General features: G+C 48.3%; 2 protein-coding genes across 10 annotated transcripts; both read right to left on the bottom strand.

Annotated features, from left to right (window-relative positions):
- Positions 1-15,007: 15,007 nt before the first annotated feature.
- Positions 15,008-38,736, bottom strand: LOC117581189 (dopamine D2-like receptor). Of its 9 annotated transcripts, none has more exons than XM_034268146.1 (11): positions 38,729-38,736; positions 26,908-27,195; positions 26,643-26,833; positions 19,665-19,774; positions 19,342-19,594; positions 18,893-19,191; positions 18,288-18,343; positions 18,213-18,236; positions 18,017-18,180; positions 17,720-17,854; positions 17,386-17,486 (listed from the first exon to the last, which is right to left on the bottom strand). In XM_034268146.1, the coding sequence occupies exons 2-10, from the start codon at positions 27,158-27,160 to the stop codon at positions 17,741-17,743; spliced, it is 1,464 nt and encodes a 487-aa protein (XP_034124037.1). In that variant the 5' UTR covers positions 27,161-27,195; positions 38,729-38,736; the 3' UTR covers positions 17,386-17,486; positions 17,720-17,740. The 9 variants fall into 9 exon arrangements, with proteins under 9 accessions (XP_034124031.1, XP_034124032.1, XP_034124039.1 ...); XM_034268147.1 differs by having other exon boundaries at positions 18,288-18,340; XM_034268140.1 differs by adding an exon at positions 15,008-17,278 and having other exon boundaries at positions 18,017-18,343.
- On the bottom strand, positions 27,166-38,509 carry LOC117580903 (dopamine D2-like receptor; the record flags this gene model as incomplete). Its single annotated transcript, XM_034267664.1, has 3 exons — positions 38,471-38,509; positions 27,202-28,105; positions 27,166-27,167 (listed from the first exon to the last, which is right to left on the bottom strand). Coding segments are annotated over exons 2-3 (777 nt in total), but the record flags the coding sequence as incomplete, so codon positions are not given.
- Positions 38,737-71,237: the final 32,501 nt, after the last annotated feature.

Raw genomic sequence — 71,237 nt, 5'->3', positions numbered from 1 at the left:
GAAAACGAAAAGAGAAAAGAAAATTATAAACATATAAAGCATAAATAAGTGTGTGTGTGTGTGTGTGTGTGTGTGTGTGTGTGCAAATATATTTTTGGCCTTGCTGCTGCCCGACCGCAAATTCCCATTTGGCGTTTGCTGTTTCGTTTCGTTTTGTTTTGTTCTGTTTGACAAGCGATTGATCACAAAATGAATGCCATAAATTTGGCAAACGAATCGAAACGAAATACCCAAGGGGAAAGCTTGCGAGGTGGCACAGGGCACGGGGCATGGGGCAGCGCTGGGAGTAACTTTTTGGCTTTTGATTCTGCTGTGCAAAATGCCGCTAAACTATGCAAATAGTTGGGCATTTCTCAAACTAGTGCTGGTTCGCAGCACGTATACGCCCCGTGTGTGTCTGGGGCGCTGAAATATTTAAAGCAATTCAATATGGAGATTACCACGCCCCCCTCTCTGCTCTCTCTCTCTGTGTGTGTGCACGCGATCAAATCGTATTTTGTTAACATTTCACAGTTATGCAGCCCGTGGGGCAGGGCCTCGGCAGAGTGCAGAGTGCTGGGTGCTGCTGCTCCTGGCCTCGTCGCTGATTTATGCCCTCTCATTAAGGTGTACAAGCCACGTTAATAAGCTTAGCCTTAGCCCTGCCATGTGGGGCACAGTGGTGCACAAATTGTAAGCAAATTTTACGAGCAAATAAGCTGCAATTTTTCGAATGGCTTAGCGGCAGAGTCCCACAGTGCAGAGTCCTTGAAGGGCTAAGGACTCAGGGCTGAGGGCAACTCCAATTTCAACCGCAACTTTAGCGCGTGTCGAGCGGCTGGGTCAAGGCTGCCAGTTGCTAGTTGGCCTTGCCTTGAATAAGGTTGCGGGCTGACTAATCAGTGGAGCTACTGCCCCACAGCCCCCGCTGCACAGCACCACAATATGCAAATAAACGTCTTGCATTTCGCTGTGGCCTTTTGGCAGCACCCAGACTCGAGTGCTGACCAAACGAACGGCAGCCCCTCGGAGTGCCTCGATGGCGACTTATTGCCAGCTTCAAGCCCCAGTCTCTCAAGCTGTGTCTCCGGCCCCAAAAGTTGCCGCAATTAAGCCACAAAAAGGAACGGGCGGGGTCGACCACATCAATAATTACTTGATTGTTCGCCTCTGACTCTGACTCTGACTGTGCCTACTGCTTGGCATGCTCTCAGCCTGCACATTTCCTTGGCCATCAAATATTGAATCTTCGAGTGCAGCAGGCAAATATTTGAAGTAAAAGGCAAGCGCCAGAAGACCAAATCGAGGAGCAAAGGCAGAGATGTACATACCGATGAATGTATTTATGTATGTAGAATTCATAAATATGTACGTACATAGTGTGTACATAAATGTATGTATGCCTATAATTGGGCGAGTATTTGGTGCGTGTTTACCTCCCTGCTCGCTGACAACAGCAGCCAATGATGAATGGCAAGGAGTACCCGAGCCTAGAACACCCTACTCCGGCCATTATACCACCCATGCCCTACCCTATGGCCACCCCCCGCCATACCCTTGCTGGCGCTTGGGAGCTGGCCTATTAGGGTGCCAGAAGTGGCGCGTTTCCAGCTGCCGCGTTCTACGACTGAGAGGCGTAAGTATTCCTTTAGCTTTCAACTTGAGTGCCCTTACACTGTCACACACACACACACACACACACACACACAGCCCATTTGACAGCACTCATAATCCAATACGAGTGCATATTAACTTTAATCAGTTGGCGCACGAGTAAGTCTAGGCCGGGCCAAGAGGGAAATGACTGAAGAGGGTCGTGTGGTGTCGAGGACTGTGACTGAGCGAGGGGTACAGGGTACTGGGTACAGGCTTGTGCCTGGTGTCATGGTGTCATGAAAAGCAGCTGGCGGTGGGTCAGGGGTGTAAACACCAACAGACGTTTCACTTAGACACATTTTTCAATGAGTCTGCCCTTGATGTTGGCACTCTGTGTGGCGTTGGCGTGGGTGGGCTGCTTGTTGTTGCCGCACTTAAGTCGCGTCAAGTCATGCAATGTCAATATGTGTACGTTCCTCTCACTCTCACTCCCGCTCTAACTCCATCTCCCGCTCTCACTCCCGCAGTCTTCCGCTTTTGCTATCGCTCGCTCTCTCCCATTCCTTCCATTCTAGCTGCCTACCTGCCAAGCTCCCGCTCTTTTTCCCACCACCAGTCTTCCGCTTTTGCTATCGCTATCGCTCGCGCTCTCCCGCTCTCACTGCCAGTCGCCCGCTCTCTCTCTCTCTCTCCATTCTACCTGCTGCCTGCAAAGCTCCCGCTCCCTCTCCCGCTCCCGCTCTCACTCTCACTGCCCGCGGTGGCTGCTCCGTTAGCTTTGTCTGCTACCTGCCATCCGCTGGGTTGTTTGGGCAAAGGCAAGCTCACGCTCAGACTACCGGCAGCTAGGAGACGAAACCATAATTAACAGCTAGCTTTTGTTCACGCTTGCTGGCTGGAGGGTAACTGTTGGTCGTTTCGTTGCCATTTCTTTTTCTCTGACTCTTTGGCTGTGTTGTTGCTTTGCTTGTTGTGGTGCTTGTAAAATTTCAATTTTGCTTTTGCCTACACGTGACAGCTGAGCGAGGCAGCGTTACACTATGCATCACTGTAACGGTGAGTGTGTCGCTTGCGCCTCTCCCTGCCTCTACCTGTGTGCGCCGCGCTCGTGTGTGTTTGCTGTGGCATTTGTATTTGTCACTGGGGCATTTAATTTCCTTTGACAGCTTTAATTTGGTTCGTTGTCAGGCATTAAATTGTGTTGCCTGCCACTTGCCACTGCAACCACGTGGCCAGCCAGGCAGGCAACCCAACAAGCCAGCCAGGAGCAGGAGCAGGGGCAGGGGCAGGAGCAGGGGCGTTTGTTGGGTTGCCTGGTGTTTGCGCTGAAAGTATTTTCAGTTTTCTATTTATGTTTACAGCTAGCACTGGGTATAAAAAGCGAATCCCTTCAAAGCTGCTGCTGAATGTTGCCAGACTTGACATTGAATAAACACTGAAAATGACAGTAAAAACAAGTAACAGAAAAACCAGCAGCAGCAGCAGCAGACAAATAAGCATCTGAAGCAGAAGCAGAAGCAAAAACAGACCAACAGGCAGCGGACCAACAAGCCGAAACTTAAGAAGTCTAAAATAATATTTAACTTTGCCCGGCATACATACATACGGGACACGAGCACCAAAAAATGTTCATTTTCATCGTGTCTACAATTTTTAATTAGTCGACTTGGCACTGGTCCCGGCACTGGTCCCGGCACTGGTCCCGTGCCGCTACGCCACTCAAACTTTTGTACATTGTATAAACAAGCAGAAGACAAACAGAGAGCGGGGGGCCGGGGGAAAGCATTCGAAAAATATGAAAAGGCATATGTAAATGTTACGCAGAAGCGGAAACGAGAGGGGAACGGGTACGGCAAAAGCACCTTTGATGTGGGAAACAGTTTCTAGCGAGGCAAAGGCTCGTGTGGCAGTGGATAAATAATATTTCATAGCAACTAATCAGGCTACAAGCAGCTCAGTGTTGCGTAGTTACAGCATTGAGCAGTGTGATCTAGCCTCTGGGCTGATCTCAATTGCAGCCAACACAAATTGAATCATGAAACCATGCCCCGCATCGTGTGTGGCATGCACACGTGCCCCGCCCCCCCACTGCTTGCTGCAGGCGTCAGCTTGCACGTGCCTGCATCGCCTTCTCCTTGCCATCAGCAAAAGTCAGCAAGCGAGAAAGCCATGCCACAGCCAGCCCCAAAATGTAATCAGCGGAGAGTTTTACCCTCCCCCCCCACGCGCTCCATGAAGCTCTAATTACACTTCGGGTCTGTGGTGTGGGGGGTGTGGGTGTTGAATTTGTTTTTGGCAAAAAGCATGCAAAGAAGATCTAAGCAATTACAGCCTCATATTTGCCTTTTTCTTTTTGCTAATTAACAAAGGATTTTCTGTTTGCTGTCGCCCTCGTCCTTCGCTTCGGTCTTTGTCTTTCGCTGCCTTCCAATTCGTTTTCTGTTTTCTGTTTTCTGCTTTCTGTTTCCTTTCTTCGCTTTCGATTTGCAACGCATTACAAAAATGTCAGCCTCCCCCCTCCCCGCCAGGCCGCGACTGAACAAAGTGAAATAAAAATCAGATAATGTAGATTTTCACAGCACAAAAAGAGGAGGCTGGATGTCAGATGTGAGCTGTGAGTTGGGTGTTGGGCTGCTGGGCTGCTGGGTGGCCGTTGGGGAATTCCCAACAAGTCACAGGGCCTACAATGGCAGTGAAAAATTGAGTTAGCGATAGCAGGGGCCAACAACGAGTGAAACACACACAGGAGCAAAGCTTTTAAGGCTGTTAAGTTAATGTCGCTTTACGATTTCAGCAGCAGCAGAAGCACTTCCACGAAGGGGGTAGTTCCACAACACAGGGTGCACGGTGTAGGGCGGAGAGCTCTACCCCTGTCCGCAGGCAAGCAACAGGCCGCAACACAGCAGCGCAAAACACTGAGCGAAAAAGGTACACAAATTGGACCTAAAATCGAAACTTCATCTCAAAATGGTGCACAAAATGCTGCACTTTTGCTGGCAGTGACTTCGCTGCTGACTGGAACACACGCAAATTGAAGTTTACCCCCGCAGTGGCAGGCACCATCCCCGAAGCATTGATTAAGCTGTCAGCAGCTTCCAGGCAAAGGTCAGCTCTTGGCCAGCATATTTCTCCTGCCTGCCTGCCTGCCTATCCGATACAGATTTACCTTTAAATGTCCCTCCACCCACATACTGGCGTGTCCTGGCCACGGGCCATTCAACAGGCTGTCTGCTGTCGGCTGTCGGCTGTCTGCTGTCTGCTGTCTCTGCTGAGAGTCAAAGTGTAGTGACATTTAACGGAAATGAAGAAAATTTTTCTCATTTCCTTTTGAGTGAGCCTGGGCCCGGCGCTGGGTCAGCAACAGGAGCAGTAGCTGTGGCAAGTGGCAAGTGGCAGCGGCACTTAAAGAGCGACTTGCTTCAAATTTGTTGCATTTGCAACTAGACTATTCGACTGCTGTGTGGGGGGGAGGGGAGGGACTGCTGCAAATGAATGCAAAATGATGTGCTGAATGCTGAAAAGTGTGTCATCATTTTTGGCACTTGCTAGCTGGCTGGCAGCAGGGCTTGGGGTCTATGCTGTGCGGTGCTGTCAACAGTGTCATTATTGTCATATTATTACCGCCTGCTGCTGCCGCCAGACATCTTTCCCGACTCGCGCAAAAGTTAAGCTTATATAGTGCAAAGTTTTCTAAGTACTTGGGACAACGGTGACACGGTGATGCCTGTCTCCGCAGCTGAACCCTCAACCCAAAGCAGTGCCAGTGCCTGGGACAGGTGTCTGTCTGTCTGTCTGTACGTCAGCTGCCGCTCAACTAAACCGCAACAGCTGCACAAACAAACAAACTGCCACACCATGGTCCTAGTCCTGGCCCTAGTCCTGGCCCTAGCCGCACGTACGTAATTGTTCGCCAAAAGTTTTGGCCCAAGAAAATGCCAGAAGAATGTTGCCTGAGAAAATTCATGGCTGGCCAAACTTTCCTTTTCTGTGCATGTAAACTGTAGATAATGGAAGAGCAGAGACACAAAACTATTGACTGGGAAAGTTGAGCAGAAAAAAACAAAGAAAAATCCGCAACTTGATTAAGTTTTTCTGCGACTAACTGTGGGTTAAAGTGGCGGCTAAATGGGTGCCACAGGCACAGCTACATAGATGTGCAGGTATATGGTATGATTGGCACAACAAGTGGCAGTGGAGTTGTGGCCGTGAGTGAAGTTGCTCTGACGTCAAGCGGTGGGTGGGGGAGGTGCTTAAGGGCACACGCACACCGCAACGAGTGAAAAATTGTTGAAAAAGTAGCAATTTCCTTGATTGACGCTCATCAGAGCTACCACCGCACAGAAATAAAAGTATAGAAGGGGCGAGGAAAGAGCGGGAGAGCGGGAGAGTGGGAGAGCCGAAGAGCGAGCGTGAAGAGGGTACCGCGTTGGGCTTCTGCTTCAACTTCAACTTGGGCAAACATTTCCGGCGCCATTTCGCCTCTTGGGCTACTTTGTTGCTATACATACACATGTATATATACACATGTATACATACATATGTATACATACATATGTATACTTGTAAGGAACAGTTCTGCTGCTTTCTTCGTTCGTTCGTTCGTTGTTCCTGCTTTTGAGTGACTTGGCTGCTTTTGTTTTACTTCTGCTACATTTTTGTCTTAAATGATTGCCATAAAAAATAAGTGCACATTATTGTTACAGCAACGAGAGCGTAAGAGAGCGGAGGAGAGTGCCTAAGAGAGAGAGAGAGAGAGCGAGCAACAGAGAGTGGCACTTTACAGTTATCCCATACGCGTAGTGTAACAAATGATTTTCACAGCATTTTTGCTTTATGAGCTTTTTAGAGCACGCACGGAACGGGAACAGCCAGCCAGCAAGAAGAAAACTCTCAAGTGATTTACATGGCTTACTTTGCGGAAATGCAATAAAAAGATAGCAGCAGCTACTCCCACTCACCCGACAGTCGGCACACACTCGTCCGGGTCCACATCAATCTGAGGAATTTGGCAAAGCAGAACATGAAAATAAGATTTCAATGGGGTGATCTACTCATAAAAAATAAACATATACTTGGGCCATTTGCGGCCAGCAACAGCGTCTGTAGAGCTAACAGAGCCTCAAAGCAAGCAAACAGAGTGCGCAGAGTTAACAGAGGCAATAGCAGCGCCAATAACAGTGGCAGAGAGTGAGCAACGATCGATGCTAACATTATGTGGGAAGCAAACAGAGTCTGTAGAGTTAACAGAGCCCATGGACAGCACCAATAACAGTGGCAGAGATTCAGTGAATTTGGGTCGAAATGAGGGTAGAAATAAAAATAGTTAAATGAAACTGCAGTTAGTTTTTGTGTGTTTAAATTTGGAATTAATTTCTAACTGCCTGTCAACTGCAGCGTATCCAAGATCTGAGTAAGCAGACAAGTTGCTCCTTCTGGCTATTTGTAAAAAGCTCCCCCAAAAACGGATGCCATTTACTCCGTACCGTACCCTTGCCATAGTACGTATATTTTTGGCAGCCACTGTGTCCGCTCTGCAGCCAGCTTCTCGCTCCTTGCCGTTCGCCTTCATTTATCGCAATTTAATATTCATCCATCCCTTCGTTTTTCTTAGCTATTTTTAAACGTGGCCCTTGTTACACTTGTTTATGGCTGAGCGAGGCAAAAGATGGCTCCATGGAGTACATGGAGGACAAGGACAAGGGGCGAAAAATGGCTTCAGATGGAGGGGAAAAGCTGGCTAAAAGCAGATGGCATTTGTCACTCAGTGACACGTGGCCAAGATTTCAGCTTTGGATTGGATTGAATTGGCGGAGGGAATGATTACAACAAAGCATAGAAAGCGCAAAGAGCGCAAATTGATTTGGTTTTGTGTGGAAAGTCTTTCTGAAGCGGTTACTGCTGCCCGAATGGATCACAGGAATGCAGGAGTCACAGTCCATACCAAAGGAAGCACCTGCAGTGATGGGCCATGGACCATCCCGCTGCTCCCGGTGCGAAATTCAGGCTTTGATTTGTCTTCTGACAGGTGACATAATACACGATTCACTTTCGAAAATAGTCATTTCTCATCCATAACTCAATTTTCTACACCACGCTGCGTATGCGTAATATGCGAGAGAGGGAGAGAGCGAGAGCGAGAGAGGGAGAGGGAGAGATGATAAATAAATGTACTCAAATAAATCAATGGCAGCAAAATAAATCGAATTAAAATCATAAATGAAAATCAAATTTTGCAATCATATTTTTATTTTTCTTCCTATTTCATTTCTCACGTAACGCACGTGTGACCATGTGGCATGTGGCATGTGGCATGTGGCATGTGTGTGTGTGTGTGTCTGTTTGCGTGTCGATGCCGTAAATTAATTAAAAACAATACAAGAAACAAGCTGCCAACATGCACACACACACAAATTTTGGGGGTTTTATTTCTTTGCTGTTTTTGAAGTAACTTCGTTTGCATAATGTTCCACCTCCACCTGTTCCTGCTCCTGCTCCTGCTCCTGCTCTGTGGACAAGTGCAATCGATAAATGCTAATAAAAGTGCCAGCCGCACACCCACACCTGCACACACTGTGTGTTGAGTGTTGCTGGGGCACTTGTTGGGGTTATATTATGATATTTTATAAATATAATATGAAATGAAAACAAGAACAAGAAATCGCCACGAAATAAAACCCTCTGTGTGTCTGTGTGTGGGTGTACCCATCGAAACGCACTTGAAAGCAGCTATAAAGACTCTCTCACACACACACACACACACACACACACACGCAGGCAGAGAGGCTGAGTGGTTGCCACACACTAATACAAACACAAAGCATAAAAATAATAATCATTTCTAGCACTGAAAACGTCAGCGACATGCTCGAAAAAACAAAACCAAAAATCGCACATGAAGTGGGTTTTCTGCTCTGCCATAAGTAGGTGGCAGGGGGAGGGGTCTGCAGGGGTTGGGGTTGCTGTACGTTCATGTACGTGAGGGGCTTGGGGTTTGGAAAAGTTCGTTAGGGTTTAGGTTGCTGCTGCTGCTGCTGGGTAGAAGATTTTGCTGCGACCGACAAGAGGAATCAAAAGAAGGCATTCACGCCCAAGTGCACAAGTCCCCTCCCTACCCACCGTCCCACGCCCTTTCGTTCACCCCTTCTGTGTACAGTGCGTTACGGTAATGTAAAACAGTAAAACATTAAGTGCAATTATTAACAATTAATCGATAAAAAAGTTCCTTTTTTCAACCACGGAAAAGCTGCGTGCCATGGCAGCAACAAAAACTACGCCCTAGGCTTTTGTAACGTACTGTACACCATGTGTGTGTGTGTGTGTGTGTGTGTGTGTGGGTGGCAGCACTCCATTCCCACCATGACATTACCCCTTCTCCCAGCATCTATTATGCCCCCCCCCCCTCCCGACAACTCCCTCCTGTAGCTAGCCCCTGAGCCGCGTGCGATCACGAAGCGCATAAATGGCATTTGACACGTGACAAAAATGTTGAATTTTAATATTTGTACCACTGTGCTGCGTGCTCCATGCTTGTGTCCCCTGTGTTTTCTCTGTCTGTGTGTGTGTCCATGTCCGTTCCTCTGTGGGTGTGGCCGTGGAGGTGGCTGTGGTGGGGGCTGCGTATTAGTGTTTCCATGTGCTCCTGCCGCTGTTCCTGCTGCTGTGTGCTTTGGTTAAACTGAATTTCATTTGGATTTTCCTACTCCCCCACTCACCATTGTTTCTTCGGCATCATTCCTCGATGCTTGTTCTATGACTCCACCATAACCGATCCCTGTCCCTGTCCCAGTGTTCCGTGCTTTTTGGTCTCTTAAAATTTGTTTGCTTTGCATGTGCGAACACTTTGTGCGAATGATGCGACATAATAACTGGCAGCCAACAAGTTTACAGAACCAGAACCAGATCCAGAACCACACAGAACCGCTGGCCCATCATCAGCAGTGCGGGCTGACTACCCTCCTCCTCCTCCCTGGATGCGCGCATCAACTTTTGACTGCCTATTAAATATTATGGCAATGCAAACGAATCAACAACACAGCAACACAAGCGAAAACACACACACACACCAATAGCATCAACAGCAGTCTAACTCACACCCCCACATCTCCCCCAACGACAACAATAATATGGAAGACCATATCGGGGGTCGACGCTTCAGCTACTCTTTGATTCAGTTCGAACTTGAATAATTAATTGTGAATCATTTCTTAGGAATTATTTGTTTAAACTTTTAAGTAAGCCAAAATGTTTTCTTTGTGTTTCGTATTTTGAATCACTTTTTCGGTCTCTCTAAAATAGATGCAACCCTCTTAAAGGGCATGCAAACAAAAATCATTGGCTGGACATTTTTGGCAATTTTTGGCAATTTTTGGCGACGTGACGGCAAATAAAAGTGAAATGAAAATGAAACTATGCAAATACTCGTACAAGCGATTTCTGTGAGAGTTTATGGAGTGGTGCAAGTGGTGGTTTCGGTGGTGCTGGTGTCAGTGGTGGTGTCGGTATTGATATCGGCGCTGCTGGTAATTCCGCTGTGGTATTGCGTTCAATTTGCTTTCTGTGGACAGCACTGATTTGGCTACTGAGCGAATACTAGATTTTACTTTGAGTCAATGTCTGCTGATCAGTAGATAATTCGACTCCAATTTATGGGACTTAGGTACTCTGAGTGCTTTTTTAATAGTGTTTTTGCATGCACAAACAACAACGAAGACACAAAGCCAGAAAACGTTTCTTGCTTAGCGTAACGGATCTTCACTATGCATTCAACTCTCAGAGAGCTGCGGAACAGAACGCAAGAGAGAGAAAGCTTTCTTTGGCAGCTTTGCTTTCTGGTTTTTTTGGTCCAGCTTTAAATGAGGTCCAGCCGTAAATCAGGGATCGTCAGGTAGACAATTACATGCAGGCTAACGGTGCTTTTGCATGCGCAGACAACAACGAAGACACAAAGTCAGAAAACGTTTCTTGCTTCTCTGCCGCTGCGGCAGTCGAGCAGAGGCGACCGCGAACGAAGTTGTTTCTCTGCCGCTGCGTCGGTTCACTGTGCATTGGCCGAAGCTGCATGAAATTTGTACGCTGTGCTTGCGCCGACTGCGCTGCCTGAGATCTCTTTCTATGCACAAAAAGAGAGAGCGTACAAAATGCTGCCCTGCCTCTTCTTTAGTGCAGCTGCAGTCGGAGTGCTAGCTGATTGATACATAAATCTTCCAGTCGAGGCATTGTATGACATTTCGATGCTGATTAAGTTCGAGTGTTAATTATCATGTAGTTCGTCAGTCAATTAGATATGGAAAATGGTGTCAAGGCATGGCATAAATGTCAAACACTTCAGACACTATTCCAAATTCGGTGCTCAGTCAACGGTTAAAGTCAGTGGGACTGTCTGTCGATAGTGAAAAACGCTGAAAAGTGGAGAACTTCAATCGAGCAGAAAAACAATGGCGACCGTTGGGTTAATTGAGAGAGACCCTTTTGGGGACGCTACTGGAATCGATCCTGGCAGCAGCCGACCAGCAAGATAATCGGATAGCAGTCAAATTATATTGAGTGTGGCCCCAACCCCCGCACATGTCAGTGGGTAAGAAAAGAGTCGACTAGTCAATGGTTTTGACCAACCCTCTCTCAAGGGGTCCCCCGAACTGTCTTCTGGCAGGCTGGAAAGTCGTTGAGCGTGAAGTTGAAACGACGCCGGGCCCCAGTAATCCACAGAGCAGGAAGGTATGCTTGATTGCACTAACCCCATCATAGCCAGAGGACTATTCATGCCCCCACCCACCAGCCACATGGCTTCATGCTACATATTAATATTTGGCCTTCCTTATATTTAAACTATTTCTGGTCGTGTGTGCATATTTTTCGATTTGGACTTTGCACCGTTGAGTTTCCGGTTGCCAGAATTCCATTCCGGGTCACAAGCTGAACCGTGCCGGAGTTCAGCCATGTGGCGGTGGGGCAGGGTAGTGGCATGGGCTACGGGGCACGGGATAGTTAGATGCTTGGCTGGCCAGGCTCCGAGCTGTCGTAGCAACAGTCAAGGCCAAAAGTATGTTAAATATTTTTCCAACAAAAATAAGGGCCAACTGGAATTCAGATTTAAATTTTAAGCAGATCAGCTACGTTTATTTTATTGTTTATTTAAGAAGACCTTTACTGTAACGAGGGTGTCTGCTGAATAGAGATTGTGGGGCTTTTTAAACCCGGTACTCGAAGAGTTTACGGCCTTGCTCATAAGATTACAAGATAAGAAATCAGAGCAGGCAGCCGCGCAGCAAAATATCTAAGCTGCTTGCACTTCCTTCTCTTTGCTGTTGTCCCTTGCTTTTCCTTTCGTCACACATAAGAAGAGCATTCGTCATTGCGCTGCTTCTTCTCCCCCCTCCCAACACAAGCCAACCAATGTGCACAGCACTTTCCCCTTCTCATCATTCACCGTTGCATTAACAAGTGGTCGCTCGTCAAACGTTCGCTCTCTTGAGCTAGAAGAGGAGAGCTAGAAAGAGCAAGGAAGTGCTTCTGAAAGAGAGCCGCCTACGCCTACTCAAATCTGTGTCGCTCTCACACTCTCACTCACATCAGCTTCGCGTTTCGGTAAGAGAATGAAAAATTCTTCCAGAAATGATTGCCGAGGAGTGGTGCAGTGTTGTGATAAAGTGAGTGAATAAGTCAACTAAATGTGTATTATTGCAAGAAAAAGTTCCCGATCACAAGGGCAAAACAAAGGCAGAGCTGCAAAGGCAAAATGAGGAAATAAGCGTAAGTGAAGTGTAGAAAGTGTAGAAATGCATAAACTTATTTTTTCGTTCCCTCTCCAATAAGCAAAGCGAAGAAGCAGAGCAGGAGAAATGCTAAAAGCAATGAGCGAGTGCAGCGTGCCGACGCTCTCTTTGCATGGTGGTTGAAGTCTTATGTAGTGATCTGACTCTCTCTCTCTCTCTCTCTCTTCTGTTATGCCTCACCAAGAATTAATTCCGTTGTTTGTGCCGTTGCAATTTCGCTTTTGCTCGAAAAGCGCCTGCCGTTTCTCTTCCGGCTAAGGTCAACGTCATGGCATAATATTATTGCCCAAAAGGTAGGACAAAGCAGAAACCTTTTTTGGGTTATTAATTTGAGGACACTTTTTCAGCCTAGTTATATTTCTTATGGTATTATTATGAGTAAGCTGTTGAATTCTCTGGCAAAACGTAAATCACAAAGTTTTCTGGTCACGCACATCGACATGGACACTGGCATATGCCTTTAATGAGAGACTGCCAACACCCTCGAATGAGTGTGTCTGGTCGAGTGTCTGTGTAGTTGTACTTTAGCTTTTGCAATCCAAACGTTAATGGTCTGTCAATTATCGCCACCCAGTGAGTGTAACGATGAGATATCGCCTTCAGGCACAAAACATTCCTTAGCCCCATTCCCCCCTTAGACACATTCTCTGCCAGCCTGGTATCTATTCCACATGCAGGTCCTTGTTTCTCAACACTTTAGTACATCATTTAGTACGAATTAGTTATGGACATGGAGCACACAAGTCTCACCCTCGACATGGCATTGGCTCTGGCTCTGGCTCTGGCTCTGGCACGCTACCCCCAAAAGCCCCCAAAGTAGGACGGACCACAGAAGGCCCATGCAAGGAAGGAATTCCAGAACGGAGTCGCGGGCCAGAGGTCGGCTCTGCTTGCCCTTTTTACATTTGTATTTATGGCCAGGGCCAAGACACAGCGCACAGCACACAGCGCACAGATCCAGAACGCACATAGAGATGATGACGCCCGGGTGGACGACGGTAATATACACAAAAACAGAAACTGCCATTCACCAGCGAGAACACAGAGAGAAATTTCAGATGCACAAACATCTGTAGAAAGGAGCAGCACAACGCGAGTGCTCTCGGGTGCTGCGTGGACTTTCTCGCAGTGCATGCGACCACTTCATATACAGCAGACAAGCACTGTCGGAGAGAGACACACACTTAAGTTCATACGTTCTCGTTCTCAGTCTTCTCAGTTTCTGTCTCCGAATCGGTTTCCCTCTCCGACTCTCTCTCTCTCTCTCTCTCTCTCTGACTGAGTGCCCATTAGACGTTGACGATGTACTGGGTGGGGGGGGCGGGGGCCAGTTGATGGCATCTTGTGCTACTACTCGCACTCCTAGGAGCCCTATCCCTACCCCTACCTATATATGGCCGTGCATTTATCTATTTAGACGCTTTTAGTTTCGGCTTGGGGTCCAGAATATCGAATTGATTTCCAGTCACTGGCGCAGACTACAAGGCACCCAGAGGCAGCCTCCAGCCTCCCAAGTCCATTGTTCGTTCTTGTTTGTCTTGTGTAAGTATTTTTATTTCTTTTCATGCTTATTGGAATTTTATTATCAGCTCATATAAATGCAATAAAATGTTGATATATGGATCCTTTGTACTTACCCGCACCCCGCACCCCGCACCACAATTGAAAACTCTTTTGCAACGTTTTTGCTTTGAAATATTTTCAGTTTTTATTTGTATTCTTCATTATTATTTCATGCAAACACTTTCCTGCCACTGCCACTGCAATCTGCAACTATTATCAATAATACATTTATTGTTGTTAAGTTTTGTGTGTGTTATTATTGCTATTATTATTTACTGGCTAATGGTAGTTACTCCCCCTTCTGCATTCCGCTTAGCCTACGTTCCATTCAATGCATAATCATCGTAATTGTTCTAGAAAAAAAATACAATCAAATTTGACCATTGCTTTCAAATAGTTTTGCTCAGTGATGCTTGCACTTGCCGTCTCTTAATTCTGTTGAGTTTTATACATGCAGGGGCCAGGGGGCAGGGGGGGGGGGGCCTTAGTTGTATTTTTACTATCCTTAAAGGGGTATCCTCCAAGTATCAATGCTCAAATTTCATTTAAACAAACAAATCCAACAGCTATTCGTAACAAGTTCATCGCCGCTGATAGCCTGAACTCAGGCCATACAAATTTCCATAAATCAACAATTTGTGTACGTGTAGGTGTTGCTCTGTGTCTGTCTGTGTGTGTGTTATTTTTTTTTTTTTTTTTTTTTTTTTTTTTTTTTTTTTTTTTTTTTTTTTTTTTTTTTTTTTTTTTTTTTTTTTTTTTTTTTTTTTTTTTTTTTTTTTTTTTTTTTTTTTTTTTTTTTTTTTTTTTTTTTTTTTTTTTTTTTTTTTGTATTCTGTGTTTCTGTCTGTGTGTGTGTGTGTTTTTTGCACATTTACCAATTAGCTATAATTAATAAGCGTTTTCTTTGGAAGAACCCAACTTAGGAGCATTGTTGCATTGCCTCTGAATGTTGAACAGTTTCCATCCATCGTATTATTATTATCCCTAGTCTATGCTTAAGTACACTAAGTCTTAGGTTTAGGGGAAAAAAAACACCACCATCACTCACACCAACACACACACTCGGGGTTAGCTACAATATTTTGTAAGTTTTTTGCTTGTTTGAAAAGTATAAAAAACCTTTGAGCTGAAATTTGTAGTTGTTTCTAGTTGGTAGTTTGGTGAGCTGTTTGGCAAACGCTTGGTGCCCAATGCCGAGCGAGGTACACATAATCCGAGCTTAGATGCTACACAAAATATTCATTCATATCATATATGGAATTTTGTATAAAGTATTTGCAGTTCGCCAAATATTATGCATGCATTCAACAATTATTTGTCACATGGAAACAGTTGAGAGGACGGCCATTGAAAACAGGGACCCAAATTCCCAAAAGTGTGCCTCGACACCGGCCAACGGACACTGACGTGGACGATGCCCATTCGAATGCGCCACACACTCACTGATCCTGACTCTGATTGAGAGCAAGGGGCATGGCTCCAAGCAGTTTGGAGCAGTCTCGAAACGAAGGCCAACCCGCTGTTCATTACTCGCTGGTCCATGGGGCACATTCGAGAGGGCATCGAGGGCTTTGGCTGGCTCGAGGCTTTCGGTCCGTGCTTCAAAACTCTACTTCTAGATTATTACACATATGTAGATATATTGTATGCTTAGCCACATGGTACTTCAGCTGCGTCGTCGTCTGCAGATTACTTCTAGTAATGTGCTCTACATACCCTGATTCTTCGCACTTCCTTCCACTTGCTATGCACTCTTCTTACATTCTACATTCTACATTCCACATACATACATGTATGTATGGTAGCTGTAGTAACATATACATATGTGTATGTTGTTGCTTTCCTCTTTTGTGGAGAATGGATCTGAGTATCTGTCGGGCTTTGGTATACGGGCGTACTAGGTACGCCGCTGCTTAACTTACTTAATGAATACTCTCTCTAGACTACACTTAATGTTTTAAATGCGCTTACATCTTTCACTATCGATAGTCCACCTAAGACGATTATTTCCTATGCAGCTGTTAGCAGGGATCGCGCATCGAGGATCAGCGTCTCCAGCGCTCTTCGTTTTGATTTGTGGGGCTCATTTGATGTGGTTTGTCTGCTCGTGTGTGTGTGTGTGGATGGGCAAGTCGGTGTTGGAAGTCAGTTCTCGATTGTTTACAATCAATTTGGAATACTATCGATGCATTTATCGATCAAGAGATCGATCAAACTTACCGATAGACTGGACAGAAAGTATATGTGATATATAGATATAATTTGAGTTACCGTCACCATGCTTGACCACCCAAAACCCAGTCGATGGCTTATCGATAACTTACGGCAGCTATCGGGCCTTGACCTGCTTCATTCGCGTGTGTGGGTTGTGTGTGTGTCTGTGCGTGGGGCCGCTGATCTCAAGGCCCTGCTTGCCACTTAAACCTAAACTGCCTTATACTGCTTGCCCTTATCCTAAATGTATCGATACCAAGTATCGATTAATCGAAACGCGCTTGCCTTTAACGATATGGAATTTCTTCTCTACATTTTCTTAACTACTCAACTTGGGCTGGTGGGTGGGGGGAGGGGGGGCCTGGAAGGGGTTTGGGGCGGCTAAACGAGCAGCTCGCGCTGCGGCTCGTGATATGTGATTAGGTATCGATAGGAATTGGCGTACAAAAAAGCACATAAAAGCGAATTTTCGGGTCCACTCTAAGCCGAACGTTTGTGCGTAACTTAGTGGGCTACTGTGTGAGAGGGGAAATCCTTTGGGTGTTTGCTAAACCTAATTGTTTTCTTACTTAAAATTGTACCTAGCCTACAGCTCGTAATGCTCTCAAACGACTCCAGTATTCGTGTGGCGCTTATGTGTGTCTGTACTTATGCCTAAGTTGCATACTTTTATGTACAGTTCCATGTACACGAGACTCGTGCATTGCCTAATTGAGTGGCGTGTATCGATCCATTGCTTACATTTGGCACTCCATTCCCCACAACAACTACTACTTACACCTGGCTACACCTTCGATTACAGTGCGGTTCTTGTTCAGTTCCGCTTCATTTTGTTTCCTGTTTCCGCTGTTCCGCTTAGTCCTGTTTCCGCTTTCTTTGTATTGCTAATTTTGTTGCTGTTGTGTTTGGCGCTGCTGCTCGTGTCCTGCTCGCCGTTTTCAATCATCCCATATGCATGATCTTCTTGAAGGCCTTGCGAAACTCTGGATTGAATATCGTATAGATCACCGGATTGACGAAGCTGTTGATGTAGCCCAGCCAGGTGGTCATCATGTAGGCTGTGAGGCCCGGTCGGCAGTCTTTATTGAATTTGGCGCACATGGCGTCCATGATGTTGCACGTGAAGAATGGCAGCCAGCAGAACAGGAACACACCTGAGATGGTCCCCAGGAGTAAGCGGAGAGCGGAGAGGGAAAAGCACACAAATATAGCAGTTGGCTGGCATTGTGGCCTTCCACTTGTTAGCCATTTTTGAACTTACCCAAAACGATGGCCAATGTTTTTGTGGCCTTGCGTTCCTTTTTGGCCGACGATTTCTCACGTTTCTTTTTCGAGGCCTTGTGCACCTTGTATATCGTGAATCTACACTCCATGGCACGCAAGTGGCACGGATAATGAGCGGCCTCATGGTAAGTTGCATTCGAGGAAGAGGTACAAAGAAGAACGTAGCAAATGTAGAAGGTGAAAGTGGTTAGGCCACTGAGTGGCGGGGGGTCTTGACCATTACCAACACTTAAAGCTGAACTAATAACAGTAATTAGGTACGAACGGACGGACGAACGGACGGACGGACGAACGGACGGGCCGTTACTCACCTTGACGCCTGCGAGTTTTTCTTATCCTTGCGCGAGGACGTTTTCGATGTGGTCGACAGCGTTGAGTCGTTGCGTGCCAAAGTCATGGCCTCCTGCACACCATAGCGGACAAAGGACAATGGCTTCATGGCGACGCTGCAAAACAACGGCAAACGTCAGGCAATGCTTGCAAAGTGTTGTAAAGTGGAGAAGAGAGTGTTGGAGAGTGTTGGGGAGAAAACAAAAAGGGCTACGGTCTACGGGCTGCGGTTCGGCTGGGCTCTTAAGTGAGGCGAAATTTGACGAGTATCAAAGTACCTGCTGTGATCGACTGCCACTGACCTGAGTGAGGGCTCGCCGCGCTTCGGTGAATCCTCGGCGGTGTTGCGCCTGCTGCTGACACTCGAGCGCTGCAGTGTCGCTCCGCTGGGCAGGGGGCTGTCTGGGGGCGTGGCGCTGCTTACCGCTGCGGTGACGCCGGCGATGCTGCCGGTGCCTGTGCCGGTGCCGGTGCCGGTGCCCGTGGCCACGCCCACGCCTGCAAGGACATCGTCAACGTTTGAGGCTGCATAACCAGAATCATGATTACCATTCGGATCGGCAACCACCAGCTGTGGCTGTGTGCTGATCTGAGCCACAACGCTGCTGCCACACAAACGCCAAAGCGGAGATTTCCATTCAAAAGTTTCCAACGAATGCAATCCGACCAGGACAATCAATCAATCGATGCCACAGAGAGGCAGGCAGGCAGCAGGCAGGCGATGATGTCGATGGGAGAACGAGAAGATGAAAATTGGGTGGCGCAACGTCAATTAAAGGCAAAGGCAAAGGCGGGGCAGGGCGGGGCAGGGCATAAATTGAGTTTTAATTAAGTGAAGCATTAATTGAATTATTCAGATTTATTTTTCACATCTCCTTTGGCCAGCGCCTTCGTGCTTGTTCGTTGTTTTTTTTTTGTAAGTGCAACCCCCGCGGGGTCATTAATGGTTTCATTTCATCTCCTTATTGGATTAAGGCAGGCCATCAGGATGCTAATTGACTGTGTTTAACGCTCAGGCACAGGCTGGAGATTGAAACGGAAGTGGCACATCGAAGTGGCACGAACTCTAACAGAGTTCCAGATGCATTTTTGGACTGGCATTGGCATTGGCATTGGCATTGCTTCTGCCTTTGGGGGCCTTTGGGGTTACTCACTTGCCCGTCTCCTCGACGACGGTGGCCAGCATAAACTCGGTGGACTTGTCGTTCACAATCACATGACAGTCATCGATGTCCGGCGAGATGGCGTTCTCGTCCTCCTCCTCATTGGAGCCACTGGCCGTGTTCGTGGCCGGCTCGTCCGGCATGATCCTGCTGGCATGGCGACTGCTGTCGAGTGCCGTCTCCGCCAGCCGCCGTGTCTGGGCAATGTTCTCGATGACGCTGCCGCCGGTTAGCTCCGACAGATGAGGCTTACGGGCCGCCCGCTGCTTTCTGGCACGACTACGAAGTGCCTACAAGAGGGAGAGTGGGTTAGTGGGTTCAACTAATCGGGACTGCAGGCTGCAGGCACTCATTCATGAGTATTCCGAGCCGCAAATCCTATTTTGATTGGCCAACAAATGAGGGGAATCAATGCTTTGTTTCTGCCCTCAATAGAATACCTTGAAAATGTTCCAGTAGAGGAACACCATAATGATGCAGGGTATGTAGAAGCTGCTCAGCGATGAGTAGAGTATGAAGTCAGCGTTGTAGAAGGCGCACACATCCGGCTCGCGGTTGGGCGTGTTGTTCAGGCCCAGAACTATCGGCGAGCCGATGGCAGCCGATATTGCCCAGACCAGCAGTATCGTAAGGCAAACGCGGCGACTGTTTTTGTGCTTGGCGTACTTTATTGGCTGCGTCACAGCGATGTATCTGCAACTCGGCAAAGGACACGGATTAGTTGGTCAAAAGGTGTGATGGCCCACGACTGGCCCCGTCTCACCTGTCTATGGAGATGGCAACTAAGTTGAATATCGATGAAGTAGAGCATATCACATCCATGGCTATATAGAAATCACAAACAACGTCAGGCAATGCCCAGGCACCATTTACCTGCAAGAAGGGCAAACGTTGAGTCCACAGGAACAGCAGGAACTTGGCCAGTGGACAGTGTTGCGGAGGAGCTCTGCTCCTCTTTTCTCATTTTGGGGCTGAAATTAGTTTTCGAGTCTATCGCTCCGTGGGCATCTACGGGCCAGGGCAGCAGCCATAAAAGCCTTAACAATAACTCGAAGAATTTCCCAGGCACACAACAAAAAGCAAACACAAAAGGATGGCTGGGGAGGCAAACAAAGTCAATCGCCAGCTGAAAAAACTCAAGCCACAACCTTTACCTTGCGCAGTGATACGCTTCTCGGTCGCCCTTCCCCTTCCCTTTCAAAATATTTGTAAAACTCATCGGAAAGTGAGAGTCAGGCGAAAGCAGCATAGAAATGTGCAGACAATGTGCAGAAATAGCACAAGGCTCGGTCCCATCCGCCATCGTAGCAAGTCGCCGAGTTGTTTGCCTGACAGGAGAACACACGCACACACGCACACACGCACACACATGTTGGTGTAGATACTGACACAGATACGCACACACACACGTCGGGCATTGTCAGGCACATTGCGTATACGCAGCGGCGCACAACGGCTAGAGCTTGCCTGCAGCTGAACTATAATTTATAATGGATTTTTGGGTATTCTCTCTCTGTCTGTGTGAATGTCTGTGTGTGTGTGTGCGCGTCTTTGCTGCTTTTCTTTACATTTTTCCCTGCTTTATTTTCTCCTTCATTTGCTGGCGCCAAAAGTTTTCCGCAAATCGATTAAGCGACAACTAAATGTGCTCCCAAAAATAAATATACCGGCTCCAGGCTCCAGTCCATAAATACATCCATGCCTTAGGTTTGTGGATCCAAAGAGAGAGAGAGAGAGAGAGTAGCATTTGTCGCCTTTATTTATGGCTTAATCATGGCAAGTTTTGCCTGCGAATTGCTTTGGATTCACTCTTTCTCCAGGCATCAGTGTGCCCTGCCCTGCTCCGAGCATTGTGTAAGCGTTTTCCAATTTCCAATTTGCTTTTTTCGTTTCTCAATGCTCAATTGATGTAGGAAAGGCATTTAAAGTCGGCAGCCAGACCCTTCGCTTTTTGTGGGTTACATAAATGTATCTGTTGGCCGCACAGAGAGCCTAAAGATACAACATTGATGGCCGCTGCTCAACACTGGTTGGCCGCTTGTAAGAGAATATTCGCAGCAGAGGCTAAGCTTTCTCGCTTCTAATTGGTTTTCGCAGCACTGAATTTAGTTTCTGTTTCTGTTTCTGTCTCCGTTTCAGTTTCAGTTTCCGCTTTGCTGCTGCACTGCGAACACTCAAATAATTGGTTCTTCTTCTGCAGGCTGTAATCCAACACTGTTTGCTTTCCTGCACAAATAAATCTAGCAATTTGCTCGCATTTTGCCCTGGGTTCTCTTTGGCAAGTAAGTGGAACTGCTTTTAATTAAATTCTTCCATCGAAGGCCGCTGGCAAATGGAGCGACAAAGCTGCGCGCTGCTTGCTTCGTGGCATGCAACTTCCCACGTGAAGCCCTTAAAGTTCTTCAATTGCTAAGCTTGAGCTGCAACTGGCTTTTGTTTAATTATACTTCCATTCAACAAGTTCCAAGTCGCAGGCTGCCCCACTGCTAGCCGTTAATTAGCCGTCATTGCGGATGGCTCCTCTCTCGCTCAGTGGCTGTTTATTTATTTAACCTCTCGCTCTATTTGCCTGCCTGTAGCTTGCAAATTGTATCTGTATCTGTAGCTGTTTCCCTTTACGCCTGTCAATTGCGCATTTTATTTCATTTTATTTCTTTGACTTTTATTTGGGCGGCTGGGCTGGGCGGGCTGCTCCGCCCCTGAGTGCTTTCCGAGTGCGAGACGGCGGATGTAATGAAGCGGAAGCGGAAACGAATTACTTTGCAGCCGTCGCCAGAGCCTTGACCCTGGCTCCTGCCCAGCACTTGCGTGTGTTTTCCATTTTATGCACTTCGCCGGCACAGGCACGTGTCCCAACCCAACCCAACCCAACCCCCCCAACGCACCTCCTCAATCACTGTAGCTTCAGCTCTCTAGCCGCTTCTCGGCTTCTTTCCGCTTTGGCCATTAAAACTTTGACAGCCTCGGGCGTGGTTTAGTTACTTGGCAAACGTTTTACATGTAGGTGTGGATCTCTCATCTTTTTGTTGATTTTTGTGGCATATTTTGGTCGTGTGTTGGGCTGTGCTCCCCACACATTGGCAAGTCAATTAGGAGCACTTGAGTTGTCCTCGCTGCCCTTCAGCCCTGAAGGGTTCTGGGACTGTGACTGTTTTTGGCTTGGCCTAGGCCAAAACGCGTGCCAGCCATTAAAAGCTTTTTCAAATTAATTATAAAACCAAAAGTAGAACCAGCGAGAGGGTAATTCTGCCCCAAAGCAACCCCTGGCCAAAAACCCTTTTCGGCTGTCCGTTCCCCGTTCCCCGCTCCTTCACGAACTTTTGCCGCACGCTGAACCTTTAACTTCAAACAGATTTTTGATACTTCAGTGGGCAACCGCAGGGGGGTAGCCAGTGGAGCATGCGTAACAAATTGTGCACATTATGCGGTGCAGAAAATAGTTATCAATGCCCCCCCACCTGATTTGGGTTGGACACTTCCTCCAGCCGCTGCCCATCTCTGGGACGTGCTGGCAGCATTCATTCTTTGTGCTGCGCTTTTGCTCCATTTTGCAGCCTAACTCCTAACTCCTCGCAGCAGCTTCTGGCAGCTCCTGGCGCTGCATCTACTGTCTGCCGTTTTCATGGCGAATTTTCATAATTTGGCGACTGCTTAGCATAAAAATGTCACAGCAGCTGCATAAATGTGGAGCCATCCCCAGCTGATTATACTCCCAGTCTGGGCCTTTATGATGCATGTGTCCACGTGTCCATGTGTCTTGCTTGCCTACTTTTATGGCTGTCGTAAAAAAGTTTACTCAGCAGGCAAATAATTTGTTTATGCTGCCAAATGCTGCACTCGGGCACTCCACTGCTCCAAGCGGATAAGGCCAGCACTTAATGGCTTAATGCTTCAATTTCAATTTGCAGTTACAGGACACTGCCCCACTGGAGCGTTGGGGATTGCTGCATCACTTGGTTGCAGCAAATTTCGCTCAGTGCAGTAATAAAGTTAACGTTACCTTGGCTGCTGCCATCGAGTCAAAGCCAACAACAGGCAGCGACCATTAAACGAGTTTCGCATACATTTTCTTAGCACAGACAAAGTTAATTGAACTGCCACACAGCCACACCAAGTGACTGCCACTTGATGCTGCTCCTGTTGCTGCTGCTCCCCTGATGCCTGCGCAGAGGCAAATTAATTGACTTATTTATTAAGTTTATTGTCTGCCCGGGCTCCTGCGCCTGTCGCCTGTCGCCTGTTTGTCGTAACAATTTTAGCGTTTTCCTGCGCCATTTTGAATGGCGCTCGGACGCTGCCTTATGTACAAATTTATGTATACATATCTTATATGTATGTACCCAAGGGCTGCTCTGATTTTGCTCGTTGCCTTCAGCAAATTAGTTGCCATTAGCGTCAAGGGAAATTTTATTTTCTAATACATTTACAGCCTCTGCCACTGCCTTTGTCTCTTTGTATGTGTGTACCGTGTGGGAGTGTTGGTAAACCCCGAAAAAAAAAAAAATACTGCGGAAGTGCGCGCTTGGAGCTCGCATGCGTGCCGGAGATGAGATTGAGATGGCAGCTGGCAGCTGGCCTGGACCAGGGGGGGGTGCAATATTTTTGATAGCAGCCATTTAGCCCTTAAACCCAAGTATGCCCCTTAACCCTCTGCAAGCCGCACCCTTAACCCTCTGGCAGCTGAAAACTTTTTGTTGGCCAATTTCATGCTGTTGGATTATTTATTTGAATTGATGTGCGGCCTGCGGTTCTCAGCCCTGACAGGGATTTATGCACAGCACACACACACAGAGAGAGAGAGAGAGAGCTGCGACTGTAGTACCAGAGTAACGGACCTCCAAGCACTCGGCCCAAGAGTTCGCTTGAACGAATTCTGCACGCAGGCTGCCACACCCCTTGCAAGCGTTTTGCTGAGTTGGCTCCCAGAAATGGCGATCAGCAGCAGCAGCATCGAGGACACAGTCCAGCCTTTGAAGCCACGCCCAAGCAGCACTTAAGCGGAGGCATTTGCCTGCGCAAACCTTTTAAATGGCCATTAAAATTAAAAAACTTTACGCCCCGCCACTCGGTTTGGGTTTTTGTAGCCCTGCGGGGCATTTAGCATCATCAGCAGCAGGTCCTTCCTCCATCCTCAGTGCTGAGTCCTGAGTCCTGAGCCCTCTTATGCCGTGCCTGCTGCTGGCAAAAACTCTTTTTATTGCCTGCCACATGGCAACAGTTTTTGTGTAGTTTGGCAGCCACCTAAGACCTGAAGGTGCAACTCTGCTCCTGCTCCTGCTCCTGCAGCTTGTGCCCCACTTGTTTTGCAGTTGTTTTGCAGCTGCAGAGTGATAAATGAAATGCTTTTGCCATTCAGTTTTCTGACACCTTCCAGCACACAGCACAGAGCACTCGAGCTGCTGCTCCTCCCCGATTATCGTAGCTCGTAGCTCGTACACCCAAGCGCCAATCATCAAAATCGTGCATGATAAAAGTGGTACAGTGGGGCCTCCTGAGCGGTGGCCTGTCACTGGCAGCCAACACGCAAAATATGATTATTTTCAGTTGGGCGTCGCTGGCTGTCCCTTGTCCCCTGTCCCCTGTCCCTTGGCCCATTTTCTATCGTTATTTTTGGTTCGTTTTTTGCTCTGCTTCAAATGCTGATTAAGTACCGTTATCGCTGGCTCATATCCTTTGCGTATTTCCAGCATAAAAAGGGGACTGCCAGTGGCAGTTGGGGCAGCTTTCCTCCCATTGACAGTTTCCCATTTTCAGCGCCAGCAAAATTCAAGTGCTTCATGCGGGTGTTTGTGAGTGTTTTTTTTTTCTTTCTTTCTTTTTTGTCCACAAACTGCGAGTGTGTGTGTGTGTGTGTGTGTGTGTGTGTGTGTGTATTAATCATATTATTTATATTTATTTTTTGGCATTGAATTGATGACAAGTTTTAATGGCAAAAGGGTGTGCCTGAGTGCCTCGCTTAACTCGCTCGAAGATCAAAAATAACTTTTCATATGCAACTGCCACAGTTGGAGCTTCTGTGTCTGCCACACTCCCGCGCCCGCTTCCCGCAGTCTTGATGAGATTAGAGCAATGAACACGAATGATGCTGAGCTACTTTGACTTGTCCCTCCGGGACTTTGTGTACCACACTGCGTATGAGTAGCATGTATGTCGCGTATGTGGCATGCCACGCCCATTGCGCGCCTGTGTCATAAGCAATCATTTTGCCATTGTTGGCCAGGGCTCGCTGCTGTGGCAGCTGGGAGGCTGTTCTGCGCACATTTTTATGCGTTAAGTGCTGGGGAGCGGAGAGTCCTGCCAATGCTCCTCACCTTTTGGTCTTAGCCCTGCCCCAGCCAGTCTGCCAGTCTGCCAGTGTGCCCCCCCCCCACTTGCTCGCATTGTTGTGCTGTTGTTGCCGCAAATCCTCTTAACTAAATCAATTTTCATTTGTGTCTATAGCTATGTCTGTGGCTGTACCTACAGCTGTTTCCGTGTGCGTTTCCTCTGCTGCCTTTGTGCCTGGCAAAATGCCAACAGACTTTCGGCCGCAAGCTAAGGAATCTTTTGGGGATTTTGCTCTGCTTTCGCTGCCTTTCTAGAGAGTTTCAGTTCAGTCCTCAAATGATTTCCACACAGCCAATGCTGCAGCTGACAAGCGTTGCCTGGCTCAAGAGTGTGCTGCATGTGTGTGTGTGTGTGCTGCATGTGTGTGTGTGTGCTGCATGTGTGTGTGTGTAATTAACACCTGACACTGGCACAGGCATGCAAGAGCGGGGTGGCCGTTGCCTGCACGTGGAGCAGCTCGCATTTGATGCTTTTAATGACAAGTTAATTTGCTCTCCCCCTCGCTTATCATACTCATGTGTGTGTGTGTGTGTGTGTGTGTGTGTGTGTGTCATTTGAATAGCTCTCCAGCCATGTGCTTGCCTGCCATTTAGAAGGTCAACAAGAGGCGCCGCAACAGGCAGTTGCTCAGCCGCAACCACAAACCGTTGAAAGGAGGCAAGCTGCAGCTCCAATTTCAGCTCAGAGTCCTGTCGCCTCCTCGCTCATATAAGTATATAAGAAACGAGTTGCTGCTGCTGCTTCCACTGACAAGTTGCCACATTTGTTATTGCCAAATTACACAGTGACAGGAGACACTGCGCAGTGCTGTCCTCATCGCAGCGCCTGTCTCTGGCAGTTTGTTAATTTCACTTGACTTTCGAGCGTTTTAATTGCGTCTGTCCGCTGCTGTCGCTTGCACTTGCAATTGCAAAATTGTTATAAATAAACACACACAATTAATTGTGGCAGCAGCAGCAACTTGCAACCAATTAAGGCGGCCATCAGGCAATGCTGCTGCAATGCTGGGATCATAGAGAATGACAGACATACAGTGGGTCCAGTGGCTGCTCAAGAATGCCATCCCCCCCCCCCCCACAGGACTTGGACTTTCCTTGCCCATACGATGCCCTCCCTTGGACTCTCACATTGATTTATATGCAGGCAGCGCCCAAAAATTGAATGTTATTGCTTGAATGGCCGCCAATTTAGTAAAAAGCCACGCCCCCGCACCCCCCTCCGCCCCCCGCCGCGGGCAGCGCCTAACAGGACTCATGTCCGGCCTCTCCTGACTCTGGCCTCCAGCTCCTGCTCGGTTATTTATGAGCCTGTTTATTTATTATACGAGCCAACACTCGATCAAATGAAGCGCAAATGGCTGGCAATTTTGCATTTTGATTTCGCTGGGGGGGGGGGGGGGAGACTGTTGACTTACCAGAAAGTAAACGGCAAATGGCATCACAACCACGGCGACCAGCAGATCGGCAATGGCCAGAGAAACTATAAAATAATTCGTGACTGTTTGCAGCGAGCGCTCGCGGCAGACGGACAGGATGACCAGGATGTTGCCGAAGAGGGTCAGGATGGGAAACAGTATCAAGATGAGCGCCCAATAGTTGTGGTCCACTGCAAAGAGGACAGCAAATGGGAATTAGTTGAGGGACTTTCCCCGCTGCTCTGAGCTGTGTGTTTCGACTCACCAATTCTCAGCTCGCCGCAGGACTCGCCAGAGGTGAGATTCAGCGTTGTCTCGTTGCTGCAGTTCAGCCGGTAGGTGTCCAGGAACAGCCCGGTGAGATTCTGTTCGAGCAGGATGCTGCCGGCACCGCTGCCGCTGCCGCTGCTGCTGGGTGTTGTTGTTGCTGCGGCAACTGCGGATGTTATTGTTGTGCCCGAAACCGTGCTGCCATTGTAGTTGGGGAAATAGTCGTTAAAGTTCTCCAGGAGCAGCATGAACGAGCTGCCACCACCACCACCTCCACCTCCACCTCCTGCTGTTGCCACTGCTCCTCCTCCACCGTTCGTGCGATTCCTCAGCGTCGCCTTGGCCAATGTGGCCGTTCGCTGCAGCAGCTCGACATCCCCGAAGCCGCCCAACAGACCATAATCCGTTTCGGCATCGGCCACATTGTCCAGGGCCGCCTCCTCCCCGCTGTCGATCAGTGCAATGTCCAGTGCTTCCTCCCCGGCCCCCGTGCCGGCCTCCCCGACGCCACCCAGCTGCTGTTCCACAAAGTTGCGCAGCGCATAGAGGCCGTCACCGGGCGCCTCCGCCTCCGTCTCCGCCTCCGCCGCGTCCACCAAGCTGGAGTTGGCCCGACCGGGCAGTGTGCCATTCAGCGTCTCGCCCAGATCGAGGCTCAGCCAACCCAGGGTATCGTTGGTGCTCGAGGTGGCTGTGTCCGTGCCCAAACCCAATTTCGCTGTCGTGGAAATGGACATGGACGTTGCGGTTGCAGTGGCATTCTCGGCACTGGCCGAGGAGCTCAGCAGCCAGTCGCTGATGTCGTCGATTAGGGCGTAGCCGGCATCTGCATCTGCCTCTGCCTCTGCCTCCGCTGCCGTTTGCGTCTCGTCCTCATACAGCGGCAGTTGGTAACCAGCCGTTGACGTCGGGATGGCTCCGTTCCCGACGGCACCCTCCCCCAGTCCTACATCGCTGCGGTTCCCATCCGCCGAACGGTTCAGCAGATGGTTCATCAACGCTCTCCCGGTGCCCGTTGTGGTTGTTGCTGTTGTTGCCGTTGCATTGACTCGGCTAGCGGCCATTTTTGTCACGTTTGCCTCTTTACGCCTCCGCCACTGACTGCCTGTCAGGGACCCGAGACCTTTAGTGGGGCGGAGGCGTGGCTAGAGCCACAAGCTGCAACTGCAACGCCAGCGGCATTTTCACTTTAACTGGAAAGAGCGAAAGAGAGAGAAAGAGAAAGAGCAAAAGATGAGAATTGTGTTGTATAGTCGAATTATTTAAATAACTAAATGCCTTGCTTTGGTTTTGGTCCAGCTTTTAATCAGGTCCAGCGCTAAATTTGGGATCAGCAGGTAGACACTTGCATCTAACGGTGCTTTTGCATGCGCAGACAACAACAAAGACACAAAGCCCGAAAACGTTTCTTGCTTCTCTGCCGCTGCGGCGGCTCTCTCTGCACAGACCGAAGTCAAACGAAGCTTTTGCGCTGTGCTTGCGCCGACTGCGCTGCTCGTGATCTTTTTCTATACACAGAGAGAGAGAGAGAAAGAGGAAGAAAGAGCGAGAGCATATGCTGGCATATGCTGCGGGTTCTTCGCTCTTGCTTGCTTGCTTTACTGCATATATTTGATGATCAGCCATTTATGGGAGAGCCTCTCCCCTCTGTTCACTCTCTGCACAGCAAATAATTCCCCACCGCACCCCGCACAACCGTGTAGTTTGTTGCTCCTAGTGCCAAATGCAATTACCCACCCCCAGTCCCGTGCCATTTGCCACGCCCTCCACTGTTCTACTGCCGCATGTTTAATTAACTCTTTAATCAATTTATTGCCAATTATTCGACAAAAAGGCGACTGGCGCGCAAATGGTGTAACTTAATTAAATTAGCAAAAGGTTTTTGTGTGTGTCTCTCGCCTTGCCGTTGCTGCTCCATCTCCCTGTTGCTTACTCTCTCCCTCTCTCCCCTGTGCTCTCTTCTTACCACTCTCTCTCTCTCACTCTCTGCTGTCTCTGATTTGCTGCTCTCTCTTTGCCTTTTTGCACGTTTTCAAATTTCCGCTTTTGTATTTGCCAATTGACGCTGATTAAAGCCGGCCCCATAATTAAAAGATGGCTCGTTGCTGCCTAATGAGACTAAAGTGCCGGCAAGGAGGGGAGGGGCATGGGCTCGAACAACCTGAGGTAAGCGAAGGCAGATGCTGCCCAGTGGCTTTTGTGAGCGGCACTCAACTTTCAATGGGTCAAAATTAAACCGAATCTACGTCTAACCACGCTCATTCCGTGAGCTGTTCCCAATCTGCATCCTAGGGATTCTCGCGCACTAATCAAATTGTTGGCACACAACCAAGACCAAGGCAAAGGAAGTGTCGCAATGCTGCAGAGTCCCCCACTCTCCTGGCGAAAGAGAGGAACTAACCGAACCTCCACCACTTGGCACTCAACTCCAAGTCGAGTAATTAATCTCACTTTCGCCTGAGCCCAACCAACACGCAATCCATAAAGCGGAATCAGAGTTGAGTTCCCTCTCCTTGGCGCTCCTCAGTTCTTCCTTGAGTTTACTTGTGCTGAGATGGAAGTTGCTTGGAGGGAAAGGACATTGATGAATGCATTTTCATGTCAATTTTTGGTGGCACGTGGGGTGGGGCACATTGCCTAATCACTTGACCCCACTCAACCTTGAAGCGTTTAATATATGATGTGGTCGCTGCTGCGGCTGCGGCTGCGGCTGTGGCTGCAATCCAATCCGAGAGCAATCCAAACCAATGTCGTGGCTCATTAACAACGTCCGGACAATGGGAAGGCATCTCCTCTACCCCCCAGCGCCCTTCCGCACTCCTGCAGAGCACCGCATGGCACTCAATAAATCAGCAAGTGTAATTATTTCCAACGCCATCGTCGAGTCGCTCGCGTGCGACAGTCGACAGTCGACAAGGGCGAGGGCGAGGGCGAGGGCGAGGTCCTGCGGTGTGCGGTAGCAAAGTGAAGCGAAAGTTTGTCAGCAACCATTTTTGCTGTCGTGCCCCAGCCGGGGTGGCAAGGTCAACGCACATGGGGCTGGGGTTGTGGCTGGGATTGAGATTCGAATTGGAGTGGCTGCAGGAGAAACTTTCCTTCCTTCCGGTTCGCTCATTTTATTCACAATTATTTTTGTAATTTTTGCTCTGTGAAAGTTTTTGCGCATTGGTTGGGGAGTCGACACGTAGGTCAGGTCAAGGGGCGCCGCTTCCGATGGGCACAATTGCAGTCCGGGACATCCGATCACGTGGCCAGCGCTCAGAACTGTGACCCCAGTGTGGAGTGCTGCCGAGAGATAAGCAAATTGGTTTCACATTCTGCAAGCGGAAGACAGGGGACACGGGAAGCATGTTGCCCCCGAGGGCGGAAGGAATCACGACACCAAAAACCTATCCATGTGTCCCATGTGTTCTGCCTGCCTGCGGCCTGGAACAGATGCTGCCGCCTGCCCAGGATAACAGCATTTCATGGCTAACCCCCCACTCGCTCTGCCCGCGGCAAGTGCTTGTTAACTAGCTATGCGGCGGCTACACTGTCCGAAACTTTAAACATTTGACACCACTCTCAACGAACACGCAGGAGACACAGTCCCAGTCACACTCGGAGGGGCAGAGGCAGCCACAGCCACCGCTTCATGGCAAGTTTTTGCGACAGTTGTGCGACATCAGCATGACATTTGATTAATTCCATTAGTGCCAGTCTCAGAGCCAGACTCAGAGGAATGGGCGAACGATTGGGGGGAGGTAGGACCAGAGCTAAGGCTGTGACAGCAGGGCGCATGAGTAATGTCACGTATACGCAGCGTTGACTGGCTGCCAAACTATATTCTGAAGCAACTACGAGCAGAGAAAACAGAGTGTAAGTTGTGCCCAACGAATGCCATTTATTTATGATCATTTATTGTGCACCTTGTGTGGAGCATGTGGAGGATCCTGCCACATGCTGGCCGCTTGCCGATCAATTTGTTTGGTATTCGGTTTCAGGATTCTGCTGACTGATTTCCTGTGGTTGCCAGCTTTAAGCGCTGGCTTTGGGGTTGGGCAGGTTGACAAAAGGGGAAGCGCGACTAGATATATTTTTGTATATGGGACAAGAACCGCTTATCGCTTCAAGTCTACTCAAGCGTCAACAGAGCGATTCATTCGAGAATTTCTTATGCTTCAATGAACCAGAAGTGTCGTCGTTGTCGTTGTCGTTGTCGTTGTCGTTGTCCACAGCTACAGGGAGAGCCAGAGCCACAGGGACTTCCACTTCCACTGTGCCATGTCGTTCGCATCGTTGCTATATTTATACCTACTCCTCGGATATATCTGGCATATCCAGTGGATATTTGCAGAGGTGTATGTGTGTGTGTGTGTGTGTGTGTGCAAGTCATCTGCAGCCCCTCCCTCCCATTCCTATTATCATCATTTACACAGCCTGGCCAATGGTTGCCCCTTTTTTAATATTTTCTCTTGTGTGTTTTTTTATGCCAACGCATTGGGTTTTGCCTGCTCCTACTCCTCCCCTGGCCGTTATTTCTTTTCTTTTATGCTCAGCTTTCTCTTTTTCTGCTTTTTTTTTGTGTGCCTGTCTAATGGAAAATTATTGAAAAGAAAAGCCAAATTGCACGCTCAATTTTCTGCGCTGTGTTGGGGGTTGGGTGGACTTTTTGTCATGTCCTGTTCTTTTCTTTGCTTTCCAATGAATTTCTTTTCTGCTGCAGAGAGAGTAAAGTGAGTCCAAATTGACGGAAAGGAGTGGTTCAGACTAAAAATAAGAACCCAACAGTTGATGGAAGTCACCGCCCAGACAGCCAGACTGTCGAAACACTCGACAGCCAAAAGGAAGAGATTACCAAGTCTTTATTGGATTATAATTCGTACGGGAAAAGGCCTCAAAGTGGCCAAGGGCCGTTGAGATGGATAAAGGGAGAGAGACAGAGAGAGGAAGAGGAGTGTCAGTTGGAAGATTGACAAATGTGATTCACTCAGCGCTGAAGCTGAAACATATTGTGCGGGGCAGCAGCTGTTAACAGCCCAGAACAGAATGCACTTCCGCTGCCGTTCCAGTTTGATGCTCTGTTAGCGCGCCCGTCTACAGCGCTGTTAGCGCGTCCGTCTACAGCGCTGTTAGCGCGCCCGTCTACAGCGCTGTTGGCGCTCTACGACAACGCACTGTTAGCTCGCTCTTACGATCCACACGATCCACTTACAGCCACAAGCAGCACCCGGCACGCAAACACAAATTAACGGCACTCATTTTTCCACTGCCATTCCGACTTAAAGTTTAATATTCAATTATTGAACATTTGCAGGTTGGACAACGGAGCAGCAAGAGCAGAAGGTCAACTTGACTGACTTTAAAGCTGCCTTCGGGCAGGTCGGCCAGCCGCTTTAAGCTCATGATTTATTCAAGCAAAACGTTTTTGCATCACAAAAGGGTGCAAAGCAGAACAGAGCTCCATGGGCCGCTGACCACGGACCGAAAAAGAGCAACAAAGTGCCGCACTGGGGCAGAAGGCTCCGACTTCCCCTCTGGCAGGCGGCTGGAACAGAATTATGCAGCAGCGCACAAAGAAAGTGGCAGAAACGAGCGACGCGAAAGAAAGAGAACATAAAATGAGCAGCGAACGGGGTAAAATTGCCAAACAAAGGCCCGCTCACAATTGACGCGGGCCGAGCAAAGGGGATAGGGGGCCCAGAGACTCCAGGCCGGACCGGGGCTGGGTCTACACTTTACATATATTACAGCAGCCCCAGCCACCGCCTACACACACAGCGAATGGCATTGGGACTTTCAGTACGCTCTCGGCTCGCTCTTATGTTCAGCATTTCGCTCAGTGTGGCCTGGCCATCCTGCAGGACGCTGCGGCACTCGAACAAAAGGCGGAATATCTTTCATTAACTAATTAGCTTACTTTTCCCATTTGGCAGCGGGACCGGGGTACCTGCGGGACCTGGAGACTCTCCGTCCAATCTGTGTTTGGTTTTGCTTTTGTCTAGTTGCTGCCACAGCTCCCACTCCCACACCCACTCCCACACCCACTCCCACACCCACACCCTGTGCTGGCAACGTTCAGGGCTTTGAAAGGATAACGTGTAAGACAGTGGATGCCATAAAATACAACTACTTTCGGCTCCAGCTGCTGCTCCTTTTGCAGCAGCACTGCTTTGCCATCTCTTCGGAGTGCTCTTCCTGCTCCTCCTTCGCCCTGCAGCAGTCCCTGTCCAAGGGGTACGCTCAAGAAGCGACACCTTTAAGGGCATATTCCAAGTGCATCCCAGTGCCAGTCATGGATATCTGTTAGATCTGCTAATTATAGCTGATAACCCTCTAACTTTTGGGGTATCCTTTGGTCGCAATTATAACTATTTATTATCCTTTGCTCGCTCACTCGCTTCTCCCTTTGTTATTTCACGCTTTTGAATTCTTTAGGGGCATGCTGAAGCTAAATTTGTTCAGCATCCTTCATCATCGTCCACAGTCCATCCGTCCGTCCGTCCGTCCGTCTGTCCGTCTGTCCTGCTGCGTGTCCGTCCAGCCAGTGGTGCCAGCATCTGGCATACACGCCGCATACACCGGGCCCCCGCCATCGTTGCTGCCTCGTTGCCATACACTTTGATTAAAGTGAGAATAAATGAGGGTCCTAGGCAACTGCTGTTCGGTGCTGCACACACCCCACAGCCCCACAGCCCCACAGCCCTTTCCCTCTTCCTTTTCTTGCTCTTTGTTTTGCTGCTGCTCCACCGCGGGGAAACTTCATTAGACCTAAAGCGCTGCCAGTGCCAGTTCCCGTGTATTGGCTACAATTAAATAGACCAATATGACGGCCAGCAGCAGCACGAGGAGGAGCAACACCAGCGCTGGGACGCATATTCATTTGAATACGGGCCACAATCGAGCGACTCCCTCCGTCAGGCACAAATTAGTCAAAGCAACTGCCGGCTGAACACTGAAATTGCCGATGGGACAGCCGAAAGCAGTTTCAGTACCAGTAGCAGAAGGCTGCCCACAGATAACTGGCAGAGGCCTGCCCGGCAGCAGCCGCAGGGCAATCGAAGCGGAACAAGATTGAGAACTGCGAAAAGGCTGCTCCGTTCTGTGCTGTTCTGTGGCCAACGTATTGCCTCGAGTACAGCGCATGGGCCAAAATACAATGGCCAATAAATTGGCGGGTCCGCCTTGCTCATCAAATGTATGGTAACACTCCACGTCGTCCCCCACATTTAATTCAATAATATGCAGCGGCAACTCGTTTGTCTTTTGATGTGTTCGCGTGTGTGTGGCACGTACTGGCAGACAGGAAACGTGCAACAGTCGGCAACAGGAGCCGCACGCACACGCACACCGACACGGAGAAGACAGAACGCCTGGCATCAGCTGCATTGGCAACAGCTTCCTGGGATTTTGTGGCATGCCCCCACCCATCCACACACACACTCTCCCTCTCTCTCTCTCTCTCTCTCTCTCTCTCTCTCGGTGTGTCTGCCTTTCATTTTCATGCTCCAGTTGACGGAGAAGGCTTTCAATTTCTTATTTCCTCGCCTGTTCTCATGTCTCTCAATGTCGCTCCAGCCTCTACCTCTCTCGCTCTCTCGCTCTGCTGGTTCCTGAATCAATAATTTCATTTCCTGCCTGTGACAGAAACGAGGCTGCAGGGTATGTGCTAGTCGGCTTGAACTCCGCCTAAATGCTGCTTTTCCCACAATAACTTCATTTTGGCGGCAACTTTTGAATCTGGCAATGTAAATATGTAAACTATCGCAGAGAGGAATGGGCAGAAACCGCAACTAAATTGAATGCAATTAATTAACGTTCTGGATCGAGTGTGCGCCAAAAAAAAAGGCGCCGCGCTGGCAGCAGCACTTAAATACATTCTATGTACACATTTACATACATAATTACATATTCTCCGTACATGGCCAGTGGGCAGCGTTGAACGTGCAAATGAGTTGCCAGTTCAATGAAGATACAACTAGAAGCAGACCGCAAAATACTTTTCGTCTGGTTATTATTAGGCTGGCTGGCAGTGGCAGAGCGAGGCACGAGACATGAGGGTAGGCTCTAGGGTGGACCCAAACTAGTTTTCGCAGCATACAATTCACTGGCGCTGGCCAAATTGAAAGGAAAAAGCCAACAAAAAGTTGAATCGTTAAAAAGAAACTTTTACAAAGGGCATTAAAAATTAAAAATTACAAAAAAAAAAACAAAAAAAAAAGCAAAAGCGGTGAAGCCCCTAAAGAGCGACGAAGAAGACGAAGAGGCAAGTGTGCCAACAGGCAGGCTGGTCAAAGCAACAACCAAAAAAGAATATAATATAATATATATTTGAGCCCACACCCCTCCCCCACACGAAGCTTAATAATTCTCTTCTTTTACCTTTGCGGTTCGGGTCCACTTTTATTTCATTTCATTTACATTTACATTTATTTATTTTTATATATTTATTCTTTTCGGCTTGTGGTTTCTTTTTGTTGTTGTTGTATTTTCAACAGCACAAAATGTTCATAATTGGCTTGGCCTGTGCAGGGGCGGAAGGACCTTGCCATAAATTGCTTGGCATATTATCGTTGCGGGAACATCTCTACCTCTGGCTCTGCTTCCACCTCTGTCGCTGCCAAAGTCGCTGCCTCTGCTCTCTGTCTTCCAGCGTCTCTCCCACTCTCTCTCTCTCTCTCTCTCGAACTCAGAATTGATTACAGTTCATTTCATTTTGGCTTTGTTTATTTCCCTCAGCTCTCTTTTCATTTGCCGGCCCTGCACACGGGCCAACCCGCACCCCGCACCCGCTCTCCCTTTCAGACTTCAGCCTTCAGCCCGCAGCAGCAGCAGCAGCATTGATATGGCCAGCGATTTTTCCATTTCAATATTTATTTGTGTGAGTTATTATTATTATTATTGCCGCGAAGCGAAGTCCTTCGTCCATCGTTCATGGTCCGAGCGTACTCAAAAATTAATTTCGCGCTTTTTTTTCCTCTGCCCTTCCTCTGCCCCTTCCCAGCTTTGTACGGAGCGTGGCGAGGGGCTGAGAATTTTGGATGCTGTTCAAGTACTCGTATTGCTGTGTTGCACAATTCCATTGAAATACAACAATTGTGTAGCAATTCTTAAGGATTTTTAGTACTACTTCGCGCTGGTAGCCACTGCAAGAAGCTTCCTAATAGAACAAATGTACGGGAGCTAGCAGCTCGAAGCCATCGTATTTATTATATGCGATGGTTCTACGGTGAATTTATAATGAATTTGCATACGCAAAGTGAAGCTGCAACGCCCACAGGCAGCACACAACTGGAAATCTCTACTCTTGCCACATTTCCGAGTGGCGGAATGTACATACATATGTTATAAGCCATTCTACGTTTTGTCTGCTCTGCTCTGTTCTGTTCTGTTCATTAGCATTATGAGGCATATCCATCCATCCGTGTTTATCTTCAATTATGTGCGTGCTACCCACTTGATCTGCTTGGCAAACGGACTGAATCGCATGGCCAAATGTCGGTGCATATTTTGGCCAAAAGTGTGCAAAACATTTCCCAGGCCGCAGCGGCACAGAAAGGAACAAAAATGCAATTAGAGATTTTTGTGCAAATTTCATTTCGTCGAGTGGGAAAAGTGTGCAAAGTGCGGAAAGTGCGGAAAGCTCTGCAAAATGAAAATGAACACCCCAGCTTCACAGCTCTGTGTGTACGAGAATTATTTGTATGAAAAACCACCTACCAAAACCGCTCCCAACCATATGGAGCCACCGAATTTAATTGAAGTTTGTTGCTGTCGGATTTGGTAATACTTTGTTGTTGTTGTGGTTTCGTTCTGGTATTGCTTTTGCGATTGTGCGCATTAAATAGAATAAGCAGCGGCGATAATTGCATAAGTTTGATTAGTTGCTCAAGCTGATTTAATAATGCAGAAGCCACCACAGCACAGATCCACAGCGAGCCAATTAACGCAGCCTAAATATTTGATATCGGATAACATGCTCGACTCACCCTCTCCCTCTCTCTGTCTCTTGTTTATTGAATCGAAAGTAAACGGAATTGAGCTGTGAATTAATAAGGCATCAGCTAATTGATATCTCTACTGGCGGCACAGAGGCAAGAAGTTCAAATGGGTGGAAAATAGACTGCATTAATCATGGGTATCATATATCATTGGTAAGTTGATTGCTGCGTGCTTACAACTATATTTAAATACATCGACAAATGCGTGATCGCACTGCCATCCCTAGCTTAGGTACGAGCAAACGTACAAGGTGGTGTGTGCGCTCAGTTTCGGCTCTTATGCACGCTCAAACGGCAAAGTCTGCAGCTATATTTGCAGAGAGCGCACGCAAAGAGAGCGCGTGGCTATAAAACACCACCTTGAAAAATGGGTACGTGCATGTTTGCTATCTCGCTTTTACGCACGCGAACGAGCAACTGACTTACGCTCTCAGCGTCGCCGGCTACCTGCTGACGCTAGAGACAAACGCACGCAAAGCTCACTGAGCGCGCGCCTGAGTTACGCTCTCAGCGTCGCCGCCTAACTGCACTTTGCTTCGCTGGCTGCCTGCGAGCAGCGCAAGTGCGTGCATGCATACACACATCTGCACATAAGTACATGTTTATGCATGCAATTCTGGACGATCAGCACAGTTAGCATTAACAGGCATCTGCTTGCATAATTGGCTTGTACTCTGTGTGTACTCCCCCTCACCATCACTGACACTTGAAATTCATACTCCCCCTCCCCCCACCAGTCCGTTTTTCAATTCACCCGAAAGTCCACCCCACCCTGCCGCTTTCAGCGCCACCTTTCAGCCTGATGCTACCTTTTTCTAACCAAAAAGTACAGTCAACATTTGGAAGTTTATGCGACTCAGCGGCTCATTTAACACCGAAGACGATTTAATCCCGACCTCTGCCACTGCCACTGCCGCTCGCTTCCTTCCTCCAGTGGCAACTGATTAGTAGTAGATTGTTGTTGTAATTAATAGCTGGGCTGGGCTGGGGGGGGCATTCCTTATCGTTCAACGCCCACCGCCCATCGCATTAGAGCTGGTTGCCTGGCAGCGGGGTTGCCGGAGAGCGTCGTAACAGAAATCTGTCATAAATGGCAGACCAGAACAGAACCGACCGGGGAAATGCAAATCACAATGAACCTTTTTTTCTTCTCCTCTTTTTTTTTTTGTTGGTCTTGCTTGTTCTTTTTCTTGTTCTTTTGATTTCCCTCCTCTCTTTCGGTTGTTATCCCCCCACCACTCACTTTCCTTTTTGGGATCTACTCTTTGTCGATGTCGTTTTTCTCGTTGTCGATGTCGGTGCTGGTGAGGCCACAAATATGCGCATAATTAATTTGCCGGCAGCTTTTTTTCTTGCTGTTTCTGTCTCTGTTTCTGCTTCTGCTTCGAGGCTTTGCTGAGTAGATTAAATGGCATTTTGTCAAAGTGTATTCCGTATTTTAATTAACCCCCCAAAAGGGAAGAGCCTCCGCGCTCCCACTTCCATCCAGCCATTAATTCGCTGCCCGCCCATCCATTCATTCGACAACCAACCCAGAAGGATGCTCAAGTCTCTTGAATACTTAAGTTGTTTTCTTACCGAATCCTATTGTCCGCGGTCGGCACTCAGTATCGATGCCTCCTCCTGTTGTCAATGCCAAAGTATTCAGTCTGCAAGGAGAGACAGAGCGATGCAGAGATGGAGAGATGGAGAGGGTGAGCAACAAGCAAGTGGAATTCTTCAGGCAGTCATCATACAAATTGCAAAAGACATCCGACAGGATGATGCTCCCACAGGATGTGCTCGAAGCTCAACTTGTTCTTAGATTTTATGGTCATGCGTTGCATGCAACACCACCACTTCTCCTCCTCTCTCCTTCTGGCTGGCTTCATTTTCTATGCCCCAGCATGTTGTACATGCATCCTGTACATCCTGCATGTGTCCTGCGTATTTATGCATGTCATATTCGCCGACTTTTTGTCGCTTTTTAAATATTTGATGCAGCAGCAGCCCCGGCCATAAATTAAGCGATCCAATGGCAGCATTTAAATTCCGTTGCCGTACTCTGCCCCGCCCAGGAGGCTGATCCGCGGCTAACAAGTCCGATCCCTCAGCTCTTTTTGTTTGGTTCTCGGCCATTGCCTAATCGAAACATAATCCCCATGGATCCTCCTCTTTGGCTGCACCTTTGAGTTGGTAAAACCAAAAATTCCCTTTACGGAGGAGAGAACTTCCCCTTCGCCGAGCCTCCTAAAAGGTTTCCAAGATAAAAGCCAGCCCACTCATGGAAACCTTTTGATTTATGCATTATTTTTCAGCATTGGATTATAATGCCAAATGAAATCAAATTAGGTTAACTTCATTCACAATTCGTTGGGGAGGGCAGCGTGGAGTGCAAGTGAAACTTTCGAGGAGGACACTCTCAAAACTCTCGGCTATTTGTGTAAGATGGATATTTATAGCGAACTCTCTTTCTCTCTCTCTCTCTCTGCTATTTCTGTGTGTGCCCCAAAAACTTGAGCCCTATATCATGTGGCTGTCATTGAGAGAGAGAGAGAGAGAGAGTAAGGGAGAGAGGGAAATTGGCAGGAAATAGAAGCCACTTCTCAGCTTGCTCTCTCGTGTGTTGCTTGGTCCTTGTGCCCGAAGTGCGAATTTCGCGTAAATAAATTTAATATCTGACGCAATCTGCCACGAAAAACAAAGCCCTGCACACATACACAACAAAAAATGGGCAAAAAACTCTCTGTCTGTGAGAGCGAACGAACGCCATAACTGGAGTCGCGGAACGTAAACGAATTTGTAACTCGATGATGTAGGCATCGCGTCTCACTTTGTGTGTCGTTTCCCAATTTCATTATGCAAAAATCCACGACCAACGACCAACCTTGCCAACAGAATGAAAATATGCGGGGCTGGCACACCGAATGGAACGGATAACAACTGGTGCATATTTATCACAGATTTTCCATTTCGCAAGTAAACGTTTCGTTTCGTTTCGTGTTGGATTTGATGATGAAAGTGTTGATGACGGGCCATCGAGGATTGTGTCAAAATTTTACGAGGCTGAGCGGAGCTTTTGGTTTGCTTCTCTTTTGCCACAATCCTTTGAGTGGCTCCTTGTGCGGATGGCAGATCCTCAGCTCATGTGGCTCTGCTTGGTTGCTTCGTTCTCTGTGATAAAAATAGGTAGAATTCCCCCACAGACCCAGCACACCGAATGCCATTCCTCTTGGCTGGTTTTCTATGCGCTTTATCGCTGAAACTTTACCAAGTTCCAGGCTGGTCAACTGTACACTCCCTGTCGTCTGTGCCTGTCCTCGTGCCAGTGGCTCTTGTAGAACATTTTTATTGCCTATATATTTATCTGTCCAGACTGTGCACCGCTACACCCAACGCTCGCTGTTGCTGCTGCTGTTTGACTTCATTTCTTTCGACTGTGGAGGTTTTTATGACACTTTTGCGTTGCGCTGCTTTGGCTGCAAATATGCAAATGTCGAGCCACCGACTACAGCTCCTCCTTTCAGCATGGCAAAAAACGAAACACGAACAGCCTCCCAAATAAATTTATATGAAAAATGGCCATGTTTCAGGTTTTCACGCGCCCAAAAGAGTAGGAAACGGAGGCGGACACGAACACCGACACGGACACGGACACCGACACGGACACGGACACGGACACGGAGGCAGCGAAAATATTTATGCAGCCGTGGCCGTGGGGCGTGTTTAAAAACTCAAACTGATGATGGGGTGGCGCTTCGAAACTTGAGCGTAGATAAAAGTCATAAAGTTTGTCTCCAGCTTCCGCGAGTAGCTGCTGCTGCCTGCTGACTTAAAGAGCTTCATGATTCGGCTGCCATGTTTGCATGTTTTTGGCTGAATTTGAATGGAGAAAGCAGAGAGCAGCGGTGTGTGAACTTTAATTAAATATCAATTTCCTTTGCAGCATCCGATCCGTGTCCATGTGTCCATGTGTGTGTGTGTTTGCTTGTGTATTAGTTGGGTCTTTGATCTGTCAAATGGCCAAGTCTAAGCACACAAAAACACACGCAGAGGAGTGGTAAAGCCACAGGAAAACTCATTTACTTGACCAGCCACGCAGTTTTTGCCAGAAGAGCGGAAGGAGTGGCAGAAGGGGCAGAGACAGAGACAGAGACAGAGACAGAGATAGCTATAATATATGCAGCACTCGCACATATCGGAGCACCCGGACAAGATATATGATGGCAAAAGTTTGTTCCCCCTGTTTGGGCTGTTGGCTGCCCTTTGTCGTTTGTCGTTTGCTGCCACTGCCACTGCCACTGCCACTGCCACTGCTGCTCGCAGGCAAATGGCAAAAGTTTGCTGCCCGATGAGATCTCTCTCCCTCTCTGTCATGTTTGGCATTTGAAATGCTAATGGCAGATGAGCTGGAGACAGAGCGGCAGAGATTCGAGGCTTTCAGGCCGGGCTTATAATTGAATGTTCGGAGAGTGCAGCAGCGGGAGCTGGCAGCTTGGGGGTTTGCCTTTTGTGTTGCCTACTTTTTGGGGCAGCAGCGGGTTAAGGCACCATAAGGGACCACCCAGAGGACCAAAACTGCTGGCTAACTAATTTAAATATCATGAATTTAACATATTTACATGCGAGAAAATAGAACCCAACCCCCCCCAGCAAGGGATATCTCTCATATTTCATACAAAACCCGATCTGCCGTAGGTCCCAAAATTTGACTTTCTGCTCTCATTGCTGTTTGCTCAACACCCCCAAATAAATGTGAACTGTTGGCCGAAATCTACATAGGCAAATAGTGCAAAACTTGCCCCCATTCCATCACATCCATGTGTGTGTACGTGCCTGTTGCGACGAAAAACAAAACTTTCAATGGACTGGACTGGCGCGTTAGGCCGGGGTTGGCAGTGACACAGTGCCCCAAGGATGTGCAGGGGGAGCGGGAGAACAGCTACACTGCGGCAACAACCGGGGAACAACACTTACAGCAATGCTGCCAGTTCAAACTTTCCCTTTTCCTTATTTTCTTTAAGCATTCGGACGCACTTTTGTAGCCATAATTAGCACATCTCAGAATTGAGTTTGGATTAGTTTTACCTTTGCTAAAAGTGTTTCGAAATGCTTCTCTTCAGCCTGCAGCTTCGCAATTATTTATTGAATTACATTTGAATACAGAAACTAATGCCAGGGCCAAACAAAAATGCTTTGCTTGATGCTGTGTCGACTTTTTGGACTCCGCCTTCAGCAGCTTCAGCAGCGTTAACGGCAAATGCGCAAATTCTGCGCTTTGGACTTGGCCTTTATCGGGTTTTGTAATAAATTTAAAGTTGTCTCTGCGGCTCCTTTTTTGTTAATTTTATTTTCGTGCAGCTGTACTTTTAGGCCCGGCTAAGCCGGAAAGGATCAAACGCTTTTTCTTCGAGCAAAACCCAACAGAAGGCCCAACAAAAAAAGCAGCAGCACAAAGGGAGAGAGAAATAACATTTCGATGGCCTAGGAGCGTGGCCGACTGCCTGCTTCGGTTCAACGAGCATCAGAGGTTGACTGCATAATTTATGAGCATAAATGGGCGTGACAAGGCAGCGTCCTGCTGCCTGAGAACTTGGGAGAGAACTGCAAAGTGCATGCAAATTGTTTGCCCTGGAACTGGAATTAATTGTGCCGTTTTCGACTTCTAATTAGCAGCAGCAACAGTGGCCAATAAACAGCACGGCGTGACCACAAAGGGTGGTCGAAACCAATGCGATTAATCGACCCAAGAGAAGGTGGAACCAAGCCAAATGGGGCAACTTTTGGGTGTAGAGAACTGAAGTTGTAGGCATTAATTATGGTCGCGAAACCACAATTGTGCGCGCTTCTTTGTGGCCCTCGATGGGCAGGACTGTTCAGGGACTGTTGCTGTCTTCCATCGATGCGCTGCCCGGAAAAGTGCTCTCAATTAGACGGCAATGATCGTTGCCGGGAACCAGCGACCAGCAAAAGGGAGTGCAAGGTGCTGGCGGCAAAATGTATTTATTCCAGGCAGATGGACTCAAAAACGGCTCTAAAGACCGTGCCCAGAGGACGGCCAGTCGTATGGATGGACTGCAGTAAAAACTTGCCATGAAAATTGACTTGGTTGGCATTCGCCTGGACGTGGGGCATTGAGGGCAAGCCGAGCGGAAGGAGCTGCCAGCGCCTGGCTGCGCGTCAATTGACAAATTGTCGGCACTGGGCCTGTGGCTGCTCCGCTGTACTGAGCCACCAAAGAGCTGCTCCACTCGGTTCGCTGCTCTCTTCTGTCTCCTCTGTGGTCTGCTCTCCTCTCTCGTTCCCGCGAAAAGTCAGAACTTTATTTCTTTTCCATTTTTTGTTGTTGTCTAATTTGATTTCGTTTCACTTGAGGAGCCAATTTCGCGTTTGTTTTTATTATTATTCATACAATTTGTGGGATCAGACCGGACCAAATAACATTACGTATACGCAGCGAATATTTCATTACGTATACGCGTCGTGGCCGCTAAGGTAAGCGAATTCTTTGCTTTGTTTTGAGCAAAAGAAAGCGCAGAAAATTATGAAATGTTGAACCACCTTTCAGAGAGTGTGTGTGCGTGTGTGTGTGTGCGTGTGTGTGTGTTGGTACATGCCCAAGCAAACAATGGACGAGGCAGAGCTTTTGTTTATTTTTTTCCTTTTGCTTTCTTTACAGATACACACAGCACACAGCACACACACACAGACACATTCGCCCACTCAGGCACATTGTGGTGCGTGGCGCTGTATTGTGTGTTGCCAGCCTCCCCCGTGCCACCCCCCAGCTTGAGGGCATGCCAAAACGTGCCTGTTGTTCGGCTTTCAAGAACATTGCCACAAAAAATGAATTTAAAGACAAAACCCAGCCAGCAGCTGCGAGACATAATTGGACAACTAATTCGATCAGTAGACAGGTGGGAAATGCACACTCAAAAGGAAAGAATCCTGTTTTGAGCTCTTCTCTTCTCGCGTTTCTGTGGCTTATGTGTAACTTCATTTGTGCCACAAGCTGTCCGCTGCCTCATCCCTTCCATGTTCTTCGTTTGCCATTTCTGTGTGTCCATCCATAAGGAACAAGAGCTGCCGGAGGACGAGCTTGGAGGCCGCGCACGGAGCACAATGACGAAGTGGAGGCTAATTAGCAGCGACAACATGGGGCCACCTTAAGGCCTCTCCGTGCCCCCTTTTGGGCCTGCGGCGGACCCTTTTTTGCAACCTGATGCACGTGTCTCACGCAGCCCATTCGCGCTCTCTCCCTCTGCAGGTCTCTCGCTCTCTTTAACGATAAAAATGTAATTTTTGCGTGCTGCAAAACGCCAGAAGGAAAAAATGGAGAAAGTGTTTTCCTCATAAATCACGGGCCACGCCTCCTCCATTCGCCTGCGCCTTGAGCTGGGGGTTGGGGGGGTCCAATTAATTAATTAGCAGCGTCTCATCGTCATCGTCGTGGGCTTGCATGAATAACTATGTCCAAAAGCGAATTGTCAGCACAAAACAAGGCGAACAATTAGCGAATGGAACTTGCATTTAGAGCAGCTATCAGCGGGCCACAATCGGTGGCACGCACCGCAGCTCTTTCACTTCAGATTTATGCGGACAGTGCACGCGGGTGACTTCTCTTTAGACACACTTCAGACAGGTAGCACTCTGAAGTAGACCAAGGACTAGGCCAAAACGCAGGGCCAGCGACTGGCAGACACTCCACAGATTTGCTCATCTGAGTCTTGGCTCCTGCTTCATTTCGCACTTCATATTTGACATTGAACAATTGAACTTCTCGTAGCCTCAATCTGGCAGGCAAAACTTGGATTGCATGGCAGTCTGGGTAGCAGGATTCTTTTTTAGCTCTCGCTCTTTTTGCTATGATTTGGTCTGTTTGGCCCAAAACTTGTTGGCAATTTTCAAGCATTTTCTGCCATTTTTCTGCTCTTGTGTTGTGCATTTTTGTGTTCTGCTTTATGTTTTATGTACATTCAATTTTTATGATTTTTCAACAAGTGTTTGTTTGTGTGCGTTGGGCGTGAAATGAGTGCAAAAGGGATGGGCAGAGGGGTCTGTGTCTTTATTGCCGCTGTTAATCTGCGAGCAATTTGTAACATTTTCCAATTACCAAATCGTCGAAGTATTTCCAGTCCAAACCACAACAATGAGTGCGTGTGTGTGTGGTGTAATAATTAGATGGAAGTAGAGCAAAACCCCGGCAGCAAATTGCACGAACACTGCCACATTCTGGCTCAATTCGTTGGCATTAAAAGTGCGAAAGCAACTTTGGCTCGGCCTTAAAGCTGGTTATCCAGCGCACTCCATGGCCAGGCATCAAGCAGGACACGGCACACGATGGACATTCATGGATGTAAGGAAAAGGGACAGCCAGCAGTGGAGTGCTGCTCGGACACAGGCACGGACAGGGATACGGACACGGACACGGACACGGACTGGTCTGTGGCGGAGTGCACTGAAGTGGATTGTAGCAGCGAGTGCGTCTGACTTTTATGCCTGTCGCTTGTCAACGCCCTTTTCACGGTGGATACCAGAAGAAGCCAGACCCAAGCCGAGTAACCGAGAATGCTGCCTGATTGCTGGTCCATTTCCATGCCCATTTCTTGACCCATGCCTGAACTTCAGGTGGGCGAGACGTTGACACACACAGAAATAGCCACAGGCAGAGAGGGAGCAAGAGTGGAGCACACATTTTTGGGCCGAGTTTTTGCTGCTGCCTTCATGCGAACGTCCACGTCCACGTCCCGTTGGCTGGGACGTTGTTCAATTTTCAAAAAAGCCAACCAGCCACGAACAGCTGCTACTTAATTGGAATTTTCTCGGCTTGCCCCCAACTATCGATGAAGAAAACAGCAAGAACAAAAAGTAGAAGGAAACAAAAACAGAAAAAGAAACAGAAACACAAACAGCAACAGAAAATATCTTGGTTTTGGCAGCTCTGCCTGGCAGGAGGCTGTTTTGGGATTTGATTATTTCTTTTTCGTGTTCTCTCATTCTCTCCCGGTCCATCTCTCTTTGTCTGTCCAACTAACTCTTTTCATTTATGAAAAATAGAAATACAATCTCTTGGCTTGCCATCAAAAGTCAGCTGCAGCTTCGTTGGCTTTGGCATTCCTCTTGCTGCCGTTCCAGGGGGCGATCTGCGGCCAACAGGTGTCGCGCCAGCGGGTGGGACATGGCAAATGCAACTCTGCTGCGAACAGTATTGGAAAGTTTTTCAATTTGAATTCAATTTGAAGTTGAGCAAAATACATGTGCTTGGCTCCACTGCCAAGGGAATGCGATGGGATGCGCCATGCTGTTTGCACAGTTCCACCTGCTCCCTGTGGCTCGCTCTCTCTTTGTCTCTCTCTCTCTTTCTCTCCCCCCCCTCTTTCGTTGTCTCTTTTCTTAAGGTTTTCCTAAACTTCCTGCCCTGCGCTGAGTGTTTTTTTCCGTATTTATTTGGCTCTGTTGAAGTGCAAATAAATGCAAACAAGGAAAGTGAATGTGCCTCTCTCTCTCTCTCTCTCTCTGGCACACACTTACACATGTATACAACACCCACACACACGTAACGATAATTATGCAAATGTAATGGCATAATGTTGCCATGATGCTCCTTTAGAAAGTTGCGTGTGTCGCCGCGCTGCGTTGATTTTATGTAAACAAAATGACGAACGCCTTGAGGTTTATGATACCTGCTGCTGCTGCTGCCGGGTGGAGCCGGGAATGAGCAGCGCAAATCTCTCGGCTGGCGGCCAAATGCGCATAACTCGTTTGAGGCGGAGGCCACATCCTTAGCCACAGGAACAGACAGACTTATTCCTATTCCCAGCCTGCGCTCGTTAGCAGCACCCAAACACAAAAATAAGAAAACGAGGAGCCAAAAAAAAGGTAAAGAGAAAGCGAAAGCGAAAGCGAAAAAAGCAGCACGAAGAAGCTGTTTACCATGTGCCGTATTTAAATACACTGCCAGAGGCGGGTACAGTGCACTCGAGCAGGCAGTTAGCTGCAGCAGGCAGAGCGGAGAGGAAAGCTTTGACAGCAGCGATCAGTCTTTGCATTCTTTTTGTTTGCTTTCTCTTCTGCTCTGGCACTACACAGAAACTGTCGCAACTTCAACGCCCAGTCAGCTGGGGAATGAGTTGTCCAACTGCTAGGGCATCCACGAGTTGGCATTCGTCTCCCATTTGGAGTCTGTTACAATTTTCGGTGTGTGGTTTTTTGTCTCGCTCTGCTGTATGCTGTAGGTTGTGCCGGGAAGCACTGGTTTGGGGTTTGGAACTCTGGAGTTTGATGTCTCACGAAAACTAACAAACTGCGAAATGCGGCAAATGAGCTTTGTGCCAGCCGAAAACAAAGAAAAAACCATGCCAGTGAGAGGGGGGAAGGGAAGTGGGGGGGAGAGAAACCTTTTAAGCAAAAGAAAACTGGGTTACCCACTAAAGTGCAGCCAGCTACGTCATGTGTGAAGAGGGAGAGAAGGATGGAGGGGGAGTGGAGTGTGTAGAGTGCAGAAAGCTGTTTGTGTTTCCCCCTCCGCTTCCCCTTCCCTTTCCGCAGCCTGTTTCTGTGCTGCTGCTGCTGCTGCTGCTGCTGCTGCTGCTCTTGGCGCATCCTTTTTAGATGTGTTTTAAAAGATTTAGCTGTGAATCCCCATGGGTGCCAAAATAGTGGACACAGCGCATCAGAGGGTGGAGGGGGGTAGGGGGGCTGGAGGATGGATGGACTGAGGCTGATGGCGCAACCGAGTGACAAACCAAAGGGGGGTTCGGGTTGGTGTTGGGGCGTTGCTGCGGTGATTCAACCACAGATAAACTGCAACCAAAAGCAGCTGGAGCGGGGGAGGAGCAAGAGCGAAAACAAGCGACAGTGGCAGAGGGAGAAGCAGCGACAGCGACAGCGGAGCAGAAACAAAAACAAAGGCAGAGTAACGGCAGGCGGGCGAGCCGCGGCAGAAGTGTGAAGCAAATGTGAAACAATTCCGCTAATTGCAAAAAATGCGATGCCAACGCGTGGACACACAGCGGGAGGGGGGGGAGAGAAAAAGGGAGAGAGAGCGGGAGAGCGCGCAGTGGGAGGGACTTCAAGTGGTTGCTGGCTGCTGGCAGCAGCGACAGTGTTGGTCATTAAAAAGCGTTGCACTGCACACACAACCACTCCCCCCCCCCTTGTCTATACCCACCCCTCCCCCGACTCAAGTCTAGTTCTCAACTTAACTTGATTTTACTCCCAAGACAGAGAGCAATGTCTCACGTGCCGCCTCAGCTCAGATTTCTCCTTGGACGTTGCACTTTAATTAATTTAATTTGGTTTTCCCCTACCCCCCGCGAGTGCAGCATACTTTTAATTAAATGCCCCGCGCATTTGGCAACACTTTGATTACTTCGGGTGCTGGCAGATCCATAGATTGTGGGGGTGGTTAGCTGCTTTGCTTATTGCTTTGCCACTGTCCAGCGTCTGGGCGTGGCAGCTAAACCACAAATAGAAGAGGAGAGCGAAAGCGAAAGAAAAAGAGAAAGAGAAATGTAAAGCCACCAGCCAAATTGTTGTCGACAGTTTGATTGAGTTTTGCGTTGTGTCAGCTCGATTTTTCGCAACGCGTTTTTCTCGCCTTGGAATTCTGCTGCTGCTGCATCAAATGAGGCAGTTGGCAGTTGGCAGTCGGGCAGCTCATAAACCGCAGGACATGTGTCCCACTGTGCACCTTTTGCAGCAGCAGCAGCAGCAGCAGCTGCAGCAGAGGAGAGGCCATGAAATAGAGAGGAGGAAAGGGCGAGGCCAAAATGAAGTTAGTGCCGAGAGGATGCCAGTGGACTGCTGTGACTGCGATTTTGACTAGAAATAGCAGCCACTGAGCCCCGGACTGGCAAGGATAATTGCAAAAGGAAGTAACAATAAACTCGATGATATCGATGCCACACACACACACACAAAGACAGAGACTGTGTAGGTAGAGAGAGAGAGAGAGAGAGAGCAAGTCCTGGCCCGTGTCCTGTGGAACGTTTGCGCCCAGCGAGCAATCAGCGTAAAGTGCGCGCCGCTTTGTAACTGAAACGATAACGGCAATACGGGAAGAGCAGAGCAACAACAGCAACAAAAGAGGGAAAACGAAATGGAGAACACAGGAGCTGCTGGGGAGGGCTGAGCTAGAGGAGGACCAGTAGCTGTGGGCGAGGCAGAAGCCGCTGGGGGAGATGCTGGAACGCCAAGACAGCAAACCAGATTCCAGGACACACAGAGAGAGAGAGAGAGAGAGCGAAAGGCACACCAAAAAACTCAGTTTTAATGCAAGAAAATGTTGCCTCAATGTTGCTCTTAATTGCCATTGCTCATACGCAGTCTGTGACAAATCAACAGGATGTTGGACCAGATCAGAGCCCCAATTGCCGTTTGTTGCCAGAAAAACATCAACCTCAGCATCCTTCGCTGCACATTTATCGTGATTAGCTATTAATTGATAATAATTAACTTAAGCACAAGCCGCAGATGAGCCACGCAGAGGAACAGCCACATTTCTCTCGCCTCATAATCTGTACATAAACGCGTACATATTTATGTACATATTTATGTACGGCAACATAATTAAGGCTCCTAAATACTGTTAAATATTTCTTAAATATTATTCAAAGTCATTTACTTACATTACTTCAATTCCGGTCTCTGATCTTTTCCCACCGATTTTTGTTTTCTTTTCTTAATATATTTTTTGTTGTTTTTTTTTTTGGTAGATATTTATTTATTTATTTTTTTTTTAACACAAAAACACGCAAAACACTGACTTATTTGTTGTCTACTTTGACAGAACGCAAAAAAAAGTGGCAAAAAAAAATCAAGGAAAATGTTTCATTTGTTTGTTGGCCGACGGATTTGCTTGTGATACAGAAAAAAAAACAAAAAACGAACTTGAACTTGGGTGATCTCTTTCCTAGTTGCTAATTACTTGCCAAATTTTTTGTTTTTTTTTTGTTTTTTTTGTTGTTTTTTGATGTTCTAATTGTTAACTTTATTTTTGCAGCTTGTTGATTGAGTTGGCTACCATTAATGAGCTGGAGATGGCACTAGCGACAGCGACAGACACGAGACGAGACTGGCGAGAGAGAGGGAGAGAGAGAGAGAGAGAGAGACCGAGTGTGCGAGCGAGAGGGGGCAGAGCGCGAACTGAGCAAAACACAAAGAATTTGTTCTGGCACGAAATGTTTGTCCAATCCTCTGATGTTGCTTATTTGTTTTTATTTTGTGACCTTTTTTTGTGGTGGATTTTTGACTTTGTTTGCGGTTTGTTTCCTTTTCTTTTTAACCAGAGTCTGTGATGATTCGATTTCGATTGAAGTTCGAGTGGAGTTGCATTGAGTGGAGCGGAGGAGTTGAGTTGAGTTGAACTGAGTGGATGGCTGTTGAAGCTGCTGCGAGATCCGTGCGGCACGTGCGAACACGTTCAGATTTCATAACCAACTGTCGAGCCACGGCAAAGCCATGGCAGCCACTGGCACGACAGCAGCCGACGAGGACGAGCAGCCGAGCAGCCGAGCAACCGAGCAGCGAGTCGGCAGCCGCACGAAGCTGCAGCGACGCTGACGCGGACGCCGAGTTCTTGGGCTTTCATTCGAAAGGCTTTCGAAATTTGCTCTTTGAGGCAGCAGCAGCCAAGTCCTGCCAGACATTCGGGCGCTGGGTGCTCCTCATGCTGATGCCGTCCACTGCCCCGAGACTCTCTCTTAAGCCAGCCTCAGCCTGCTGCTGCTGCTGCTGCTCTCTCTTAGCTCGAAAGAGAGGGGCAGAGAGAGAGAGAGAGAGAGAGAGTGGGGAACTGGGTGGCCCCAAGCGCCTCCCCGCGACTGATGCTGTTGCTCAAGTGTTGCACATTACGTTTACGAAGCTGAAGCCAGGCATAAAACTTTCACCATTAGCCGCGTTAATGTGACGCCCGCGCCAAATTCGTCAGCTGGCCATAGTGTGTGTGTGTGTGTGTGTGTGTGTGTTGCAAGGACATGGCCACAGAGAGAGAGAGAGCATCAGTGAGGGACAGCGGAACAGCGACCACAAGGACACCCAAAGTGGAGGCTTAGCGAAAGTTTTATCGACACTTTCGGCCACATCGCGATGTAAGTGGCGGTCCAAGGACAACCCAAAGAGACGGAGATGAAACGATAAGCAGGCACTTTGCCGATGATCTCGAGGATCTACAGACTCCCCTCCACTGATGGCAGCAACTTTGCATGGTTCAGGTGGTGGTGGCGGCTGGTTGGGGCATATTTATGCGACCCACTTGGGATCGTAAGTGCTGTCAACGATGCCGCCTTTGGGCATGTCCCTGTCCCTGTGCCTGTCCCTTGGAATGCCGCGACACATGCTCCCTGCCTGCCCTCCCATTGTGCTCCCCTCGTCAGTATGGCACTATGACATATTGTATCCACAAGCGTACGTGCCCTGGTTGCCAACACAAAAGAAAGTTTTCTTTCACTCTCAGCGTGCGTAAAACCTCAGTGGCAGTGGCAGTCCCACCCTTCACCTTCGTCAACTCCCAGCGAGCTGAATCTTGTTTTCGTGTCCCTCTTCAAGATCCAGACATACATTTAATGAGTGGCATTCTCTTATAAATGCAAACTGCCGCGAATCTGAGGCGGCAATTAGTGTGCACAAATCTGGCAAACGACTGGGAGGAGGGAGAGCAGCAGGAGTAGCCCCGAAGCAGGAGGGAGAACCGCATGGCAGAAGGGATAAAAGACTGCTAATAGATCTAAGAGGAGAAGGAGAAGCTCGGACACTCGCCCGAATCGATAAGTTAGGTCCAAAGCTGCGCTGGGAATGCAAAGTTTCCACGGCTCTAGCCCAACTCTAAGCGCGGGCCGACCTTGAGGCCCAGAGGGTTGAACAAAATATACACAAAATCGTGGTAAAAACTGCCAGTCAGTCAGAGAAGAAGTTTGGCACATTTGTCACATGGACACTCGGCAGATTCGCAGTTTCGAGTGCAATGAAATGTTGCACACAGAGACACACAGCCTGCCACACCCTCCTGTTGAGCCCCTCAACTGGTGGCAGTCAAAGTTAACAGGGGAACGGGCTGCAGCCCGGGTGGGGCATTAGTTCACCGCATTTTATGGCCCTGCAACCTGGCATACATATGTGTGTTATCTATGCCCCTGTGGGCATGTCAAAAGGTGCTCACATCTCCTTCCTGCCCGCCCCCGTCGCTGTGTGGGTGTGTTGGAGAATTTTTTGCGTGGGACACACTCTGCCTCTGCCTGGGGGAAACTTTTTCAGCAACTACAATAATTTAGTATAGTTCACAAAAAGTTCCACCTGTCCACATCCGCATTCCACAGCCACGCCACGCCACGCCCCGCCACGCCCCGCCACCCGTATCCGCATCTGTTTTAGGGGTCGCCCCCAAACCCAAACCCAAACCCAACCCCCGACCGACCGATCCATGTGTGCGTCTAAAGTTTATTGGTAAAATTTTATTGCAGATTTTTGTGCGCCAGCAAACCCTGCACCTACAGCTACAGCTACAGCTACCCTCCGCCGTGCACCCCTGGAGCCACCCCTGCACCTACGCAGAGCTACCCTTAGGCAGCCGCAGCACAGAACCCAACGCCTAGGGCTTGCCGTCGTCTTGTGAAAATATTTTGGGAAAACTTTTGCAATTTATCTGTTTCATAGCCAGCGACCAACACACACACACAAACACACGGACACGTACCGTGCATGAAGCCAGAACGAAAGGTGGAACGGTGGGGAGAGCGGGAGAGCGGGAGAGAGGCAAGGAAAAAGTCCGTTCAGGTATCTCTGCCTGTCGCTACCAGGCTTACGGTGTATGGGTGTGTGTGTGTGTGTGTGTTCTACCCACAAACAAGTGAACAAAAAGCAGACCGAAAAAAAAGTAAACACCGAAAACCCAAAAAACGGAAATACCAAAGCAAAGGAATGGAATGGCATGGCATGGAAAATACAAATAAAAAACCCAATTGCAAAATGAATCGAGTTAAAGTAATTTAACAGTAGATTGTCCACCGCACTCCCCCACCACCACTTGTCCAAGTCCGAGTCCCAAGGTGGACTACAACAGATGGCCAAGTGCTGATAAGTGCCGCAGAGCAGAGGCTGGCAGCGATGGCCGTGAAGTGGATGGAGCTGCAGCTGGTAATACATCATTTAAGAGCGTGGAGAGGCAGCCACTAATTGCTGCTCCAATGGATGAGAGATGAAAACGACAAAGCAGAGCTAGTGTACATTTAATTGAATTCAATTTGATGAACAATGCGGCACGTGTTGTGGATCAGCAGAGAAATCAAAAGTGCGCTAACAGAGCTGTAATCGGCAGCGGCTAGCAGAGCTGTTAGCGTCGTGCACTCGCAGGCTGTTAACCACGCTGAGCGTAAACTTTCTGTTAGCGGTGATCAGCTACAGGCTGCTAACGTAGCCACTCTCAGCAAAAGCTCTCTTTGTTTTACGCTCTCGCATGGCACCCATTGCAGTGGCCGTGCACGCCGTCTACCTGCGTGGGGTAGAGAGAAATCTCACAAAGCTGCCAGCGCAACTCAAAATAACGGTGCTTTATTGGCGCTTGGCTGATGCTTGGCTACCTGCTGCTAGCTGCGGCCGGCTGCAGATGCTCAAGTGCAGGCAGAGAGTGACACGAAGGAAAGGGTAGAATGAAATCCATAAACCATCGATCGCCGCCCGTTCCCCATTCGATCCGGCTTCAAGTGCTAATCCCCAGCACAGCCACCGACGAAAGGCGAAAAAGCACCCAAAAGGGAGAGCAGAACAAAGTCAACCGCAAAACGTTGAATTGGCTTGACTTGGGCTTGGGTTTCGGGTCTCGGGTTTCGGGTTTCGCTTGGGCTATGAGCACAGTCGCAAAATGAGATCGAGGAACCGTTGAACGCGGGAGAGGCGGAGCATGGAGAAATACCAAAAATAAATCCAAAGCAGCCAAAGCTGCGACTTCAGTATGTGTGTGCGAGTGTGCGAGTGTGCTTGGTGGGTAATAATCTTATCTTTAACTCGGCAGAAACAGAAGCCCTTGACGTTGCTGTTATTGTTTTCATCGCCGTAGCCCGTAGCCCGTAGCCAGCGACTGCGAAGCGACAACTGCTACACTGAGAGAAAACTTCTCGCACAAACATTTGCTCTGAAATTTCTGCTCATAATTCGTACGAAAATTGCATTCGTATATCCTACAGGCTGCAGCCTCTGACATTTACCTTTCGCCGACTACTTTATTTTTGGCACTGTGTGACGCGCTGCCATGGATGCCATTGTACGGTAAATATTCTTATGTTCCCTCCGCCCCTACGCCGCGCTACGCTTCACCTGAGTCCAACCTCCCACCACCAGCAGTGTGGCCCGCGCAGCGTTGCCATTTCCATATGGCGTCATATTGCTGGCTGTTTGGTGTTGGTGGGGGGGGGAGCTGGCGAGGGGCGGTGTCGTGGCGGCTGCCGTTGGTTTTCATACAATTGAAATTTGTAATTATTCAAATCGGATTTAAATACACACACACACACACACACATAGATAAAGACTCGCAGCGGAGCAGCCGACAAACGGATACACATGCGGGGAGGGGCGGGGTTGGGGCTCCACAGGGACACAGAATCCCGCACAGACAGTAGTTGGAAGCGCACGGCATGTCGAAAATTTAAAATCAGCCATGAACAGAAAACAAAAAGAGAAGGAAAAAAGAGGAAAAGAGGAAAAGAAAAGAAGTGAAAGAGAAGCAGGCACAGAAATGAAACAAAGCGAAATAAAATGTGAAAATGTGAATAAAAATAAAAAAAGAAAATAAAATAAAATATAATAAAGAGTAAAGAAAGCCAGGAGGCGCGTACAACAAGCCCAAGAGAGAGAAAGACAGAGAGAGAGAGAGAGAGAGAGCCACAGGCAGCGACAGCGGCAGGTGCATAATGAGCCCAAAAGACGACAATGTGGCACAGTTCCAGCCTGCGACTCAATGTCAATCTCCGTCTGAGGTTCGTTCCCACCCACTGAGACGCTGCTCCTCCTTGGTCGCTTTCACTTTGTGTGTGACAACGCCAAATGGGATGCAAATTAATTCGTTTTGAAGCGTTAAGATTCTTTACGCGCTAATGACTTGAAGTGTGTGCACACACGCACACTGTCCTGGGCCACATTTGCCTTGCGGCTAAGAGCAAAGGATCGCTGCACGGGCAGCCAACAACCGGAGCAGACTTGCCACTTCCACTTCTTCATTTGACTACGAGCTGCTGCAATTATTGCAAAACTGTTTTCCACTTAGGTATCCCACCAAACAATTGTCTGATTACAATTCGCCACAAATGAGTTTCCAAGTGGAAATCTTCCTCTCCGCCTCCGCCTGAGCTTCCTTTCTGGTCTGTCAAAAAAACAACAGAATGAATAGCTAAAAACTGTGGAGACTTCACTCAACGTTCCATGTTTAAAGCTTAAATTTTGTACTCCAAAATAATCCATGGGTAGCTTCCGCTTCGATAGACAATTCCAGTCTGGAAAATGGAAAATGTTGTGTCTTTTCCATTGCAAATGTTTGTGCAGGGGCTGTGTATTTAGCTAGCTTATCGCTTAATTGCCCCAGAACGAGTGGCAGTGGCGAGTGGCGAGTGGCGAGGACTTGGAATTATGCAAAAATAACACACAAAACAAGGCATTGAAGCAGGACAAGTTTGGGCTGGCAGGAGGACGAGGCTTTGGTCCTTTGGCCCTGCCTGCCACAAAAAGTGAAAGCATCCGAATGCTGCACTTCGGTGCATGCAACGAGTTGTTCACACTGAATTTGGCAGGCGGATTGAGCGTCTTATCTAATGAGCAGTGCCAATGCCAGAGACCCCCAGGAGACCCCCAGGAGACCCCAATCCCCAGCTTCCTGTCCAGTTCAGACTCTAGTCCAGAATGATAATTATTATATGCTATGCGTATAATCATTATTTGGCCAATCTAAGTGCGCCCAGAGCCAGTTTGTGCACGAGCTTGGGCAACTGGAAAGTGATTAAAAACAATTAGATGAACCAGCGAGGGGGGTTGTCGCAGCTTTGTCTTGAGCAAAGTCTCCCCCCAAGTCCCACTGCTGGCACTCAATTTATGCATAATCCTGCTGGGACATGCCCCCCAACCAACTCCATTCCTTTGCGGCCTTTCGTGCATAGCTAATGACAAGAGTGAGTCAGTGATTAAAATGGCCCAGAGCCAGGGCCAAAATCGAAGCTGATAATACCAAAAAAGGGAAGCCTAAAACTTAAATCACGTGCCGCAGGGCCACGCTGACAATTAATGCAAAATATAAGCTTGGATGTTGGCAAACTGGGGGCACTGCTCAATCGCACTTCTCTCTAGTAAATGGCATAGAGCAAAGATAAATAAATAATTCAATATAAGGACATGCAGTCCGTGTCCGTGTCCGTGTCCGTGTACGTGTCCGTGTGGCATGTTGGATTTGTTCATGCGAGAAATCAACATATCAAAATTAATTTCCCATGCATAAATAAGTAATATGAATGACTCTCGGTATCTGTGTGTGTGTGTGTGTGTGTGTGTGTGCTTTACCTTTTCCCTTTTTTTTTTGGGTGGCTGCCAGAAGGTGTAATTTTAATGCCAACACACACACACACACAGCCCTTGCCCCATTAATAATTTTCATCATCTTTGGCTCTTAAGGACAAACACACACACACACACACACACACACACACACACACACACGCACACAGACATGAGAAATGTAAGAGCAAAGCAGCGCTGAGAGCCGAGCGAAAGCCAATATGCCGAGCAAATTTCTGTGAATTATGGCAAATTACATTCTTATCGATTTTGGTCCACTTTTTTGTCGGTTTGGTCGCAGCATTTCCCTCTGGCCCAACACCACCCGCCCAACCACAGCGCCCCGCCTGAAGTATACTTTGTTTTCCCGTTACACTGGTATTTTTTGAGGTTTTTTTTTGCTGCCTGCCACACAGCTCTTTCAATTTGTGGAGCGATGGTGGGGCGTAGCCCAAACACACGAAAGGTGGGATTAACTATGTTGAAGGCACTTCAGGCAGGACACAAGCAGGCAAAAACCATTAAAGCGACAGGCAGGACACACGCACAGGCTTGTCACAATCAGAGACACTTAACAGGACACAATGAAGTGGTGGACACACTCGCCGCTCGCCACTCGCCGCTCGCCGCTCGCCGCTCGCCACTCGCAGAGGCTTGCAGAGGATTTTGAAACTTATTTTTATGCACACATTTTGAGATATTTGGCAGCTCCTTTAAATATTTACAATTTGCATTGGCTTTGGCTTTGGCTTTAATTGTTGCTGGAGTTTTCCGCATGGATCTAGGCCTCAGAGCCTGGGAGCATTATGCTTTGGGTCATGAGCTGTGGCACTACGTGGAGGATGGCTGCTCGAGGGAACGGCTGCTGGGCGTGTGAAATGTGTGCGTGGCCCACCCCAGCAGCCACTTCTTTATCAGCTTTGGGCACAGGGTAATAAGATAACCTCATTGCATATGTTTATATTACCATTACAACGATGTGTGTGGGGGCTAGGGGTGTGCTCCGTGTGTGGTAGAGCCCAAACAAAAGGCGCAAACAGACAGCAGCACCTGACAGACTGACAGCAGCAGCAGAAGAGGTGTACTCCAACCACTCTCCATCACTCTCTCTCTCTCTCTCTCTCTCTCTCTCTCTCTCTGTGTCTTCGTTCGTTGCCTAATAATGTGATTGCCTTGTTATGGCTAAGCCATATAATGTCATCTGTGTGCGTGTCCGTGCTGGATACACAAGTTTATTTTTATGATCATGTGAAATTTATGAATATTTATTGTTGTTTTCTTTTGGTTTTGGTTTTGGTTTTGGTTTCCCTTCTTCCAGCCATTTCCATTTCTTTGTTATTGTTTTTGTATCTGTAACTTCATTTCATTTCGCTTTGCTCCACTCGCCTGTCTTTTTGGTGTGAAATCAAATCTCATGCAAATTATACGCCTTTTTACGCAAGGATCAAGCGGAGCAGGGAGAATTTCCCATTTTAATTCTACCTTCAATTGCGGCAAAAAGGGAACAAGCAACTCCATGCCACACTCTCAGCTCCGTGTGGCAACTGTGTAACTGAGTGACGACTCCGCCACACTCCTTTCAGCTTTCAGCTTTCAGCTTTCAGCTCCAACTCCAGCAGCAGAGCCTCCTGGCAGCTGTCTGCTTCAGTCTCCTGTTCTTCCATTTCATGTCTCTGATTTGTGTGGAATTTAATTTGTATTTCATCATACACACATCTGTCGTGCACCTCTGCCCCGTGCGTGTGCCCTGCTCCCAGTCCTCCCTGCGGCAGAGGAACAAAACTTTTGGCAACGAATTCTTTTAGCCAACAAGGAGCCGTTGAACGTCAGGATTTTATGTGGCCAAATGGGCGTGCCAAATGAAACTTTCATCTGCCATGCCGCTGGCTGAGCCAAATGATGCAACTTTAAGCTGGCGAAGTTTGCTGTGGGGCACTCCACTTAACAGGATGCTAAACGATGCTACGTGGCGGTACGAAAACTTCCATTTGTTGAGGCACAACTTATGGCAAAGAAATGCAGCAAATACTGCGACTCAATGGCAAGGCAGGAAGCTGTGGGCTTTGCACTTTGACGTGTGCTTGAACGCACAAAAGTATGCTACAATTATGAGGCAGAGACACAGCCCGTGTGGAGACAGAAGGCGGAGCCAGCCAACAGCAGGGAGCAACAAATTGTAGACGCGGAGCAGCTCACATCGTTCATTAGGAGCGCGTGGCGTGCAGCTTATCCCGAGGCCAAAGGACACAGGACCTGGGACTGGTGCATGCCATGCGAGTGGGAGACGGGAGTCAGCCCGTAATGTATCCTTCAAGGGCAAGGGCTGCAGCTCCGGGCCCGACTTCTTCCACAGTTCCATCAGCTTTGCCATCTGCAAACTGCATTTGATTTTCGGCACACAAATTGCTGGCAATTTCCCACGAGGCACTCCAGCGTGCCACGCAGATGGCATAACTGGATGGCTGGTGGCACAGCAGACAACGTGCCGTATGCGTAATATGCAATTATCTCTGCAGCCTCATTCGATTAATTAAGAGTGCTGCCAAAGTGCAAATAAAATGAAAACTAAACTGAAGCCTTCAACTATTCCAGGACATCGCATCCATTCCTCCCTGCCCAAGCGATTGCCTCGTCCTAAGTGGCAATCAGGCAGCTGCAATCCTTGCCCAGCACCTCCTAGGCTCCCAGGCCCTAATTTATGCCTATGCCATTGATATTTTGATGCAAAGCAGTTGAGTTAACAACTGACAGACAGCTGGCACAAAACAGAACACAAAACCCAAGAAGACCCCAGAACCATTTCCATAGCCACTGCCTGGCGCTGCCTCAGCTGCAGCTCTGCCCTGCCCAGAACCCCAAAAGACTATGAAAAGTCTCAAGTTTTACATAACAAGGACAAGGCACAAAAGGCAGAAGGCAGAAGGGCTGGCAGGAAGGAAGCAACGGCAAGGAATCGCCGAGTAAGCAGCAAAACTATCAAGCAGAAATGAAGAAGAAACAGCAAGGAAGGCAGCTGCAAAACAGGGCAAGAAGTGAGCCAAATATATGAGTCTAATTTACATGCAGGAAGTGGGGCAGCCGCACACAAAATGAAGGATGCGGCACAGATGGCTCCGCTCTCCGCTCTCCGCTCAGCAGCGCAGGCGCGACGCCCCAAGTTTTGACACGGCATCCGAGTCCGAGAGCGAGTGCGAGGTGTCCTTTGACATATGCAAATGTGGGTTAAGGTGGGAGCAGCAGCAGGGATCATCAGACAGCTGCCTGCAGTCGGAGTTTGGCCAACTCTCTCTGCCTATAATCCGCATGCAAAGTATGCAGAATAATTTTCATTGTGTGTGCTCTTGTGCCTCTCCTTTCCTAAGCTGCTTAGCTCCAAATCCTTTCAGGTATGTCATGCTCCTTCAACGTTTTGATAGCAGAAATGCCAGCAACCTGCCCGGAGCATAACTTCACCTAAAGTGGGGCAGAGCTCCTCCTAATGTGTCCAAGTGCACAAAAGGAAACAAAATCATTTATCGATTGCACAGAGTGAGGGAGAGGCGCTCGGCTATCAGTATGGGGAAGGATGCGTGTGGCCCAAGGACAGGCGACTTCGTTGCTGCTGCCACAGCTGCTGGCAGTCCCGTGCCACTCATGCTGTGCCACCCAACAAACGGCAGTCAAAGGACATTCCGAATATAGATTCTAGGGCTATAAAATTGACTTTCTGCCTCTGCCTCTGCCTCTGCCTCTGACTTTCTGAGTCAAACATTTGAGTGCAAAAAAAAAGGTTATGCTTGTAATTGATGAGGCTGCCGCCAGGTGTGGCGGCTCATTAGGAATAACAAATGAATGATTTGCCTCATCGAGCAAACCACAGAGAGCAGAGTCCCAGCCAGGGAAAACCGCAAAACCTGCAATTTTCAGTGCAGGGAGCGTATCAAATAAAATGCAAGTAACACGCCTCATCAGCCATGAGACAACAGCAACAAAATAACTTTTACAACACACTTGGCACCTGGCACTACCCAACACTAGAGCCAACAGCCAAGAGCCACCCCGCCCATTACTCATTGTCACGATGATGAGTGACTTGGTGAAAGGAATTTGTTTGGTTGTCTCCCACGACGCTGTAGCTGGCTGCAGACAGCGTTGGAATGCTGCACAAATATATGAAAATTAATATGCTTATGACTGTGACTGTAGGCAGCCTCCTCCTCCTGCTCCTCCTGCTCCTCCTGCACTCCCACTCCCTGCCTTGCTTTTGCTCAAGTATTTCCTAGCGTGCACTCCTGCTTTGCCCTTGTAAATATTTATGAAAAGATTCTTATGTACACAAAAATGTGAGCTGTGATATGTCCCGAGTCTCCTCACACTGCTCTTGGATGCTCCTCTGCCTGATGTCCCTGCCTTAATTTGCAATTATTTGCTTTCCATTCTTGACTTTTGTGCATGCATCTGTGTTGCTCCTCAGATACACCTTTCCATGGCTGTTGATGACTCATTCTTGTGCCTGCCCCTCCATCGTGGCATCTCGGCACATCTGTGCAGCAGCAGCAGCAGGTTGAAGATACTTTTCACTGTTTATGCAAATGTCAGGCACAACACAGCGACACATACAGATACATAGATACATAGATACATAGAAAGAGAGTCTGCGGCTGGGCTGTGATGGATCGAAGCCAAAAGTCTGTGTGCAAAGTCTGGCAGTTTGGGAGGGCGTCCAATTTGTTGGCTGTCTGCATATGTTTGAGCGGGAGTTCGGCATCAAATGCTAAGTATGAAATATGCAAAACTGTTGGCACGTGAAAACTGCCCCGCTCAGCCCTGAGAGCCGCAAGCCGAAAAGGCTTTGGGATAAATGTCGAAGCCAAGGAGCGGGACTCCTGTTGGGGATTTGCTTGAATCGTTCTTGCCGAAAATTGGGTTGATTGTCGCCGCCGCCGCCGCCTCATCATAAACGGAGTAAAAACAAAGTGTAGAAGGCCCAGCCTGGTTCGACTTGAAGCCCTTGACGAGATTTTACGAGCATTTTCGGGGATGGTAGGGCAGTGCTTCATGCCCATTCGCTTGATTGCAAATGGCAGCAAAAAGTTGAGAAACCGCAAGGATCGTGACTGGGTAAGCCATGGGACCCAGACACCACACACACACACACACACACACTTGCAGCATTCACCTTTGAAGCAATTTGCGAGCCTGAATGTTGGCCGCACATTTTGCACTCGAAACGAAAAATAAACGAAAAAAGGAAGCAGCGAAGGAGGCGCAGCAAGAGGCAACCAAAAAACAATTAGTGAGAAAGGAGATTTATGCAATTCGCAGTGCATAATGGAAAGTAATTGATGTCAATTTTGGAATAATTTCAAGAAATTTACGGGCTACAGTAAATCAACTGCAGATTTACAGCATTAAGAGCAGTAACAGCAGAACAACAGCAGTGGCAGCAGAATAACAGAGGAACGATAAGTAACAGCACACATAACAGCAGCAACAGCAGAGTCATATAACAGAAGACACAACAGCAGATCAACAGCAGTAACAGCAGAACGAGAATTAACAGCAGAGCCAACAGCAGTGGCAGCAGACTAACAGAGGAACGATAAGTAACAGCAGCCATAACAGCAGCAACAGCATAGCAACAGCAGAGTCATATAACAGAAGACACAACAGCAGATCAACAGCAGTAACAGCAGAACAACAGCAGAACGAGAATTAACAGCAGAGCCAACAGCAGTGGCAGCAGAATAACAGAGGAACGGAAAATAACAGCAGCCATAACAGCAGCAACAGCGGATCAACAGCAACGGCTGTTCTCGGCTGCTCGTGAGCAGAACTGTTATTGCTTAACACAATGGAAACATTTGTATGCCTCGAATAATTAATTAATAATAACATTTCTGGATGCCCATAATTTGTGTGGCCTTCTGATTTTCTGGCAGCCTGAGCATTCCACGCCTTTGATTCCGTAAATATCTCAACCCTTTGCCCTCGCAGAACTTGTTGCAGCCTCAAAGTGCTTTTTGGGTAAATCCTTTTGCTTTGGTCACGCCCACTTTGAAGCGGGAATTAAGTCATTTAAACTGTTGAAGCGTGGGATTTCGCTTTCCGGCATCATTTCCAGCAGGAGGACTACAAAAGTGAAAACAAACAAATAAAAACCGAAAAAAATGAGGGGAGAGCCGCAGGCAAAGTCGAACAATTTTATTTATGGCGAGTTTATGGGCATTCATCATCGCTGGTGGTGGCAAGGGGAAAAGGGAAAGGGAAGCTGGAAGCATGTTCCTGAATTCCTGCGCCTCTCCCTCTCCCTCTCCCTCTCCCTCCATCAACACGGCCCCTGCCCGTGTGTCGACTTAGCGCTGCATTGTCTCTGTCTGTGTGTGCAAAGCTACTTAGCGTGTGCCTCTGTGTGCGTGTGTGTGTGTGAACATCAGCAACACACGCACTTGACATTTATGTGCGAAACGCAACTAAAGTCCCCCTCCCGCCCGGTGCTCACGCAGATTCTTTGGAATTTTGCTCACGCACGCCAGCGGCCAGCGGCCAGCGGCCAGCACCACCCTCGAGCAGCGCCACCGAACGGTTCTCTATGATTTATTTGTTGCAATTAAGTTATCGCGTTGCCCGAATTGACCAAAAGGCGCGTGACAGGGTCTCATCACTGGGTGGCAAAAGCGGCCGTAAGTAGGCAACTTTTAATTGCCGAAAATTAAGGAGCCACAAAGGAACAGGAAGGCAACAGTGGCGTCTGGCTAGAGCGCACACTTAATACTTAATACCTGACGCCTTGGCCATCTCTTCGCCAAGTATTAGCTCCATAAATGCCATCAAATATTCACCCAACTCAAGGGGCACCGCCAGTCGCATCGATCAATCCAACTCCACTGAAACAACGAGCCAGAGCCACAGCCAGACCCAATCTAAGAGCAAGCGAGCGCGCGCTCTCTTCGACAGCAACTTAAGAGAGAGCGCGCCTGCCGCCTGTCCGCTTCCATTTTGTTCTTTTTCGAAGTTCGAATTTCGAAATGTGCGAACATGCGGGTGGGTGGGTGGCTTAGAGCTTGGCTAGCGGATGGCGGATGGCGGATGCTGTGTGTTCTGACACATCTTTGGTCGCTTTAAAGCGCAAAATGTTGAGGGTGTGCGCCCCGGCGGGCCCCTTGTGTTTGTTTAGGCTGTAAAAATGGTCGGCAAAATGATTTGGCAAGTTAGTTAATGCCGGCCAAAGATTTACTTTTCGTGTATCTGCAGTATTTGGCTCCTGCAAATATTTGGCTTCATATTTTTGTGGTTTTGCGGATTAGTTTTGTGGGTTACTCGCTGTTAATTGATTTTGCTGCCTTGTTGATTGAAGGTTTTGATTAAAGGTTCAACTACGTATGGAATCTATGGTATTGATGCTGCACCCTGCCCTGCCCTACTCTGGGGGTAATTGAGTTCTGCCTCATGGAGTGTCGTGTGAGTTTATTGCAACATGGAAATTGCTGCAAAATTGTTGCCCAATGAACATGTTCCCCATGTCCTGACGCAAAATTCAATTTATAAAAAATACACACATACATTGTTGTGTGTGCGTGTGTGTGTGTGTGTGTGTGTGTGTGTGTTGATGTTCATGTAATTCTGCTGTGCTAAATGACCATGATTGGCTTTCGATTGCTCACTTGACAGACAGATGAGGATGGATAGATGGATGGATGACAGGATGAACGGATGGATGTACAAATGTATGGGATATGTAACGGTGTCTGTGTCTGTGTGTGTGTGTGTGTGTGTGTGTGTGTGTGTGTGTGTGTGTGTGTGGCATTTGTTTAAACTTTCGTCTCACTTGAAGTGCAATTCATTAAGGCAAACGAAGCTGCCAAGAATAATATGTACTTTTCACACATGCCGCTCTTCAATTGTAATGGCATTAGGGGGTTGGTTGGGCCACCCTCTCCCGGCCATGCCCCCTTTTAGCAGGGCATTTCGCTTGCTTTGGTCTCGGCGGAAACGGAAACGGAAGCGGAAGCGGAAGCGGAAACGGCAACGGAAACGCATCCATAGAATATTCACGTTCGCGTACAGACAGTTTTTAGCAATTACTTTTGCATACTCTGCCTCCCGCCCGCTCTCTCCCCGTGTCATCCATAATGGCTGCCAATTGGCTGGTGGAGTTTTATGGCTTCATTTTGTGTATTCGCACAACACACTGCGGGGCACACAGAAAGCGGAGTGCAGGGAGCAGGAAGACAAGCGCACGTGCGCATTTTCAATTTTGCTCATTAATTTTAATTATTTTGTAATAAATTGAAGATTTACTGCCGGCAAGTTGCATGTGGCATCATTTCTGATCACGTATTTGGAGCCCCTGTCTTTGAGAAACTCTGCAGAAGTGTCCCCTGAAGACTGACTGAGATGAGTGCCCAAATTTGAGCAACATTTTACCTGAATTAATGCCGAGTAGCTTCACAGTCTGGTGCAGTTCCTCTCTGCACTGCGGCAGTCCGAAAAGCAGCAACGAACCCACACAGAAGCCTCAAAGTGGATGGAAAAATGCTAAAAGACAAAGAGAAAATTGTTGTTTCGGATTGGGCATGGTCTTTCATGGGCAGGCCCGTCGCTAATGAGGCTCCAGCAGAGGCAGAAGCAGAGGCAAAGGCAAAGAGAGCGGTCGATGATGAAGGGGATGACCATGCCTGCGCCATTTGTCCGTCGCAGCAGGACACACACACACACACACACACACACAAGTACAACAAAGTGGAAATAGCAGGAGCCTGAGAAGCCTGAGGAAGTTCTAATTGTTTGTGGACATTAAATGAGTAGCCGTTTGGAAATTATTGCCCTGCGCTTCAAATATCTTTGTGGGGGAACTTTTGGCATACACTGCAAGAAAGTGAACAGCAGGGCAAGGCGAATGTTACAGCTACAAACGGGGAAGCTGCAGCGCTGACTAATTGCAACTGCAGTTAGCAGTTTTGCATTTAACTTGCTGCCGATCGTTTGTCGTTTGGTTCGCTCTTCTCACCGATCGCCTTTGCGCACTCATCTGAATTCGCCCGCGCTCGTTTTGGCTTTGCATGGCAGCGAATTCGCCCCAGGTCGCTTGGGCTGAGGAATTCGCAGTGAAGCGAATTGCTAGCTTTGCGCTCTCTTGCTGCGATGGAAACGGGAGCGCACTTGCTCATTTTTGCGTTGTCCATTGATCGCAGCACGTGCACATGGGAGGCGGGTGCGTGTGTTTTTTCGGGTGCTGCCAGCAGTGAAATTATAGAGAGAACCCCCCCTCCACCCCACCCGTTCATGCCCATACATCTTCCCTTAGGCCGCACTCTAATTGGTGGCTCGCCTGGGCCAAGCTTTGGTCATAACAATAACCAGAAATGTTCTTGGGGGCCCAAACAGCCACAGAGTGCGGCGCATAAATTTTGCAGCAACAGCAACAGCAACGACAGCCACAATTAAGGCAACACACACTCGAATGATGCTCTTGGCCAGTGGGCGTGGCCACTTGCAATTTCAATTGCTTGTCATGTGGGGTTCAAGGGTCGCGGAGGGGGTAGGGGGGAGCTGCCAGCTGCTTCCATGTTCATTTCGACGCCTTTCATGTTGTTTTAACAGAGAAACATTTCATAATTAGATATTAAATAATGAATGACATAATTGTTTATGTGTCTGTGTGTGTGTGTGTGTGTGTGTGAAGCAAACACTCTCAAACAATGGAGCACTTCCGCCTACACGCATATCTGAAGCATTTGCGGTCGCCATTTCCTGCCGGAAACCGCCTCGGACCTACCCCTTTGATCCGTCTCTGCGGTTTCCTCGGCCAGTTGCGGCCGAAAAGGGGGAATTTAATTTAGCTTGAAATCGCATTTGACATTTGCAAACATTTGCTGGAAAATCGTTACATGAATTTCTCATTGCATTCCACTGCAACGAATGTGTCGATGTCCGCGCAAAAGAGATGCCAGAAGCGGCCGAGTGCGCCTTAAGCGAGTCGAGCCCCAGGCGATTGAAGTCAAGGCAAAGTTCAAGACGAGTCGTGGAATTAAGTCAGCGCCCTTGGGGGCATGATTAATTACTGAGACAGAGACAGAGACTGAGACAGAGACTGAGCCCCCTTCCGTTGCCCCAAAATGATTTATGTCCTTTTAAAGATAGCCATCAACATCAACGCGCAAACATTGGCCAGATAAAACCGCCACAATGGACCCACACAGAGCAAGCAGCCAACATCCGACCCACACCTATTCCACAGCGCCCTCTTCCTTCAGCTCATCCTTGGTCCCCAACTCATCTCATCGCTTCGTCGGACTTCCGTTTCCGGCTACTGAGCCAATACCCAGCGCCAGTGCCAGCGCCAGTGGCAGTCCCTTGCCAGTTTACTTCTCATTGAACGTACAGACATAGTTCTCTGTTGACTTTATTCCCATATAAGTGAAATGAAGTTGATTTTTCGCCTATGAAAATGTAAATGTGTAATTATTTGGAAAATGGCAGCCCGCCAAATGGAGGGACCAAACCAGAAATAAATCCTGCCAGGCAGGAGGCAGGAGGCAAAATGCTTTAAATCGTGTGACAAGACATTAAGCACTAGACGGGAGTGTGGGGTCGCTAAAGGTCACTCAGCCAGAAGGTAGGACATTAGTTGAGCAGCCAAAAGGGAGCATAAAACAGGCACAACTAAGCTCGAGCGGGGTTCACTCTACAGCCATGCCCAAGCCACGAATATCTGATGATTAGCGCTCTACTCCAAGCTCTATTGGCTGTCCAGCACTTGGGAGCTGACTGGTAAGGATGGAGCGAACAATGGAACAGCAGCAGCAGCAGCTCGGGGAGCAGGAGCCAAAAGTTTCATCACAAGTGAAGGTGGAGCTCAGCCAGAGCCTAGCTTCAGCATTCGCTTCTGCAGTGCTGACCAAATAGAATGGAGCTGCAAAATAATTGAACAACATTTTGCTGTCCTTGGTTCCTCATGTTGCTCATGTATTTCGGCTTATTGTGGCGTGAAGGAAAGTTGGAAAGTCATTTGGTATTCAATTGGGGATTCACTCAGACACGGAGAGGGAGAGGGAGAGGGAGAGGGAGAGAAGCGAGACCAAATGAATTTGATGTAAAAACTTTGGCCTTGGCCAACAAAAGTTTGATGTTTGTGCAAGCACAGCAGATGCCACACACCTGACCCCATTCCCGCCATTACATTTCTCACTTACTTAACAGGTGTGACAAGAGCAGAGAGACACAGAGGAGGACGGCGACATGAACACTGATAGTGGGGGACCAACAACTACAACTAAAGCCAAGTGAGTAACTGTGACGAGGGCAGACACGTTTTAGTAGATAAATGCCAGGCACTTAAGTCATTTGGATGCCACAGCGACAGCCAGAGAGACCAGGTGGAAGGAAGCAGCTGGATCCTGCACTCTGCACTCTGCCTGCCGCTTGTCATTTCAATATTATATCACAGCCCGAAAGCTGCATGCAAATGTGCAGTAAAAGTGAGCGAGCCAAGCCGATGATTGCCAGTGAGTATTTCGCAGACAAGGCGCACAAAGGCAGCTTCGATTGGGTCTAGGATTGGGGCACAGGCTGCAGTTGCAGCACTCGAAAATGGCGCACCTAAGTGCGACAATAATGATGTTGTCACGGGTGTGCACTGACGACTTTCGTAGCTTTTTGAGCCACTGCCAAATAGTGTTACGCCCCGAAGCAGGATAGAGATGCTGCTGCCAGGATAGGGATAATAAAATAGCGCCAAATGCTTCACACTTCTCCGAGCTGGTGCTAAGTGGCAGTGAATTGATTCAGTGGCATTCCGTAGGCTCCGGCAGTATCCTCGCTGTCTGTCACCTGCCGCCACAAGCCGCTTAAGTGCAGTGGCAACATTTCAAGTGGATCATGGCTGTGGCTGTGGCTGTGGCTGAGAGGCGGCAACTGAACTTGCGGCATTTTGGCATGATGCGACAGCCTTAGAGCTGGAGCTGGAGCAGCAGCAGGAGGTGTCCAGAGAATGCAAACTGCTTAAATGGCATTGTACAATGTGTGATAAATGTGCCGGCCAGTTGCCCAGGCACACACACAGACACACAGACACAGTTGCAAGTATCTGCATGAACATTTGCTGCTGCTGCTGCTGCACTCATAGATGTAAATGGCACTCGAAAATTCCTTTGGGTCCTTCTGCTCCGCCTGTCAAGTGAGTGTCTGAATGCAGCCGCTGTCTGTGTGTGTGTGTGTGTGTGTGCAACCTGTAATTGTACAGACACAGACACAGATACGACTCGGGTATCACATGGCATTAACATAGAGAAACACTTAAACAACTTTGACGGATGGCAGTGGCCAGGAGCCAAGAGCCGTGCAAGATATGCAGCTGCACACACACACACACACAGAGAGAGAGAGAGAGATTTTTGTTGATTTATGCGCATAATATAAAAGGGAACTCCGTGGACTAGCACTTGGACATGGACTGCACCCAAGCCCATGCCACGTGCCACCCACCATGCAACCTGTCAGCAATTGATTGTCATCAAGGCAGCAGGCAGCAGGCAGCAGGGCCTCCTACAGCAAATCAAAATCACTCCCCAAAAGGAAAGAGAAGCAAAAGCAAACGCAACAGGAAAAAAACAGAATGAAAGAAAGAAAATGATCATCTTTGTGTATTTTTGCTAAGAATTTAATTAAATTTTACTTGATTGATTGCACTTGGCTGGAACCCCAAAGGAGCCGGGCCGGGCCAGGCCCGAAAATGATTTTATAATTTTTTGTGACAGCCTCAGGGCGGGGCAGTGTGGCACATAGAGGCCCACATAGTGGGGCGCTGGGGAGGGCTGGGGCAGGCATAATTAAAAATGAAAGCTGCTTAATAAGTTCGCTTCATGTTCGCCTTTGATGAGCAGGAAGGAAACCCTCAGCCAAAAGCAACCAGCCTGCAAAGGGCGTTAGAGGCAGGTCTACAAATTAAGAGACAATTTGCCAGGGTGCCAGGGTGCCAGGGTATCCGCGATGCGCCACTGGGTGCTGGGTGCTGCTGCCCTACAGGCCAAAGGCAAGTTCATCAGCATAATTATCAATGGCATTGACTTCAGCAGTTGCACAATTGTTGTTGCTGCCACATGGCGGGGAGACAATGCCACATAAAGTGTGTTAATTGTGCAGATTTGGCGAGCCAAAATAATGTTCGATGGCTTAAAAAGATAAATCGCAGGGGCAGGGAGAGAGAGAGAGATGAAAGTGGCGCACAAAATGATAGAGAAGCACGCGCCAAGTCCCCCGGTGCTTAGAGCTAATTGCGAGTCATCAGAAAAGGACACGCCACTCCACGTTTCGGGCACATCCTCAGCGCTAAACTTTAGGCAACTTTAAAGGCAGATTTATTCCGCTTTGAGCTGACAGAGATTTGTGACTTGTGGCATGTCAAATAAAAGAAGTTATCAGCTCATTAGTTGACGTGCGGACAGACACGCGGACACGCGGACAAGCGGACAAGCCAGTTTCTACCATCAACATCTAATCATCTGCGGCCTCACTTTTTTGTATCCTTTTTGCCACAAATCCAATGGCAAGTTCTGCTGTGTGTGTGTGTGTGTGTGTGCCACGCCCACCTGGGCAAACAAGTTGCTACATACAACATGCGATTTATTTTTGATTGATATTTGCGTAACTGTCAGCGCTGGTGATTGATTGAAGGGTTGTCCTCGCTGCCTCCCCGCCCCCGAACAGAGAACAGCAAAAGTCAACATAGAGGGGTGTGGGGGTGTGGGGGGGGGGCAAGGGCAGGGGAAAAGGGTAGCAGCAAGGATGTGTGCAGACTCCTTGGGTTGGTCGACTTCTGTCAGCTGAGCAATTTTCATCTGAATAATGCGTAATGCGAAATAAATAAGTGCCAGATGTCTGTGTGTACATGTACATGTAGATGTAGATGTAGTTCTGCATGTATACTACATACCCCTACGTGTGGCTGTGTCTCCTTCGCTTGTGATGTGACAAAACAGAACTAACCACAAAGCAGGGTCCAGTTCCAGTCCAGTTGCAACTGCAACCAGAGCCAATGTGTAATTGGCTTTAATTTTTAAGCACTAGAGTCCTGCCTAGTGGCTGCCTGGTGACGCAGCTCGAGTCCTTGGTGCTGGGTCCTTTTTGAATGGGTTGGCAGGTGGCTCCTCCGCTCTCGCTGCTAAAATTAACATGAAACTAACACATTGACTTGACATCCTGCATGAAATATGTATGCAGTGACGCACACACACACACACACACACACACACACACACACACATTTACATATGTGTATGGAGAAGAAGTCTTTGGGCTAGAAAGGAACTTGGACCAGTGCAGAGATCTCTTTCGCTTTCTGTCTCTGCCTCTGAATAATTTATGTAACAATTGCGACACTTTTTTTCTGTGGGTCTTTGTTGCACGGGGGGGCAGGTGGGGCAGAGGTGGGGCTGGGACATCTGCAAGTTTAATGGCATTGTTGCTGTGGGCCACGGCCCAAACGTGTCGTAAAAGTAAATAGAGCACCAGAAGGAGGAGTTGTGGCTCTGAACTGATTGGAGGGTCTCCCCTTTGCCGATCTCTAAGTGAATGAAATATGAATGGGGAGACCTCATAAAAATTGTATAAAATAAAAGAGATGGCTTTCAGTTTCACTTCTGTTGCCCCAGCGGAAGCGACAAGTGGGACTAGGACTAGGACTAGGACTAGGACTGGCACCTGTTGCGTTCGACAGAAGAGCTTCACGTAATTCACGGGCACAGCAGCCAGCGACAGCTGCCATGCAATCAGAAAATGCCAGAAAGTAGATTTCTTATTTGTACACAACACAATCGCAGGCACTCGCAGGCACTCGCAGGTGTGGGGATAAACCTTTCAT

This window comes from Drosophila guanche, unplaced genomic scaffold, assembly GCF_900245975.1.
Source record: "Drosophila guanche unplaced genomic scaffold, DGUA_6, whole genome shotgun sequence".
NCBI lineage: Eukaryota > Metazoa > Arthropoda > Insecta > Diptera > Drosophilidae > Drosophila > Drosophila guanche.
Note: the sequence above shows the minus strand (reverse complement) of the source record. Positions and strands in the feature narration are given on the sequence as shown.

Coding starts and splice junctions, on each gene's coding strand:
- LOC117581189 (XM_034268140.1), bottom strand. CDS start 27,160: ATGCTGCTCCTGGAGAACTTTAACGACTATTTCCCCAACTACAATGGC. Junction 26,834..26,907: donor CTGCGGCGAGCTGAGAATTG/GTGAGTCGAAAC, acceptor TCCTCTTTGCAG/TGGACCACAACTATTGGGCG. Junction 17,855..18,016: donor GTGGCAGTCGATCACAGCAG/GTACTTTGATAC, acceptor GTTGTTTTGCAG/CGTCGCCATGAAGCCATTGT.